The following is a 71,442-nucleotide window of genomic DNA, read 5'->3' as shown; positions in this document are numbered from 1 at the left end:
TGTCAGTTCGTTTATGGTCTTCTCTGCATTAATTATTCTAGTTATCAATTCTTCCACTCTTTTTTCAAGATTTTTAGTTTCTTTGCGCTGGGTATGTAATTCCTCCTTTAGCTCTAAGAAGTTTGATGGACTGAAGCCTTCTTCTCTCATCTCGTCAAAGTCATTCTCCGTCAAGCTTTGATCCATTGCTGGCAATGAGCTGCGCTCCTTTGCAGGGGGAGATGCGCTCTTATTTTTTGAATTTCCAGCTTTTCTGCCCTCCTTTTTCCCCATCTTTGTGGTTTTATCTGCCTCTGGTCTTTGATGATGGTGACGTACTGATGGGGTTTTGGTGTGGGTGTCCTTCCTGTTTGTTAGTTTTCCTTCTAAGAGTCAGGACCTCCAGTTGTAGGTCTGTTGGAGATTGCTTGAGGTCCGCTCCAGACTCTGTTTGCCTGGGTATCAGCAGCAGAGGCTGCAGAAGATAGAATATTGCTGAACAGCGAGTGTACCTGTCTGATTCTTGCTTTGGAAGCTTCCTCTCAGGGGTGTACTCCACCGTGTGAGGTGTGGGGTGTAGGTTTGCCCCTAGTGGGGAATGTCTCCCAGTTAGGCTACTCAGTGGTCAGAGGCCCACTTGAGCAGGCAGTCTGTCCATTCTCAGATCTCAACCTCCATGTTGGGAGATCCACTGCTCTCTTCAAAGCTGTCAGACAGAGTCGTTTGCATCTGCAGAGGTTTCAGCTGCTTTTCTTGTTATTGTTGTTGTTATTGTTGTTGTTGTTTAGCTGTGCCCTGTCCCCAGAGGTGGAGTCTACAGAGACAGGCAGGCTTCCTTGAGCTGCTGTGAACTCCACCAAGTTCGAGCTCCCCAGTGGCTTTGTTTACCTACTTAAACCTCAGCAATGGCGGGTGCCCCTCCCCCAGCCTCGCTGCTGCCTTGCCCTGATCACAGACTGCTGTGCTAGTAATGATGGAGGCTCCGTGGGGGTGGGACCTTCCCGACCAGGTGTGGGATAATCGTCTGGTGTGCCCGTTTGCTAAGACCCTTGGTAAAGCACAGTATTGGGGTGGAAGTTACCCAATTTTCCAGGTGTTGTGTGTCTCAGTTCCCCTGGCTAGGAAAAGGGATTCCCTTCCCCCTTGTGCTTCCCAGGTGAGGCGATGCCTCGCCCTGCTTCAACTCTTGCTGGTCGCTGGTCTGGCTGCAGCAGCTGACCAGCACTGATTGTCTGGCACTCCCTAGTGAGATAAACCCAGTACCTCAGTTGAAAATGCAGAAATCACCTGTCTTCTGTGTCACTGGCGCTGGGAGCTGGAGACTGGAGCTGTTCCTATTCGGCCATCTTGCTCCGCCCCTCCAGATTTTTTATTTTAAAACTTTATGCATGGAACCCATAAAACTCACTATTTAAAAAAAAAGTTGTATTTAAATTGTGCTTTTGTAAATAGAAAAAATCAACATTTTTCTGAGGAAACCCTTGTTGAGTTTTAGAGAAAGTAGATAGTAAATTTACATCTCAAAGCAGAGAGAGAGAGAGAGAGAAAGAAGGAATTTGGGTGTGTTCAAAGAAGATTAAAAATAGATGCCAAGGTAACACAAAAATGATAGAAATTTATAACAGGATTTTATAAGGAGACCAATTTTATTGACATAGCTTTTATTTTGGTCTGTGTTTTCCAACTGTACTCCAGGAGACACACTACACAGGCTCCCTTCTTAAGTGCTGATGGGCCACTGCACTTGCAGACAGCCCACTTTAAGGGAAAAATCAGGGAAGAAGAGATGCAGACTCCAGAATTATTCCATCATACAAAAGCCTAAGTCCAAGTTCAAACCACACAGGTGAAATCTCATTGCCTGTTTGGCCCTCTTTTAAGTATACTTTACTTTCTTTAATTTCTGCTCTAAAGCTTTTAAATAAACTTTCAGTCTTACTGTAAAACTTGCCTCGGTCTCTTCTTCTGCCTTATGACCCTTAGTTGAATCCTTTCTTCTGAAGAAACAAGAATTGAGGCTGCTGAAAACTTGTACAGATTTTCTAATATACTTTAGTGCCATTCTTCATGATAGAATATATATATATTCTTATATTTATTCATATAAAAATATATATAACATGTGTATAAATATAGATATATAACATATCGGTACTAATAGAGGCCTTGAATCTACATTCTTGCTGCACTTTATGTAAACAATCCAGGTATAAGACTAAAACTTATTTTGGAAATACATTGGTCCCATATGATTTCTGTTTCATAAAAATGGGAAACAGGAGGGGAAAATTATTTTTCAGAAGAAAACAACAGAACAACAATTATGGAATTTTAGACATGCTCATTTTTTTTTTTTTTGAATCTTGTTATTTACCTACAATTTGAACTGAATCCTAATTTTTTTCCTGGATACAATTTTCAAAACTAATGGTTTCAGAATTTTCTTCCATTTTTCTTCCATTTTGGTGTATTATAACTTAAAACTGTGATTTTAAAATTTGTATCATTTTTAAAAATTGCACTTTTAAGTTCTGGGATACATGTGCAGAACCTGCAGGTTTGTTATATAGGTATACACGTGCCATGGTGTTTTGCTGCACCCATTAGCCCATCATCTACATTAGGGATTTTTCGTAATGCTATCCTTCCCCTAGCCCCCCACCCGTCAACAGGCCCCAGTGTATGATGTTCCCCTCCCTGTGTCCACGTGTTCTCATTGTTCAACTACACTTATAAGTGAGAAAATGTGGTGTTTGGTTTTCTGTTCCTGTGTTAGTTTGCTGAGAATGATGGTTTCCAGCTTCATCCATGTCCCTGCAAAGGACAGGAACTCATCCTTTATTACGACTGCATCAAATTCCATGGTGTATATGTACCACATTTTCTTTATTCAGTCTCTCTTTTATAGGCCTTTGGGTTGGTTCCAAGTCTTGCTATTGTGAATAGTGCCACAATAAACATATGTGTGCATGCGTCTTTATAGTAGAATGATCTATAACCCTTTGGGTATATACCCAGTAATGGGATTACTGGGTCAAATGGTATTCCTTGTTCTAGATCCTTGAGGAATCGCCACACTGTCTTCTACAATGGTTGAACTAATTTACACTCCCACCCACAGTGTAAAAGCGTTCATATTTCTCCACAATTCTCTCCAGCATCTGTTGTTTCCTGACCTTTTAATGATCACCATTCTAACTGGCATGAGATGGTATCTCATTGTGATTTTGATTTGCATGTCTCTAATCACCAGTGATGATGAGTTTTTTATCATATATTTGTTGGTCACATAAATGTCTTATTTTGAAAAGTGTCTTTCAAAATAAGACACTGTTCATGTGCTTCGCCCACTTTTTGATGGGGTTGTTCTTTTTTTTTTCTTGTAAATTCTTTTAAGTTTCTTGTAGATTCTGGATATTATCCTTTTGTCAGATGGATAGATTAAACCTTGCAAGTTGAAACTGGATGACTTACATAAAATTCTGGAGAAATCATAGCAACTTATATATAAAAAACCGTTATGCCTGCTGATGTGTAGACTACACAAAAGGTACACATGAACACTGGGTTCAGACTGCAAATCAGAGAATTGTGTCAGATTGTAATTGCAATTGGAAGATGCTTCAGAAACTCTAGAAAATCTAGTCTATAGACTGCTCTAGACATTACAGGTGAGCCAACATACAACTGAAAGGGTTAGAGCCATGTGTGCCAAACAAATTGCTATCATTGAAGCAGCAGTTGTGTGACTTTAATGAGGTTCCAGGATTATACTGTCACCTTTTAGCTTCCCTTTGCCCTTTCTGATTTGACTTCATCCTCTTTACCATGGGACGTGACTTCTTAAGAATGAGCTTTCCTAGTCAGGTAGGATCAGATTTAACATACAGCCACAAAGGTCTTCTACGATGCTTTCTCTGAGAGCTTTTGAGGAATTGGGATGGCAGGTGTGCTGTCACAGACCTGTCATCTCAGCACTTTGAGAGTCCAAGGCAAGAGGATCACTTGAAACCAGGAGTTTAAGACCAGCCTAAGCAACAAAGAGAGACACATCTTTACTAAACAAAATAAATCAAGTTACCCAGGTTCAGTGGTGCATGCTTATAGTCTCAGATACTTGGGAGGCTAAGATGGGACGACCGTTTCAGCATAGGAGTTCAAGGCTGCAGTGAGTACACTCTAGTCTGGGTGACAGAGCAAGATTGTGTCTCTTGAAAAAAAAAGAAAAGAAAAGATAAAGAATGGAGTAAACAAGAAAGCCAAAGATCTGAGGCATCTCTGGATGATTGCCTGAACAAATTGTTTTTTCTTGACCTCAAAACCTTTCAAGATGTATATTTCTTTGTGAAAGAAAGACATGCTGATTATAACTTTATTATTTTCTGAGGCAGAGAAGGAAGAGAAGATTAGATCAATTGTTTCTTTGCCCACTCCATCTCTTCCTACCTGCCTTCTCTCTTTTAATCAAATGTATAAATACTAAACCTCCTGAAACCTCTTCAGAGAGAACAGAAGCCACTGAGGTTTTTTGAAACTTATGTTTTCCTAGGGTGCAGCATCAAGCTCTGGCTCAATAAACTCGATGGTTCAAGAACTTTACCTCAGTCAGTCATTCTGGATAAAAACCATGAGTCTGGAAAGCCCTTCAGTAATCTGTTGCCTGCCTAGTTGATGTGTACCTAGGTGAGCCAGGTCTACATGAGTCAAACTCTCTTCTTCCATTTCTGCCTTTCCCAACCCTAACAGTCAGTGCTGTGTGCTCTGATCTGACCCAGCTCCCAGGTTGTTTGTATTGGTCTAAGAAAGTAAGACCAGGAAGGGCAGGTTGAGAAGGAAGTAAGAGACCAACACCGTGGAACATGGCAGGTGAGGCTGTCATTGATCAAAGCCACACTCCCTGGGTGCATTTTATGAATTTTTCTGGATTTGGAATCTTTTCCCTTTGTGTCTATCTAGAAACTCACTCTCCTCCTACTTTCTTCTCATTACACTTTCTGTTTCTAGTGTACTTGTTTATGGCCAGAGAATTGCCATGCAAATAGTTGACAATAGAATAAAAAATGACTTTTTGTGAGACTTGGAACCTGGCCTTTCTTTTTTCCAAAAAAGATTGAGGTTTCTAAAAGCTAGCTTTTATGCAGGGCTGTGCAGTTGTGAGTGTAGTGTTAGGGAACAGGTGCATAAGTGAAGGATGAGACAGAAAACAAAATGCTGGCTGTCAAATCCTGAAAGCAAATGGGACAAAAATCATTTTTGAAAGTGGATGTCATTCAGGAGACCATGTTAATTTTAGAGTGTCCTCTTACCAGATGAAGTGGAGAATGAGGTTAAATTATAGAGTTAGGTGACAGTGGCCACACACTTCTCTGCCATGGTTTTTTCTTTTTTTTTTTTTTTTAATCTCTAAAAATGGGGTGGTGGCACTTAGGATATTTTTGTCAGGACTGTAGCTACATGAAAAGCTCTTAGGATAGTGCCTGGTGCATAGTGAGTGCTGTATCACTGTGTGAGCTATTATAATTATGGGAATAGGCAAAAGTGCCACCCTGGCCATCCAGAGTGGGGGGTACTTTCCAGTCAGGGTCCAAGCAGACCAGCTGGGGACGAAGATGATTAGTGGGGAAGTTTAACTTCCAGGAGTAGAAGAATTTGGGAGGAGTAACTCATGCACAACGTTCCCTAAACATTCATTTACCTAACAGTAGGAATGCTCAGAGTGAGTGTGGCTTCCGTGAGAATCATTATCTCCTGGGAATCTATGAATGTGTCCTAGAGTGGAATGGCTGTGATGTAAGCCAAGCCCAGAAATGGGCTTCAGGGCTGCCTTGCAGATAGCATTCATCTTCCTAAAGGAATACCCTCTTCCGGCCCAGACTATTATTTTTGTTTTTGTACTATCCTAATTTTTAGGGTGTAAGGAGAAAGACTGAAGAATAAAATAGTGAAGTGCATGTAGGAAATAACAGGGTAGAATTGAGACTGGTATGTGTAAGTTAAGAGAAATCGCATATAAATTTTGTGCGAACATAAAAAGGATTTCTTGTTGCAAACAGACCTCTCCATATACATAATACCATTGCGTTGAGTGGGTAGCAGACTGTGTCACAAGAGCACACCATCAGAGTCATGAGAGAATGGGTAGTGTGGCGTCTTTAATTCGCAGGATAGACTGAGAAAGTTATTGAAGAGAAAGGAGTTGAAGGAAAAGATGAGTGAAGGCAAGAAAAATGAGGTGGTGAAAGGAAAGAACTGAAAGGAATGTTCACCAAGGGCTCATCAGGTACCAGGCTCTGTGACTAATGTCTTACACATGTTAATTTACTGTTCCACTGTCATTTTCTGATGCAGCAAGAGTCAGCCTTACACTGCAGATGAGGAAAGAGACTGAGGGAGGTCAAATGAGGGACCTAGGGTCATCCAGCCACTTCATAGCAGAGCTAGTATGTTTCACTGTGGTTTGTGCAGACAGAAAAGTGAGACATGGAAGGAAGGCAAAATGTACTTTCGTTGTAGGTAATGTTTATGAAAGTGACTTGTATGAGACAGAATAATGGCCTCTTAAAAATGTCCACATCCGGGCTGGGTGCAGTGGCTCACGCCTGTAATCCCAGCACTTTGGGAGGCCGAGATTGGCAAATCACGAGGTCAGGAGTTCGAGACCAGCCTTGCCAACATGGTGAAACCTGTTTCCACTAAAAATGCAAAAATTAGCTGGGCATGGTGTCGGGCACTTGTAATCCCAGCTACTTGGGAGGCTGAGGCAGGAGAATCGTTTCAACCTGGGAGGTGTAGATTTCAGTGAGCTGAGATCACTCCACTGCATTCCAGCTGGGGCAACATGAGTGAAACTCTGTCTCAAAAAAAAAAAACAACAACAACAACAACAACAAACAATTCCCATCCTAAGCCTTGGAACACATGCATTTACTTTTCTTGGAAAAAGCACTGTTCAACGGTGATAAAGTTGAGTATGTTGAGATGGAAAGCTTATTCTGGGTTCTCTGGGTTTCTCCCAGTGTCATCATAAAGGTCCTTGTAAGTGAAAGAGAAAGACAGGAGAGACAGAGTGAGAAGGATGCAGGCTGAGAGACTCCACTGGCCATTGCCTTCAGTGAACATGTGTGACAAGACAAAATTTCAACAAATTTAGTTATACATGGAATTGGGTTTAATTTGTCATTATGATTTGGGGCAGCTCGCCCTCTACAGATACAGTGATAACTCCCCCTGGGCAATACAATAACAAAACAGTGGGTTTTGTCAAATGCGAATCAGTAAACAAAGCCATAGAAATAAATTGATTGGTTAACATCAGAGTACTTCAGGTCACTTATTTTGGTAAAAGTTAAAGCAGAGAGGACTTCCTTATTATGTTCACTCATGTAGACTGGAATCTTCTATTTACAGGAAAATATGATCTGTTTTGAGAGCTATCTGAATCCTTAAAATTTCAGTGGGAGTATATAACATCCAGCCTGTGTGGCTCTATTTTGAAGTGTCTGTACTCTCACTTAGGTGAAAATATGATCAAAACTTAAAGAATTAACATTAGTCTCAGTAACTGTAGTTTTGGGCTTCCATCATTTCTCTTCTTTTCTTTTTTAAATTTCCTTTGTCTGAAAAATATTTTTTTTATTCTTTATGTTCTAGGGTACACGTGCACAACATGCAGGTTTGTTACATATGTATATATGTGCCATGTTGGTGTGCTGCACCCCTTAATTCATCATTTACATTAGGTATATCTACTAGTGCTTTCTCTCCCCACTTCCCCCACCCCACAACAGACTCTGGTGCGCGATGTTCCCCGTGCTGTGTCCAAGTGTTCTCATTGTTCAATTCCCACCTATGAGTGAGAACATGCGGTGTTTGGTTTTCTGTCTTTCTGATAGTTTGTTCCGAATGATGGTTTGCAGCTTCATCCATGTCACTGGAAAGGACGTGAACTCATCCCTTTTTAAGGCTGCATAGTATTCCATGGTGTATATGTGCCACATTTTCTTAATCCAGTCTGTCGTTAATGGACATTTGGGTTGGTTCCAAGTCTTTACTATTGTGAATAGTGCCACCATAAACATATGTGTGCATGTGTCATTATAGTAGCATGACTTACAATCCTTTGGGTATATACCCAGTAATGAGATGGCTGGGTCAAATGATATTTCTAGTTCTAGATCCTTGAGGAATCGCCACACTGTCTTCCACAATGGTTGAACTAGTTTACAATCCCACCAACGTGTAAAAGTGTTCCTATTTCTCCACATCCTCTCCAGCACCTGTTGTTTCCTGACTTTTTCATGTTTGCCACTTTAACTGGTGTGAGTTGGTATATCACTGTGGTTTTGATTTGCATTTCTCTAATGGCCAGTGATGATGAGCATTTCTTCATGTGTCTGTTGGCTACATAAATGTCTTCTTTTGAGAAGTGTCTGTTCATATCCTTTGCCCACTTTTTGATGGGGTTGTTTGCTTTGTCCTGTAAATTTGTTTGAGTTCTTTGTAGGTTCTGGATATTAGCCCTTTGTCAGATGAGTAGATTACAAAAAATTTTTCCCATTCTGTAGGTTACCTGTTCACTCTGATGGTAGTTTCTTTTGCTATGCAGAAGCTCTTTAGTTTAATGAGATCCCATTTGTCAATTTTGGCTTTTGTTGTCATTGCTTTTGGTGTTTTAGACATGTAGTCCTTGCCCATGCCTATGTCCTGAATGGTATTGCCCAGGTTTTCTTCTAGGGTTTTTTGGTTTTTTAGGTCTAACATTTAAGTCATTAATCCATCTTCAATTAATTTTTGTATAAGTTGTAAGGAAGGGATCCAGTTTCAGCTTTCTACTTATGGCTAGCCAGTTTTCCCAGCACCATTTATTAAATAGGGAATTCTTTCCCCATGTCTTGTTTTTGTCAGGATTGTCAAAGGTCAGATGATTGTAGATGTGTGGTATTATTTCTGAGGGCTCTGTTCTGCTCCATTGGTCTATCTCTGGGTGTCAATTTTAGATCTTTCCTGCTTTCTCTTATGGGCCTTTAGTGCTAGAAATTTCCCTCTACACACTGCTTTAAATGTGTCAGAGATTCTGGAATGTTGTATCTTTCTTTTCATCGGTTTCAAACAATATCTTTATTTCTGTCTTCATTACGTTATGTATCCAGTAGCCATTCAGTAGCAGATTATTCAGTTTCCATGTAGTTTTGTAGTTTGGACTGAGTTTCTTAATCCGGAGATCTAGTTTGATTGCACTCTGGTCTGAGAGACAGTTTGTTATAATTTCTGTTCTTTTACATTTGCTGAGGAGTGCTTTACTTTCAACTATGTGGTCAATATTGGAATGAGTATGATGTGGTGCTGAGAAGAATGTATATTCTGTTGATTTGGGGTGGAGAGTTCTGTAGATGTCTATTAGGTCTGCTTGGTGCAGAGGTGAGTTCAATTCCTGGATATCCTTGTTAATTTTCTGTCTCATTGTTCTGTCTAATGTTGACGGTTAGGTTTTAAAATCTCCCATTATTATTGTGTGAGAGTCCAAGTCTCTTTGTAAGTCTCTAAGGGCTTGTTGTATGCATCTGGGTGCTCCTGTATTGGGTGCATATATATTTAGGATAGTTAGCTCTTGTTGTTGGATTGATCCCTTTACCATTATGTAATGGCCTTCTTTATCTCTTTTGATCTTTGTTGGTTTAAAGTTTGTTTTATCAGAGACTAGGATTGCAAATTCTGCCTTTTTTTGTTTTCCATTTGCTTGGTAGATCTTTCTCCATCCCTTTATTTTGAGCCTATGTGTGTCTCTGCACGTGAGATGGGTCTCCTGAATACAGCAGGCTGGTGGCTCTTGACTCTGTATCCAATTTGCCAGTCAGTGTCTTTTAATTGGACCATTTAGCCCATCTACATTTAAGGTTAATACTGTTATGTGTGAACTTGATCCTGTCATTATGATGCTGTATGGTTATTTTGCTCATTAGTTGATGCAGTGTCTTCCTAGCATCGATGGCCTTTGCATTTTGGCATGTTTTTGCAGTGATTGGTACTGGTTGTTCCTTTCCATGTTTAGTGCTTCCTTCAGGAGCTCTTGTAGGGCAGGCCTGGTGGTGAAAAAATCTCTCAGCATTTGCTCGTCTGTAAAGGATTTTATTTATCCTTCATTTATGAAGCAGAGTTTGGCTGAATATGAAATTCTGGGAAGAAAATTCTTTTCTTTAAGGATGTTGAATATTGACCCCCACTCTCTTCTGGCTTGTAGAGTTTCTGCTGAGAGATCAGCTCTTGGTCTGATGGCTTCCCTTTGTGGGTAACCCGACCTTTCTCTCTGGCTGCCCTTAACATTGTTTCCTTCATTTCAACTTTGGAGAATCTGACAATTATGTGTCTTGGAGTTGCTCTTCTCGAGGAGTATCTTTGTGGAATTCTCTGTATTTCCTGAATTTGAATGTTGGCCTGCCTTGCTAGGTTGAGGAAGTTCTCCTGGATAATATCCTGTAGAGTGTTTTCCAACTTGGTTCCATTCTCCCCATCACTTTCAGGTACACCAATCAGATATAGATTTGGGGGTTTCACATTGTCCCAAATTTCCCGGAGGCTTTGCTCATTTATTTATACTCCTTTTTCTCTGAACTTCTCTTCTCGCTTATTTTCATTCATTTGATCTTCAATCTCTGATACCGTTTCTACCAGTTGATCGAGTTGGTTACAGAAGCTTGTGCATTTGTCACGTAGTTCTTGTTTCATGGTTTTCTTTTCTATCGTTCGTTTAAGGACTTCTCTATATTGGTTATTCTAGTTAGCCATTTGTCAAATCTTTTTTCAAGGCTTTTAATTTCTTTGCACTGGGTTCGTACTTCCTCCTTTAGCTCGGAGAAGTTTGATTGAAGTCTTCTCTCAACTCATCAAAGTCATTCTCTGTGCAGCTTTGTTCCGTTGCTAGTGAGTAGCAGTGTTCCTTTGGAGGGGGAGAGGCACTCTGATTTTTAGAATTTTCAGCTTTTCTGCACTGCTTTTTCGCCATCTTTGCTGTTTTATCTACCTTTGGTCCTTGATGATGGTGACATACAGATGGAGTTTTGGTGTGGATGTCCTTTCTCTTTGTTAGTTTTCCTTCTAACAGTCAGGACCCTCAGCTGCAGGTCTGCTGGAATTTCCTTGAGGTCCACTCTAGACCCTTTTTGCCTGGGTATCAGCAGTGGAAGCTGTAGAAGAGTGAATATTGCTGAACAGCGAGTCTGATCATTCCTCTGGAAGCTTCCTCTGGAAGCTTCATCTCAGAGGTGTACCTGGCTGTGTGAGGTGTGGGGTGTCAGTCTGCCCCTAGTGGGGATGTCTCCCAGTTAGGTTACTCAGGAGTCAGGGACCCACTTGAGCAGGCAGTCTGTCCGTTCTTAGATCCCAAACTCCGTGCTGGGAGATCCACTACTCTCTTCAAAGCTGTCAGACAGGACATTTACATTGGCAGAGGTTTCTGCTGCCTTTTATTTGGCTATGCACTGTCCCCAGAGGTGGAGTCTACAGAGGGAGGCAGGCATCCTTGAGCTGCGGTGGGCTCCACCCAGTTTAAGCTTCCTGGCAACTTTGTTTACCTACTTAAACCTCAGCAATGACAGGTGCCCCTCCCCCAGCCTTGCTGCCGCCTTGCAGTTAGATCTCAGACTGCTGTACTAGCAATGAGGGAGCCTCCATGGGCATGGGACCCTCAGAGCCAGGTGCGGGATATGATCTCCTGACGTGCCGTCTACTAAGACCCTTGGTAAAGCACAGTACTAGGGTGGGAGTGACCTGATTTTCCAAGTGTTGTGTGTCACAGTTTCCCTTGGCTAGGAAAGGGAATTCCCTTCCCCTTTGTGATGGCTCACCCTGCTTCCGCTCTCATTCGTTGGGCTGTATCCACTGTCCTGCACCCAGTGTCCAAGATGCCCCAGTGAGATGAACCTCGTACCTCTGTTGGAAATGCAGAAATCACCTGACTTCTGTGTTGCTGGCGCTGGGTGCTGGAGGCTGGTGCTGTTCCAAGGCCATCTTGGCGCCACCCTCCCTTTTCTTTTTTTTAAATGGAGTCTCACTCTGTGGCCCAGGCTGGATTGCAGTGGCATGAACTTGGCTCACTACAGCCTCCATCTTCTGGATTCAAGTGATTCTCCCACCTCAGCATCCCAAGTTGCTGAGATTATATTGTGGGATCTGGCCAGCAGCCTACAGTGTAACAGGCCTCTTTCTTTGTTCCCAGGTGGATTGGCTGTTCAAGAAATAAAAGACACACCCACGATAGTGAAAGTGGTTCCGGGGGGGCATTGCCTTCTGGTCCTGCGATGCCACCAATGCACTGGATAAACCAGCATTTATTATTAAGTTTAGTGAGGGCGGGGGTAGGTTAGTGAGGGATTTAGGATAGTTTGATTATGAGGTGAGATGGTCACATAGGGTTGAAATAATTCTTTAACATAACATCGGTATGCAGAAGTACAGTATACAGGGATAAGAATTTACATTATAGTGTGTGCATCAGTAATTTCTAACAGAGCCTTAAAATAGAAACACAGTCTATCCGTTTCCTATAATTAACAAGATATTAATCAGCAGTAACAGTTGCAGGAAAAGCTGGTTCCAAACAATCAATAGAAACAGGACATGAAGCTAGACAACCAGTTAAACCAAAAAATTCTCAGAAGGGAGTATGCCTAAACCGTGAAGAGACCTAGAAGAGCTGTGGCCAGATAAGGGTATTTATAACCCTATCTTATCCATATGAACATATGCCCCTCATGTGTCAATTTATAGACTCTCCACAGGGTTGCATTCCATTTCCAGAGCTATGAACATCTACTTTTCTGAGATAGGAATCTTGGTTATGTAAAACTTCCCTGACTACACGTCCATTTATAAGCTCTCTGCAGGGGGATGTACATCACGCACTGTTGGCTCATTCTGGCAGCCAAACCTGGCATTGTCTTTACACAATCCTGCATGCAATTTTGAATTTACAACAATCAGGAGCATTTCATCTTTTGTTCCATAGCAATGGTTTCAAGGGGGTCTCCCTACAGGACTACAGGTGCGCACCACCATACACGGATAATTTTTGTATTTTTAGTAGAGACAGGGTTTTGCCATATTGATGAGGCGGGCCTCAAATTCTTGACCTTGTGATCCACCTGCCGTGGCCTCTGAAAGTACTGGGATTACAGACGTGAGCCACTGCACCCGACACATAAACCACACATTTCTTTGAGTTTTCGAATTCCAGCCCAAGAGAAACAATTTGCTATTTGAGGAATGGCTGCACACAAATATTTGCGCACAAATAAAAATGTTTGTAGATTGCACCACACGAGGGAGACTACCAGTATGACTATCAGGATGAAAATATCAAGAGTTTGGAATATGCGCCTTAGGCAAGATGCAAGCCAACTACAATAGAATAGATCAAAGAAGAAGCCAGAAGAGTCTAGTCATTTTAACCAGGCAGCACATTTGTTGATTTTTACAACTGAGTCTCTATAATACCCGATGTATTTATCCATGTGCAACGAGAAGTGTCAGAAACTGCACAGTCTCCCCCCTGCTTAGCTGGTAGAGAGCAATTCTATTTTCTAGCATTGCATGCCTATGTTAAATTAAAACAGGGAGTGAGAAAAATAGGCAAGTATAGAAGTAAAAGCCTAAAAAAAACTCCATATACTAAAGGATCTCCTGTTATGTAAAAATGTGTGGGCCAGGTGCAGTGGCTCATGCCTGTAATCCCAGCACTTTGGGAATCCAAGGCTTGCGGATCACCTGAGGTCGGGAGTTCAAGACCAGCCTGACCAATATGTAGAAACCCAGTCTCTACTAAAAATACAAAATTAGCCTGGTGTCGTGGTGCATGCCTATAATCCCAGCTACTAGGGAGGCTGGAGCAGGAGATTTACTTGAACCCAGGAGGCAGAGGTTGTGGTCAGCCAAGATTTTGCCATGGCACCCCAGCTTGGGCAACAGCAGAGAAACTCCATCTTAAAAAAAATAATAATGTGGTTGACATGATATATCTGACACTGTTAACTTACTCTCAGAAGTTACTTCTTGTGAAATCCTAAATACAGCATTATTCTGGGAAGCAAAGGAGTCAGGCATAAGCAAGGACAAATTAAGAGAGGTAAGAGTCTCATCATGATTGACAGTCTTGTTCTGACATCTTGAGAAAAGCTGTCCACAGTGTACAGTCATCAACTTGATGTCGTGCTTTGCAGTATAAGTGTCTAAGTGATGGTGTTGAACATTTGGTGAGCTCTGAGTGGCCCACACCTCAGACACGAGGGTTTTCCCATGAAATTTACGTTGAGTTGTCCACCTCTAGCTTATATGGCTTCAGGAACAGAGCTCTTCTTGTTCTTAGTGATTTCATTAGAGAAAATTTAATTGGAAGAACTAAAAGAATTCAGGGTCCAGTCCAGTCTACCAGTAGATTGTAAATGCTCAAAGATAATGAACAGTGGTTCAATCTGGTAACAGGTGTACTACAGTTTTTCTTTTCAACATAATTTTTCTCTAAATAGGAGTCTGTATTTTTACCAAAGATAATTCCAGTAGGATGAATTGTTTGCAAAATAGGTTGACTCTCACCAAACTTGCCTAGATCTTTTACCTAAGTTCAGCAAGAGTGGCAATGAACCATAGAAGATCTTTTTAAACTTTGCGTTCTTAGAAGTTTTATAAGACTCTCAGATTAAGTTTCCAAAAACCTCTTGAGACTCGGAAGCCAAATCAAGGCCAACTTCAGACTTTCCCTGCATTCCGTATGGGTTTATTCTATGTATATTCTCAAATAGAACATCCCAGTCAAAGCCTTAGTAATATAACCAATGTTTTCAAATGTGTCCTGTTATAAAGAGAGTAGATTCTTACTGAACTTGTGCAAATAACTTTATTACCATAAGCATATGAATACTCACAAATAGTTTCCCAATTCTGAGGTACTCAGATTCGGAACAAAAGCAAATGTTTTGACTTTTGTTTACAAAAGTATACTTTATTAAATTTCTGTAAAGTATAAGAGCTTAAAAGAGAAAGTCCATAAATCTGGAGAATAAAACATTCAACGAATCAGCACGTTTTCAAATAAAAAATTATGAGAATATTATCCTTTTGATTATTAAGTCCAATATAACTGAGTTTTTTTCCTCTTTGTCTTGAATTTCATGAAGGTATCAGCCTGTTCATTAACATTTTGAAAGTTCTCAGAGAGTCCAGTGGTATGATCCTGAAGTTATCAGAAACTTGTATTCAAGAGTCGTTGTCAGAGTCTTTTCCATATATCTCCTTGAAGAAAAAGCAATTTTGGACTGTAGCTGACTGTAAATACTTCGAGGAAGAATCAAAGCAACTGTCTGGGAATGACAAAGATTTAAAATGATCATGGTTAAAAATCTAATGAGATTTTTATTAGGTTTATTATGGTAAAGACACAACTCACATAGAAATCTAATTACTTCTGTGGCATACGACACTATGACTGATAACATATTCTATTTCTAGAAATTTCATACGGTTTTTAGAAATCTTTTTTTTTTTCAATTTTTTTTTTCCTTGAGATGGAATCTCACTCTGTCGCCCAGGCTGGAGTGCAGTGGCAGGATCTCCACCCACTGCAAACTCCACCTCTGGGTTCACGCCATTCTCCTGCCTCAGACTCCGGAGTAGTTGGGACTACAGGTGCCTGCCACCACACCCGGCGAATTTTGTTTTTGTGTTTTCAGTAGAGACGGGGTTTCACCGTGTTAGCCAGGATGGTCTCGATCTCCTGACCTCATGATCTGCCAGTCTTGCCTCCCAAACTGCTGGGATTACAGGCATAAGCCACTGCGCCCAGCCTAGAATACTCATATTATTAACATTCCCATAAACGTTATTTAGAGAAGGGTTAGCAACACTTATCACTTATTTGAAAATGCTTTATATATATTTTAACATATAAAATAAGGTGGCTTTTCCATTCAGCTTCTGTTTCCAAGCTGGATTCCTGAATTCCTGGTGTAGCCCATTAATAATTAGGGCCAAAAAGCATAGTCTTACATATGTTCAAAAACGTCCTTAGGTAATTCCAGTACTTATACTTCAAAATCATTGACTTAGTTGTAAGTTCTACCTGTTATAATTCGAGTTCTCCATCCTCATTACATGTTAGTGGTGTCAGGGAAGACTTAAAAATTATCAATGCCTGGGTCCCTCTCCAGACCTTTAAACTGGAACTCATGGGTGGGACTTGAGCGTCCACTTTTAAAAATGTTTTCCAGTGATTCCAACGTGTAGCTATATTTCCCATCAGATTTCTCTGATTTCTTGTGGCCTTCACTTTTTTTCTATTTCGGTATCATGATGAATTTCAGGTCTCATTTCCTGTCCTAGGCTTTACGTCCCCTGGGGTAGGGACCTTGCCTTCTTCGTTTCTGTATCTTTTTTGAACAAGTGAATTAGTCATCAGGAAAAGGTCTCCACCACACATACATTGTGTTGTGAGTCTCAGGTTCACAGGCTAATCCTAAAGTCTTTTCCTCCACGAGGTCAGAGGTTGCCTGTGATGAAGGGAGTGGTTAAGTCTGTAGTGCAGATGGTGGAGGGGAGTTCACGCTGTTTTTAGGCATAGCATTGGAACTAAAAATTTTATGTCTATATGGGTGAAGGGGCAGGGATATGTAGGAAGACAGTTCTAATTAGGATGGAGGAATTATACTAGGAAGTAGAGGTAAAGGAAGTGAGAAGGATTAGTAAATAGAAGAAATGTGAACTTACCAAATAGGCTAGTGTAGACCCCTGGAGATTCTTGATTAAGTGAATTAACTAGATTTTAGAAAGGTAATGAGGCAGTCATATGCAAGGAAGGTTTCAAAGTCTGGAGACAAGAAGTCAAGCAACACTTTGAGAAGTGGTTGGTCTTTATGGGAATGGAGAGAATTACACTATTGAGAGATGCGAAAAGTAATGAAGAGGGTTTCACAATGTGAAACTGTGTTTCTGATTTGAATCTGAGAAATAAACGAGACAATTATGGCTAAAAGACATTGGGGTAGAGGGAGCATAAAGGCCAGGGAGAAAGGGAACTGCAGGAATTAGTGCTGAGAAGCAGGAGTTTAGTGGAAGAAGGAGGAGATCCAGTCCCAGATACAGGCCAATAAGTCTTTTCCCTCTCCCAAGCATGGCAGTCAGCCCTGCAGGAAGCGGTACAAGAGAAAAGGCCATCATACCTGCCAGACTTCCTGAAATACAGAAATGACATCACGGCTGCTATGTCGGATTAATGCAAGGATAGATGTCCTCTTCCTGAAGAAGCTATCATGGAAAGAAAAGAAAAGAAGGAATGGAGATGATGTTACTTTACAGGGGGGAACCTCAGGAACCAGCATGTAACATGAGGTAGTCTATAATTGTTTCTTCAAGGAAAGCATTATTTCTGTTGGAAAGTTGATGGGAGGTGATTATATTCCTGCAGTTTTTTTTCCTCTCTTACCTTGTTTCTAGGTTTTTTATCAGTCCTCTGTCAATTCTCTACTGCACTCAGATATTTCAGAAAGCTTTCGGATGTGTGAAAGGCTGATCGCTATTTTCTATGTCAGTAGAACGATCCACCTTTACAACTTTTCATGGCTGCATCTTTGTCTCAGTGTCTCTGTGGTGGCAGCCATGAATCAGACCCTGCCAGGTCTCCATGGCAGGGACCTGATTGACAAAAGGCCCAGGTCAGTGCATTTCAAATTCACCACCTCCTTTGCACAGAAAGCTTCCTTCCCACAGGCTCGCAGCAAGGGCGTGTAAGCAAGCCAGGTTCTCTGAGGCTCTCTTTAACTTTAATGGGTGACTGGTTGGAGGACTCCCCATCAGCCTTGCAAAAACTCTCTTAGAACTGCATTGATACCTAAAATTTCTTTCCCTTTCTTTTTCACAGGAGTGAGCTTTGCATAGTGGTCTGTGTGTTCTCCCATACTACCTTCATGCCTGCCCCACATTCCCTCACAGGTGTCTTCCCTGATAATTTATCTTATTTGTCTAGTCCTATCCTGGATGCATTTCAGTTGGTTAAAAAAAAAAAAAAAAAAAGCATACCAGGATTGATTCTTTACACTTAGATTTTTTCCTTTCTCTCCCACAAGTAGTCAGTAACCATGTCCTAGTGTTTTATGTGTTACCTCTTTTTCTATATATATGGAAATAGGTACTGTTGAGGGGCACATCTTATGTGTCAGACCCTGTGCTAAATACTTTACCTGTACCTCATTTAATTCACACAATAACCCTGTCAGTTACATATTATTTTCTTTTCTTTTTTTTTTTTTTTTTTTTTTTTTTTTTTGAGATGGAGTCTTGCTCTGTCGCCCAGGCTGGGGTGCAGTGGCCGGATCTCAGCTCACTGCAAGCTCAGCCTCCTGGGTTTACGCCATTCTCCTGCCTCAGCCTCCCGACTAGCTGGGTCTACAGGCGCCCGCCACATCGCCCGGCTGGTTTTTTGTATTTTAGTAGAGAGGGGGTTTCACCATGTTAGCCAGGATGGTCTCGATCTCCTAACCTCGTGATCCACCCGTCTCAGCCTCCCAAAGTGCTGGGATTACAGGCTTGAGCCACCGCACCTGGACTACATATTATTTTCATATTACCGATGAAAGGACAGAAGCTTAGAGTAGTGTAAAAACTTTCCTGGTGTCATATGGCTACTAATAGGAGGATCTGAGATTTCATTCTGGGACTATTTGACCTCAAGGCTAAGGATGACAGTAGTAATATAGCAGCTGACGTTGGTTCGTCTGTGTGGCATCTTGTTTCATTACATTCTGGGACTATTTGACCTCAAGGCTAAGGATGATAGTAGTAATATAGCAGCTGACGTTGGTTCGTCTGTGTGGCATCTTGTTTCATTGACTGCAATAAACCTTTAAAAGAATCGTATGAAGCAAGCTCTCTCATGCTTCAGGATATGAAAGAAGAACAAACTAAACCCAAGCACAGTGAATGAAGTAAACAATATGGGTTAGAGTGGATAAAAATAAAATGGAGAATGGAAAAAGAATACAGTAAGTTAATGAAACTAAAGTTGATTCTTCAAAATAAATCAACAAAATTGACGACCATTAACTGGACTTAGAAAAAAAGAGAGAAGATTAAAAATAGTAAAATCAGAAATGGAAATGGAGTCTGAGCATGGTGGGTCATGTTTTAATCCTAGCACTTTGGAAGGTCACAATGGGAGGATTTCTTGAGACCAGGTGTTTGGATCAGCATAGGTAACCTCGGGAGACCCTGTCTCCACAAAAAAAATTTAAAACCAGTTAGCTGGGCATGGTGGCATGCATCTGTAGTCCTAGTATCTTGGGGGGCTGAAGAAGGAGAATTTCTTCAGCCCAGGAGGTTGAGGCTACAGTGAGGCACATTCACACTACTGCATTTCAGCCTGGGCTGGCCTACAGAGTGAGCGGCGCTCTCTCTTTCTCTAAAAAAAAAGAAAAGAAAAGAAAAGTAAAAAAGAAAAAACAGAAAATGAAATGGTTACTACCAATTCTAATAAAATAATGATTATGAAATTACTGTAAGTAATTGTATGCCAATAAATTGTATAAACTAGATGGAATAGACAAATTCCTAGAAAAACACAAAAATATGACTAGAACTATAACCAGTAATAATATTGAATCAATAAAAGCATTTGATGAAATTCAATATTTTTTCATAATAAAAGCATTCTAACTAAGAATATAAGGAAACCACCTCAACATAAAGGCAATATGTGAAAAACCCACTGCTAGCATCATACTCAGCGGAGAAAGAATGAAAGCTTTCCCTGTTTGAGCAGGAACAACACAAGGTTGCTGCTTTGGACACTTCTATTCAATGTAGTGTTGAAAGGTCTAGTCAGAAAAATTAGGCAAGTATTTTTAAAAAGACATTCAAATTGGAAGAAAGGAGTAAAATTATTTCTGTTCATAGATAACTTGAACTTATATCTAGAAAATCCTAAAGATGGACAAACCTGTTAGAATTGATAAATGAATTCAGTAATGTTCCACAATACAAAATCAACATTCAAACATCAGTCGTATTTCAATACACTAACCATGGACCATCTGAAGGGAAATTAAGAAAAAAATTTTAATTTGTATTAATATCAAAAAGAATAAAATACTTAGGAATAAGTTTAACCAAAGAGGTGAAATGATTATACCTGAAATCCATAAAATATTGTTTAATGATGACATCAATAAAATGAAAGACATTTTGTTTTCATGAATTAGAAGACTCACTATTGTCAGGAGGACAATGAAACCCAAAGTGAGCTGCAGATTCAATATAATTCCTCTCAGAATCTCAGTGACATTTTTGCAGTAAAAGAAAAATGCGTCCTAAAATTTATATTGAAACTCATGACCCTAAATAGACAAACAACTTTGAACAGGAAGAATGAAACTGAAGGACTCACACTTCCTGATTTCAGCATTTACTACAAAGCCCCAGTAACCAATACAGTGTGGTACTGGCATAAAAGAGGACATAGAAATTAATGAAATGGAACAGAGACTCCAGAAAGAAATACTTGCATATATGGCCAAATGATTTTCATCGAGTGTGCCAAGATCATTCAATGGGGAAAGGATAGTGTTCTCACCAAAAGATATTGGAAAAGCTGGATATCCAAGGGCAAGAATGAGTGGAACCTTTACCTAGCATCATATACAAAAATTAACCCACAATAGATCAGATATCTAAATGTAAGAGCAAAATCTATACAACTCTTAGAAGAAAACATAGGATTAAAAACTTCATGATATTGCATTTCACAATGATTTCTTGGTTGTAACAACAAAAGAATAGGCAACAAATAAAATGGATAAATTGGACTTCATAAAAATCAAAACGTTTTATATATCGAAGAACATTTTCAAGAGAGTAAGAAGGCAACCCATGAAATGAGAAAAATATTTGCAAATTATAAGTGTGATAAGAAATTAATTTCCAGAATACACAAAAAACTACAAGTTAACAACAGCAAACATCCAAAAACACAATTACAAAATGAACCAAGGATTAAAATAGAGTTTTCTCCAAGGAAGATATACAAATATCCAATAAGCCCAAGCAAAGCTCCTCAGCATCACGAATACTTAGAGACATGCAAATCAAAACCACAATGTGACACCACCGCACACACTTTAGGATGGCTTTGATAAACAACAACAATGACAGCAACACAAAACGACAAGTATTTTCAAATAGACGGAAAAGTTGGAGCTCTAGTGCACTGCTGATGGGAATGGGAAATGTTATAACCACTGTAAAAAGTGGTGTGGCTGTTTCTCAAAAATTTAAACAATAAATTACAATTCGATCCAGCAATTCCACTTCTGGACATACTCCCTATAGAATTGAAAGAAATGTGAACAAATATTTGCACATTGATGTTCAGAGAAGCATTACACACAATAGCCAAAAATGGAAACAATGGAAAAGTCCATTGAAAGATAAGTGGGTAGGGAAATGAGGTATATCTGTACATCGAAATGTTATTCAACCTTAACAAGGAATAAAATTCCTATACCCCGTGCAAAGTGGATGAACCTTGAAGACATCATGCTAACTGAAATAAGCCAGATACGAAACGATAATTATTCTATAATTCCATTTATAAAAGATAGAATAGCCAGTTACATAGAGACAGAAAGTAGAATGGTATGTGCTAAGGGATAGGGGGAGAAGAAGTGAGAGTTACTGTTTATAGGGTATAGAGGTTTAATATGGTAAAAGGAAAAAGTTCTGGAAATGGATAGTGTGACAGTTACACAACACTAAATTGCATACGTAGAAATAGTTAATGATAAGTCTTATATTAGATATATATAAAGTGTCCTGGTAGTCTTACACTCTATACATACACACTTTTTTCATTGCCCCTTTCCTGCTATGCAGAGTCCCAGAGGTGAATCTCCCTATTTATTCAAGTGTGCATCACTCACTGTCCTCTGTGCTGTGTCCCACGTGCTGTACCAACAGCCTCATACAGCCGGTGACTTCAGAGCCAGGACACAGCTCAAGAGTCTGCCCCGAGGCTTCCTCTCTTAATTTCCCTGCAGCCTAGCCTTCACACCAACTGGCAGCTCGATTTAGCCGAATTCAGGACAGGCCACCAGGGGTCTTTCTCCACACATGCTGGTCCCACACCAGGTGGAGTCAGGCAGGGCCAGTCACCGGAGAAGCCCGGAGCAGATTAGAGAGTGGTCTGAGCTGCCCCTTTCTCATCCAAGGGCTTTCCTACTCTCATTTGGGGGAAAAATGTGAGCTTGTTTCAAAGCCTCGGATGCTCCTTGTAGCTCATGCAGTAGGGGAAAAAAATAAAGATGTGGCAGAAAGGGATGTGTTGGTGACAGCGAGAAGCAACTTGACCTTGAGGACTCTCCTTCTTGTCCCTCTGTGAAGCCTCTTCCATCACATAGGGCTCAGGGATGACAAAGTCCCCTCCCTAGGCTTCTCAGACTGGACACAAGGTCAGCCATGAGAAAACAGAAAAACAAGGAGAAGAGAGTCCGTAGAGACAGATTGGGAGGGTTCAGAAGGAGAATTTAGGATTTGCTTCTGCCAATGGGACACAGGCTGGGAATTAAAATGTTTTCATGGGTCTTCTCTGAAAGCCAGATAGACTCCACCTAAAACCCTATTGCCAGTGATGCAGGGATCCACTTACCAGAGACTTGGATCGTCTTGAATGCGGAACTTTCGCTGCCAGTGGCTGGGTTACGAGCGGAGCAACCATAGATTCCGCTATGCTTTGTAGTAATTTCGCGGATAGAGAGCTCCTGTCCTGATTGCAGAAACTTCCCATTAATCGTCCAAGAATACTCTGCCGGTGGGTTAGAGTCCGTGAAGCAGTACAAGTAGAGTTTTTCTCCTGAACGGTAATAGGGGGATGAAGACAAAATGCTGGGGATGTGTGGACCATCTGGAGTAAAGAGAATAAAGTCACAGGTGATGTCATCTGAAGGAAGGGGATGTTCCTGGTCTCTTAAAGGGACATAGTGTCCCTCTGAGCCAAGACACACGCTCAAGGCCCAGCCAAACCGCTCCTGTGTTCACTGGGCCAAAGCTTGGGATATTCTCCTGTTTCTCCCATCACAGGCTGTAGACCCCAAGTCTCCCATGACAAGAGCATCTCCTCCCCTTATATTTTTGTTTAAGGCTGTGCATACCCAGAATTTCCCAGGGCAGGGAGCCATGGCCAACCCTGGTGTCCAGAAATAAAAGTGTCTGTACTTGGACCTGAGAGAGACTGAGATGCCTGGCCTGTGTTCCTTTGGATTTCAGCGGGTGGCCTGGTCCACACAGGAACCAAAGATACAAAGGACATCCAGCATGACTGGGTCACTGGGGGTGCTACCAACTTGGTCCCATATTTCACATTCATAGGGGCCTGTGTCATTTCTTGTGACATTGGCTAGAATGAGGATCCTGTTTTCACCGGGTTGCTTTAGCCTGGGACTGTGTGGATAACAGAGAGAAGATTGTCCTGTGGCACCTTTGATTCCTCCACAGGCATCCTTCAATCAGAGTTGGGATCTCCCTCCCCTCAGCCCACCCGAGTCCTTGAAAACCAATAACTGGTGTGTGTGTCACAAGACAGATGCATGATGATCTAAGGGCTCAAACACTGTGAGGCCACCTGCTCTGTCTTAGGGAAGCACAGACTTTCTCAAGTGTGAATTGAGCAGCAGTGTTGGGTCATGGACAGACACATAAGTGGGAGTCACAGTCCCTGATACACCTCCCAGTCCCTCTCTAATCAGCTGACTGGCTGGCTCACCTTGGGTTCCTTACCTGGAATGTGCAACTGCTGGGCTCCTTACAAATTCCATCCAACTTTGCCCCCCTAGATGTGATTTCTCTGCAGCTTCCATTTCCAAGGACATTCTAGAGATGAGTAATAATGGGACTTCCCATTGTCCTGAAACCCTGAAGATACTGAGCAGCCTGGCCTGGGACTGGATGTTTCAGCAGAAATAAGACAGGGGAGACCAGAGTCAAGTCTGGAAGTCAGTTCAGTCATCAGGCAGTGGAGGCACAAGGTGGGGTAGTTTTCTGCAGGTGTTTCATGATGACTTACTTGAGCCAGTGACCTCCAAAGATAGAGCAGAGTGCAAGGAATGATCTAGAAAGAGTGAAGGGGTTAGGCAAGAGCTGGTGGCTTTGGAGCAGAACCATGTTCCCTGTTCTGGGTTCTTTAAGTTTCCTCTCCTTCTGCAGAGGGCAGGTGAGGACTAAATGGATCTTTCCAGAAATACATGTGGACATTTGCAAATGCAGAACGGACTGGTGGAAAGGGTGGGAATGAACTGCTGGAAATATGGTCCTTGTGGACCATATGTGCTTGATGGATATGAGACAGTTGGGGAGAAATTTTGCAAATATTTTCTTTCACTGGACACTCTACTCTCCGATTCCATGGATTTGACTACTCTAGGGACCTCATGTTAGTGGATTCCAGAGTAAATCTGAGAAGAGACTGCTGGTTGCCAGGAGCTGGGAGTGGGGAGAATCAGAAGTTGTTCATGTGTGTGCAGTTTCAGTTATGCAAGACGGGGAGGTTCTAGAGATCTGCTGTACAGCTTGATGTCTACAGTTCACACAGATTGTTTCTTACGCATCAGACTTAGGACAGAGAGTGTTTTGGATTTCTGACATTTTTTGATTCGAAATCTTTGTCACATACTTACTGGTTTAGCATTCCAAATCTGAAAGATTCAAAATCTAAAATGCTCCAGTGAGCATTTCTTTTCAGCGTCAGATTAGTCAGCAAAAGTGTGTGGTGATAGGCTAAATACATTCTTGCCCTTTTTTTTCCTCACCACTTTTCTAGCTTGGTGATTAGTTTTTGGTCAATTCCATACTGGCCATGCTGCACTTGTATGTTTTTGAAGGCTTTGGGATGTGAGAAATAATGATTGCTGTTTTCTATGTCGTCAACACTTTCCACCTTTCCATGTTTGTATCTTTTTCTCAGTGTCTCTGTTGTGGCAGTCATCAATAAGAGCCTATCAGGTCAGATTTAGGACAGATTTTTGTAATTCTGCAAAAAAATGTTACTGGGATTTTGATAGGGGTTGCATTGAATCTGTAGCTCACTTTGGGTAGTATTGTCATCCTAACAACGTTGATTTTTCCAGTCCATGAAAATGAAATGTCTTCCCACATATTGATGTCGTCTTTAATTTCATTCAGTAACGTTTTGTAGTTTTCAGTGTATAACCCTTAAACCTTTTTGCTTAAACTTATTCCAAAATATTTTATTCCTTTTGATGTTAATGACAATGGAAATTCTTTTCTGAATTTCCTTTCACATTGTTCATTGTTACTGTATAGTCTAAAGAATGATCTAGAAAGAGTGAAGGGCACAGGCAAAAGTTGGTGGTTTTCGAGCAGAAACATATTCCCTGTCCTGGGTTTTTGATTTTCCCTCTCCCTTAGCAGAGTGCAGGTGGCTCTTCGCTGATAGCCAGATAGACTTCACTGGAAAACATATTGCCAGTGCTCCAGGGATCCACTTACTAGGGACTATGATCCTCTCGATTATGAGATTTGTTCAACCAGTGACTGCGTTATGGATGAAACAGATATAGACCCCTCTCTATGTTTTAGTGGTTTGGAGGATAAAGAACACTTGTGCTGATTGCTGGAACTTCCCATCAATCAGTCAAGAATGCTCTGCCAGTGGGTGAGAGTCTGTGAGGCAGGAGAGCTTGGGGAGTTCCCCTGGATGGTAATAGGTGTATGAAGAAGAAATGGTGGGGGCGTCCAGGCCATCTGGAGCAAAGAGAATAAAATCACAGCTGATGTTGTCAGAGGGAAGGGAAAATACTGGTCTGTGGAAGGGCCACAGTGACCCTGTGAGCTAAGTCACAACACTGAAGTCCCAGTCAAATCCCTGCTGTGTTCACTGATCAGGGGCCTGAGACATTCACCTACTTCTCCTATCATAAGCTTTGGTCCCTGAGTCTCCCATGACAGGAGCAGCCTCTTCTCTCCCATTGGTGATCAAGCCTAAGCCTACTCTTAGGACTCATGGACAGCTTTGATGTCCGGGGAGAAGGGTCTCTGTACTTGCACCTGAGAGGGACTGGGAGGCCTGGCCTCTGGCCATGTGTATTTGGGATGGCAGCCTGGCTCACAGAGGAACAGAAGATACTCACAGAGGAGATTCAAGGTGACTGGGTCACTGCGGCTGGAACTCCCTGGGTTCTTCATTTCACATTCATAGGGTCCTGCAGTATCCTTTGTGACATCAAATAGACTGAGGGTCCTGTTGTTTTCGGACAGCTGCAATTTGTGACTGATAGGGAGGCTCTGACCATTTATCCGCCACAGGTAGCTTACATCCTGAGTGTCAGGATCACAGGATAAGATCACAGTCTCCGCGCCCTCCTTGGGGTTTAAGTTGCTGCTGGAGATGTAGGGCTTGGAAGTGTCCACTGTGCAGATAACAGAGAGAAGATTGTCCTATGTGGCACCTTTGATTCCTCCAAAGACATTTTTCAATCAGAGATGGCATTTCCCACTTCAGCCCACCCAAGTCCTTAAAAATTCATGGCAGGAGTGTGTGTTACAAGACAGACGCATGGCAATCTGAGGCCTCAGAGATTGTGAGGCTGCCTTCTGTATGTGGGAGAAGCACAGACTTTCTCAAGTGTGAATTGAGCAGCAGCATTGCATCATGGAAAAACATGGGTTCAGCAGTCAGAGCCCCTGGTCCCTCTCTGAGTCCCTCCCTCTCCAACTGCCTGCCTGGCCCACCTTGTGATCCTCACCTGGAGCATGCAGTGCTAGAATCTTCTTAGTTTCAGTCTTACTTTGCTCCAAAGGTATGTTTTCTCTACAGCTTCCCTTTCCAAGGGCATCCTAGAGATGGATGATGGAACTTCCCATTGTTCTTAAACCCTTTGGGTAGTGGGAAAACTGGACTGGGATTGGGTACTTCAGCAGAAATAATACAGGGGAGACCAGAGTCAAGCCTGGAGGTCAATTCAGTCATCAGGGAGTGGAGCTACAAGTTGGGGCAGTTTTCCCAGCTGTCTCATAGTGACTGACTTGAGCCAGTGACCTCAAGGAATGACCTACAAAGAGTGAAGGGGACAGGCAAGAGCTGATAGCTTTGGACCAAGACCATATTCCCTGTCTTGTGTCCATGCCCTCACCTGCCCTTCCCCCTGTAAAGGGCAGGTGAGGACCGTGTGGATCTTTCTAGAAATACATGTGGATGTTTGCAAATGCAGAACTGACTAGTGGAAAGCGCGAGCATGAACTGATCATGGAGGTCTGGCCCTTATGGACCGTTTGCGTTTGGTGGCTATTAGACTAATATTTGGGAAGAAGTCTTGCAGATACTTTCTCTCAGTAGACATTCTTCTCTCTGATTCTGTGAGTTTGACTACTCTATGTACCTCATCTCAGTGGATTCCAGAGTAAATCAGAGAGTAGAATAGTAGTTTCCAGGAGCTGGGGTGAGGGGAATAGGACATTGTTCCGTGGGTGTGCGCTTTCAGTTATGCAGGATGAGGAGGTTCCAGAGATCTCCTATAGATCTTCATACCTATAGTTCATACAGATAAAGTGTTCCTTATGCAGAAAGCTTAAAACCAGGTGTTTTGGAGTTCTAACTTTTTTTATTTTGGAATATTTGCAGTAGATGTACTGGGTTAGCATCCCACATCTGAAAAATTTTAAATCCAAAATGCTCCTGTGAGCACTTCTTTTTAGCACCACATCAGTGGTCAGAAGTGTTGGATTTTGGAGCATTTCAGATTTTGGATTCCTGGATTTGGGATGCTCAATTTGTAATATTGTAATTTTTCCATAAAAAGTTGTCAGGAGTTTAGACCTCATGTTATGATGTGACTCTAGTAACAAAACAAAACAAAACAAAATTTGAAGGAACATTAAAATGTTGTCATCAGTGGAAATTTTTACTGATGGTCCAAGTATCTAAGATGAATTGCTGGTAGTAGTATTTCTCTTGATACCCAATTAAGGTTTAGGTGTGGGGTGAATTCAGCAGGATCACATTATGCTCAAAGAAAGATGCCAAAGGTGATTTGAAATTAGCAAGTCCTTGAGTAGAAAGAGTCCCGTTAAAGGGACAGAACTTTTCAGTGTGTCAATTACATAAAGGGAGGAATGATGCCGAATTAAAAGAAGTGATGTTTGTTTGTTATGTTAGTAAATATAGAAAGAACTCCCTCTTTCTAATTTCTGTGCAGAATTAGGAAAAATGGGGAGGAGCCCAAAACAGGTATGTGAAGTGCTTCTTCATTTTCTCTCAACCTAAGGAAATACAACTAGAGTTTAAGTTTGTGTGAATTAAGAAGAGTCAAAGTGAGATGCCATTGGGTCATGTGTCCCCCACAAGAAGAATCCCACCTTATGAAAATGGCATCATCATGAAGAAAAAATCGAATGTGGCCCAGGCAGGAAAACCATCAGGTAGCACCCCCTGGTCACCTCCAACAGGTCCCCGAACCAAGCAGTATTCCCATTCCATGAATGTTACAGCCTTGGTAGTTGTTCCATAACTACAAAATTTAAAAATTGCGATGGTCAATACAAAATGGTAAATATGAAGTTGAATATATTGCTCCACTTTTTTCCCGTACTCTTTTTGAAATTTCGTGTTTCATTTTTGGAAGTTTCTATTGACACATCCTCAAGCTAGGGATTCTTTCCTCAGCTGTGTGCATTCTACCAGTAAGCATCAAAAGCATTCTTCATTTCTCTAACAGCATTTATTTTTTTTTTTCTGAGACGGAGTCTTGCTCCATTGCCCAGGCTGGAGTGCAGTGGCATGATCTTGGCTCACGGCAAGCTCTGCCTCCCGGGTTCATGCCATTCTCCTGCCTCAGCCTCGCGTGTAGCTGGGACTACAGGCACCCGCCAGCACGCCCAGCTCATTTGTTTGTATTTTTAGTAGAGATGGGGTTTCACCGTGTTCGCCAGGATGGTCTCGATCTCCTGACCTCGTGATCCGCCCGCCTCAGCCTCCCAAAGTGTTGGGATTACAGACGGGAGCCACTGTGCCTGGCCATCTCTGAGGGATTTTAACGAGTTGTCGACTTTTGAGTTTGTTCAGCTGTTTACTTACTGTTAGAACCGAGTGACAAATTTCAAGACATTTGTCAAAAACAAGAAATGGGGAAAGGATTCCCTATTTAATAAATGGTGCTGGGAAAATTGGCTTGCCATAAGAAGAAAGCTGAAGCTGGATCCTTTCCTTACTCCTTATATGAAAATTAATTCAAGATGGATTAGAGACTTAAATGTTAGACCTAATACCATAAAAACCCTAGAAGAAAACCTAGGTAATACCATTCAGAACATAGGCATGGGCTAAGACTTCATGTCTAAAACACCAAAAGCAAAGGCAACAAAAGCCACAATTGACAAATGGGATCTAATTACACTAAAGAGCTTCTGCACAGCAAGAGAAACTATCATCAGAGTGAACAGGTAACTTACAGAATGGGAAAAAAATTTTGCAATCTACTCATCTGACAAAGAGCTAATATCCAGAACCTACAAAGAACTCAAACAAATTTACAAGAAAAAGACAAACAACCCCATGAAAAAGTGGGCAAAGGATATGAACAGACAGTTCGCAAAAGAAGACATTCATACAGCCAACAGACACATGAAAAAATGCTCGTCATCACTGGTCATCAGAGAAATGCAAATCAAAACCACAATGAGATACCATCTCACACCAGTTAGAATGGCAAACATTAAAAAGTCAGGAAACAGTGATGTCAACTTTGGCTTTTGTTGCCATGTCTTTTGGTGTTTTAGACATGAAGTCCTTGCCCATGCCTATGTCCTGAATGGTACTACCTAGGTTTTCCTCTAGGGTTTTTATGGTGTTAGGTCTAACATTTAAGTCTCTAGTCCATCTTGAATTAATTTTCGTATAAGGAGTAAGGAAAGGATCCAGTTTCAGCTTTCTGCTTATGGCTAGACAATTTTCCCAGCACCATTTATTGAATAGGGAATCCTTTCCCCATTTCTTGTTTCTCTCAGGTTTGTCAAAGATCAGATGGCTGTAGATGTGTGGTATGATGTGTGAGGACTCTGTTCTCTGTTCCATTGGTCTATATCTCTGTTTTGGTACCAGTACCATGCTGTTTTGGTTACTGTAGCCTTGTACTATAGTTTGAAGTCAGGTAGCGTGATGTCTCCAGCTTTGTCCTTTTGACTTAGGATTATCTTGGAGATGCAGGCTCTTTTTTGGTTCCATATGAACTTTAAAGCAGTTTTTTCCAGTTCTGTGAAGAAACTCGTTGGTAGCTTGATGGGGATGGCATTGAATCTATAAATAAGCTTGGGCAGTATGGCCATTTTCACGACGTTGATTCTTCCTATCCATTAGCATGGTATGTTCTTCCATTTGTTTGTGTCCTCTTTTATTGCACTGAGCAGTGGTTTGTAGTTCTCCTTGAAGAGATCCTTTACATCCCTTGTAAGTTGGATTCCTAGGTATTTTATTCTCTTTGAAGCAATTGTGAATGGAAGTTCATTCATGATTTGGCTCTCTGTTTGTCTGTTACTGGTGAATAAGAATGCTTGTGATTTTTGCATGTTAATTTTGTATCCTGAGACTTTGCTGAAGTTGCTTATCAGCTTAAGGAGATTTTGGGCTGAGACAATGGGATTTTCTAAATATACAATCATGTCATCTGCAAACAGGGACAATTTGACTTCTTCTTTTCCTAACTGAATACCCTGTATTTCTTTCTCTTGCCTGATTGCCCATTCAGTATGATATTGGCTGTGGGTTTGACATAAATAGCTCTTATTATTTTGAGGTACGTTCCATCAATACCGAATTTATTGAGCGTTTTTAGCATGAAGGGCTGTTGAATTTTGTCAAAAGCCTTTTCTGCATCTATTGAGATAATCATGTGGTTCTTGTCTTTGGTTCTGTTTATATGCTGCATTATGTTTATTGATTTGCGAATGTTGAACCAGCCTTGCATCCCAGGGATGAAGCCCAATTCATCATGGTGGATAAGCTTTTTGATGTGCTGGTGAACTGTCCATCAGAGAAATGCAAATCAAAGCCACAATGAGATACCATTTCACACCAGTTAGAATGGCGATCATTAAACAATCAGGAAACAACAGGTGCTGGAGAGGATGTGGAGAAATAGGAACACTTTTACACTGTTGGTGGGATTGTAAACTAGTTCAACCATTATGCATAACAGTATGGCGATTCCTCAAAGATCTAGAACTAGAAGTACCATATGACCCAGCCATCCCATTACTGGGTATATACTCAAAGGATTATAAATCATGCTGCTATAAAGACACATGCACACGTATGTTCATTGCGGCACTATTCACAATAGCAAAGACTTGGAATCAACCCAAATGTCCATCAGTGACAGATTGGATTAAGAAAATGCCGCACATATACACCATGGAATACTATGCAGCCATAAAAAAGGATGAGTTTGTGTCCTTTGTAGGGACATGGATGCAGCTGGAAACCATCATTCTTAGCAAACTATCACAAGAACAGAAAACCAAACACCACATGTTCTCACTCATAGGTGGGAACTGAACAATGAGATCACTTGGACTCGGGAAGGGGAACATCACACACCGGGGCCTATCATGAGGAGGGGGGAGGGGGGAGGAATTGCATTGGGAGTTATACCTGATGTAAATGACGAGTTGATGGGTGCTGACGAGTTGATGGGTGCAGCACAGCAACATGGCACAAGTATACATATGTAACAAACCTGCACGTTATGCACATGTACCCTAGAACTTAAAGTATAATTTAAAAAAATAAATAAATGAAAAAAAAAAGTCAGGAAACAACAGGTGCTGGAGAGGATGTGGAGAAATTGGAATATTTTTACACTGTTAGTGGGATTGTAAAGTAGTTCAAACATTGTGGAAAACAGTATGGCGATTCCTCAAGGATCTAGAAGTAGAAATACCATATGACTCAGCCATCCCATTACTGGGTATATACCCAAAGGATTATAAATCATGCTGCTATAAAGACACATGCACACGCATGCTTTTTTCGGCAGTATTCACAATAGCAAAGACTTGGAATCAACCCAAATGTCCATCAGTGACAGACCACATTAAGAAAATTTCGCATATATACATCATGGAATACTATGTAGCCATAAAAAAGGATGAGTTCGTGTCCTTTGTAGGGACATGGATGCAGCTGGAAACCATCATTCTCAGCAAACTATCGCAAGAACAGAAAACCAAACACCGTGTGTTCTCACTCATAGGTGGGAACTGAACAATAATATCACTGGGACACGGGAAGGGGAACATCACACACGGGGGCCTATTATGGGGAGGGGTTGGGGGTGGGGTTGCAATGAGAGTTATACCTGATGTAAATGATGAGTTGATGGGTGCTGACGAGTTGATGGGTGCAGCACACTAACATGGCAAATATATACATATGTAACAAACCTGCACGTTGTGCACATGTACCCTAGAACTTAAAGTATATTTTTTTAAAAAAAGATTTCAAAATTAAAAAAAGAAAAAGTCTCTAACCCCTGATCCACTAGGGAGGCTGATTTGAGTAATAATATACCTCCGTCCTCCTATTTGGCAGACTTGGAGTCATTAAAATCTTTCTTTACTGCAAAACACCATCTGGATAAATTGATTTTGTTTGTGCAGGAGGCCAGAAGAACATGTCTGGGAATTATAAGAATGGATGGAGGAGCTGCCTATCCCTGTCCCACGGTCTTGTGCACAGATCAGCCTCACAACAGGAAAGAGCCCTGGATGGGGATACAGTGGAAGATTATTCTCTTACTGACTTGGGGACATTGGCTCGAGATGAAGCCTGGTAGGAGTGGAAATTCCAGGTCATTTCTATGCCGTTCCTATTACCTGGGAGGTGGACCATTCCACAGTGTTAGCAGGAAGGGAACAGACCAGTCAGCCTAGTTAGAGCAAGTGTCTGGGGAAGGCCTAAGGGTGGAGGAAGAAGCTGTGCAGGACAGGGCTTGGCAGTTAGAATGAAGTGGGAGGAAGATGAGGGACACAGAGAAGCAGAGAGAGGCAGAGACAGCATGGCAGTGAACAGTGGGGGCTACAGTGACTTCAGAGACCCCAGGGACCAGGTGCCCCAGTTCAACAGTCCAGAACCAGGGAGCCCTGAAAACCCTCCAGTTGCCAAAGGATTTCAACTTACATGAGGTGGGGTGTCTTTAGGGGCAAGAGGTAGTGGGGGGATGAAAGATGGGTGTCAGCCTCTGAAGGACAAGGGAAAGGTGTGGCCTAGACCTCCTAGGATTCTGCATCTGAGATCCAGTCTCTAAAGAGGTTATGGGTCATTCATTTCTTCATTCAATTCCTTCATTTGTTATGTGAGAGCACCTGAGTGTGTGTCTCTCACTGGGCCTGTGCTGGTGCGGGGTGTGAGTGAGGACAGAAAACAAGGTCCTCTCCTTTATCCTGTCATGCCAGTGACATGGACACTTTGGGAAACAGGATTTCAGGTTCAGTGATAGGGGTTAAGATCTGAGGGGGACGCCTGGACATTTTTTGCACTGACTCTGACAGTTGAGGCAGGTGATTTAGTTCTGGAGTGCAGACTAATCAGCTGAGCTTTTGCTCTCGCTCCTCTGAGGTTTGGATGCCGAAGGTGAGAGGATTTTAGCCAATAAATGACTATGGGGCCCTTGGATCCCAGTAATTTCTCACTTCTGGTGGAGGAGAGGATGGGCCTGTGGCTGCAGACAGACCTCATGTGACCCTGATCTGCCTTTTGTGTTTGTGTGACTCTGGTTCAGTGACTGTGCCTTCCTGTGCCTCAGTTTTCTCTCAGTCAAATAAGCTAAATGGCGAATGGACTGTGGCTTTTCATGCTATCTGTGAATAAATTGTAAATTCTTCACAGTCACCTGACCTAATGCTTGGCACAGTGCAGGTGTTCACACAAACAGCATTTATTATCATTCACTCTCATGAGAGAGCACCTTTAGGTCAGATCCCTGTGGACAAGCTGCTGCCAGGTACATTTTCTCTCTTCTGTTTCTGCTTCTGGGGACATTAGACTTTCTATGGAGTGTCCTAAGCCACACAAGGCAGTTGGCTGATGGTCTACAAAGCTTGTCTTTCTGTCATCTCCACTCTGAGTCTCAGGTGAAGAAAGCTCTGTCCTTGCCCAGATGAGACTCTGAGGGCTGAGCTCTGGCAGTGAGCAGCTCCAGGAGACACAGTCCTCAGACAGCTGGTAAATCCTTGGTCCCAGTAAGCCCTGCCACAACCCAGCCCTGGCACAGGCTCCTCAGCTTTATCTGGAGTAAGGATTTAGGGACAGTGGACTGGGGTTGAGGTTTCTAGGGCTGAGCTTCTCTGAGAGTATCTCAAGGGGCCTCTTAGGCAAAGCCTGGCTCAGTTCTCCAGGGTCTTTCTCAGGGTCAAGTTTATGAAGAGGACATGAGGTGCGTGGCTGAGACTGGTCTCCTCCTGCTGAGCACCCCCCCCCCCATCAGACTGTCCTTCCTGTGCAGCAAGTGTCTGCAGGGTCTGGAGGCAGGAAAGGAATTCTGATCTGTTGAGGTTTGTCTCCTCTGTGTGTGTCCTGCACTAAATGCCGAAACCCCAACATGGGACATAATGCAGAGAGGGACGCAGGCACAGTCCAGGCCTGACCATCCTGTGTGTGCAAAGTAGAAGTGACCCCCACCCCCCAACACCCAGGGATGATGTGGAATCACTCACAGTATAAAGTGAAATGTCCAGTTACTTCTTTAGTCTCATCACATCGGTTTGTCATTTGAATGGTGTAGGATCCTGTGTCATTCTGGGTGACATTCTGGATCAGCAGGGATGCATTGGAATATACTGTTTCTCGTCCACTGTATGCAGGCCCAAATACAATCATTTCAGTGTCTATTGTATATGCTGTAATATAATGCTGGAGGTCCATTATTTGCCCTTTGTACCAGATGTAGCCATCAACATTCTGGGGCAAATTGTGGACAAGTAGAAGAACATCCTTCCCCTCAGAAACTTTGGTTGGCTGGGCTTCAATCGTGACTTGGGCAGTGGTGGGCGGGTTCCAGAAGATTAAAAGTGATGCTAGGAGGTGGAGAGAGCATCAGTCAATATTGAGACCTATGTATTGGGATGAAAAGATGAGGCCCTGGGTCCTGGGAAGATCTCTTCAATCATCAGCCTTGAAGACACACACACACAAACACACACACACCCCTATTTGTGTGTATGTGTGTCTGTGTGTTTTTGTCCTACCGTCCTACTGGGTCAAGGTCAGCAGCACGACCCCCATTCATTCAACACTTCTGACCTCGGCATTTTTCTCTTTGAAATCCTCTTCCCCAGGGGTCTGCACGGCTCCCTCCACACTGCCCTCAGGTCCTGCTCACATCAGGGCATCCTTAGACTTCTTTCCTGACACCCCCTTCAGAGACCCTGGATCTTCCCTTTCTGACCTTTCCCTGCTCTGCTCCCTCCGGAGCTCTTGTCAACACCTGACCTCACATTCCAGATCTCTTTGCATGTCTGTCTTCCTTCGCATGACAGCATGAGCTCCATGAGGACAGAGACTTTTGTGATCTTGGTTGCACCCCAGTGCCTGCGACAGGCTGCAGACTCCTGCAGATGTGAGGGTTCCCAGGGACCTCCAAGCCAGGGATATTTTTTTTTCTTTCCCCAATTGTTGAGGTTTTTTGCTGAGGACAGTGTTTCATGTCCTGCTTATATTTTCATCTGAAGTGTCATCTGATAATAGTTATTATTATCATTTTTCAAAATATGGTGGCCAGTGATGCTAAACCAGGAGAACAGAACACTTGAGATTTTCCTACCTATTAGCAATTCCAGTTCAATATCATTTTCCTGTTGTGACCCTGTCCCTCTCTGGTATATTTTCCCCAATGCAGGCTCCAACAGAGCCTTCTTTCCTTTATTTATTTGTTTTCTTTTCTTTCTGAGATGGAGTCTCATACTGTCTCCCAGGCTGGCATGCAGTGGTGCCATCTCGGCTCACTGCAACCTCTGCCTCCCAGATTCATGCAATTCTCCTGTGCCAGCTTCCTGAGTAGCTAGGATTACAAGAGGACACCACCACACCTGGTTGACTTTTTCTGTTTTTAGTAGAGACGGGGCTTCACTGTGTTGATCAGACTGGTCTTGAACTCTTGACCTCATGATCCATCCACCTCAGCCTCCCAAAGTGCTGGCTTATTTTATTTTTTAGAACCCCATCCCCTCCAGGAGACCCCATCCAATCATTCTGCTTCCTCCTCCTGTCCTCTCCCAGGAAGTTCTCTCCTCACCTGTGAGTAGAAGTTCCTTCCAGGTGATATGCAGTGTGTAGGGAGGCACTGAGAGGGGTCCCATGGCCTCTTCTGCCTGTGTGTTCTCCTCTGTGGAGATGAGCCTGGGATCCAAAATGTTTCCGAGCACAGCTGTCAGCTGTGCTGTCCTTCCTCCTTCTGTACTGAGCCTCTTCCCTGGGCAGGAGCATTTCTCAGGCTTATGGGCGGGGTCTGACCCCTGGACACCTCTCTATCCCCTCCCCTCTCAGTACTGCCTCTTTGTCCCTCCTTCTCTTTATCCTTTTGTCTGTGTGTCAAGTCCCTGGGAATTGTGGAGGCCTCTACCTTTTTCAGCAGTGATTTTGTCACCAAACCTCGGTACACACTATGTGCAAAACAACAAACATACACAAAAAAGAGACGGGCAGAGACACACATAGTTACACACATATCCTGTAGGTTGGGCAAGCACAGTTCTGGGCCTCAGCCTCCTGTTGACCCAGTGGCTCTGAGTCGGGGTGTACATTCACACCCCTTGCCCTCTTTCATCCCCATCTGGCTCTCCCCTTCAGTGCAGGAGGCTGGAGCTGCATCAGGTCCCTGTTATAGGGACACCGCATTGTGCTGTGGGTGAGCTATGTGTTGCCTGGTGACAGGGACCCTTCCTTTCTCTAATTGTGTCTAGCTTGGCTGCAACTTCCAAGGATGGGCATTCAGGACCTGGGTGTCCCAGAGGAAACTGTCCTTCCTGGAGGTGTGCAGGGTGAATCTCTCATGCCTCCTGGGAGGAGAGGCATGTGCTGGTTGCTCAGTGGGGACTGTGATTCCCATAGTCAAAGGGACAGTTCTCAGTCACTCTATTGCTCCCTTGGGACTGGTGGATGGGTTTCTCATCTCTTCCTGACCATCTTTGGTGTCCTCTCTTCCCTGGCCGTCTGATTGTCCTGTGGTCACCACACCTTCCCCGTGGTGGTGCAGGAGGAAGTGGGAAGTTACCCAGGAACCCCGTGGAACATGGCTCCCTGAGATACAGGAAGGGGAGCCTGGGACAGAGCAGGAGTTCAGAGCTGGAGAGATTCATCCCGACTTACGCCGTTGTCGTGATGGGTTCAGCCCTCCATGTGCTGACATACCCAGGGGTCTGTCCTGAGGATTTTCACCTGGCCAAGATGCTCTCTGTAGAGGAGGAACAGGCAGTCACCAGAGAGCCTCTCTGGAGGGACGTCGCTCACAGCTGAGAAGGCGGGTGGGGGTGAGTTGTGTTCTCGGAGCCAAGAGCAATAATACCCCCTTCTACCGGCAGGGACGCAGGAGAGGTCTGCTTCCCAAGGGACAGCCGGGGGTAGGTGGCCACATCCTATGTGGTGCCTGTGTGTGACCATCACATGCGCTCTGGGCCCCACGGGGTGCAGCGGGCAAGCAGGTCACAGGGTGCCTGACCGATTCCCGGGGAGGCTGTGGGCCCTCAGGCAGCCGCTGTTCTGTGTCAGCACTAGACTTGGCCTAGTATGCCCCACAGAACAGGACACATGGAGCAGAGGTGGGCATTTAGGGAGCAGTGACAGAAAGAGTTGATGAGGATGGAGGGAGGTCACGAGGGGAAGGCGCACAGTGTGGTGTCCCCTGCACCAGCGCTGCCCTGGGAGATGTCTTTTTAACTGAGCCCAGGGAAGGAGAAGGTGTGTGGGGCAGGAGCTGCCTGCAGAGGGAGTGGTGTTAGGTTGGCAGCCACCAGGTCAGGGAGGAGCTGACAGAGTCCGTGTGGGGAGCATGGAGGACGTTGAGGACTTGGGCCGAGGTGACCCTGGTGAGGGTGGACCCTGCTTGGCTACAGGTTCTGCTGAGGGAGGTCGGCATCCCCTGGGAAGGCTCCAGGCTGGAGGGACTCTGCCGCCCTCTGGTGGACTGGAAGGGAAGTGTTCGTGCCCGAAGTCCCAGGCCAGGCTACCTGTTTTATTCCGCAAGGATCTGCAAGTTTCAAAGGAGGTCACACATATGCTATGTTACAGCTCCATCACCTTCCAGCCCTGAGTCCCAGTCTCTGTGACTCTACGTTCACTGTTCTCCCTCTTTCACGATCGGATGTCCCGAACGCAGATTTTTGTCACCTTCGGTGAGTTTGTGTGTGTGTGCAGTAGGCGACACTGTGTATACCCTGGGGGCAGTGATGTCAGGGGCTGAGCACTGCACATGGGCTTGGGAACAGAAGACGGAGCAGCAGGGTGGGAGGATCAATGTCAGGGGAGTAGGGACAAGTCATTTTCATTTTCTCACTCCCAGGGACCAGAACCCAGGATTCTGACTCCAGGACACAGTACCACACCGGCTGGTGTCCCTGGATGTCATGAATGCTCATAGTGTCATGTTGCCTTGGCATTCCTTTTTTAAGGTGTAAATTTATTTGCCTCACATCAGAGGCAGGCCTTGCTCACCATGGCACTTTTCAATACTGTATCTGGTTCAAGTGGCTGCAGTTGGTGGCCAGCGATAAAATCTAGGAGGCATCTCTCCTGCATGGTGTGCTGGGCTCCTCTCTCTCCATCTACTTTCTTTAAACTGATATTCTGACATTTGCCCTTACATTTAAAGTGGCCACTTCTCAATCACAGCATGATCTCCTGGTCCCAGTGTTTGCTGCTTACCTTAAACACATCCATTAAAGCTCCCTGCTGGAAACCTGTCAGACAACACCTGGACTTACTAAAGACATTGGCTTACCGTTCTCTTCTCTCCTCCCTGCCTGGGCTCACTGACCTCTGTATCTGTGGTTTCCAGGTGTGCCGAGTGCTCCCCAGTGTCTGTAAGTAGTAAAAACACTTACACTTTCACATTGTGTTTCTATCATTATAGCCTCACATGCCATCCAGGGCCTGACATCGAGGCTGCCCTGTGGGAACTGTGCTGGTTGAACCCCTGCTGGACCTCTTGTTTTGGGACCTGCAGTTCTTCTGGGGACAGGAGCTTCCAGCTAACTTGACTGAAAAAGTCATATGTTTCATGGAAAACACTGGGTCAGATGATGTATTCATGGACTTCAGCTGCCATAACAAACACCTTAGCCTGGGTCAATTAAATAATAGAAATCGATTTTGCACAGTTCTGTGAATAATGTGCTTTCTTAACCACTTTAAAATGTGCAATCAAATGCAATTAACCACATACACAGTGTTAAGTTACCATCACCACTATTTTTCCTAGAAAATTTTTATCATTTTAAACTGAAATTTTGTATCTTTGAAACTATAATAACTCCCTGTATTTTCCACCCTAGACCTTGATCATCTCTACTCTGTCTCTGTGAATTTGCCTATTCTTGATGTTTCATATAAATGGAATTATATGTATATGTTATTTAGTTTCTGACATATTTCACTTAGCATAATGTTTCCAAAGTCCATGCATCTTCCAGCGGATGTCAGAGATTCATTCCTCTTCATGGCAGTTTAACATTCTGTTGTATGTGTGACCACATTTGTTTATTCATGTGCTGATGAACACTTGGATTGTTTTCATATTTTCTCTTTTGTGAGTAATGCTACAATCAACATTCCCATGCGAGTACCTGTTTCAGTCCTTGGATTCAATTCTTTGGGTATATACCTAGGAATGGATGCTGTTTCATATAAGAATTCTATGGTTAGCTTCTTGAGGAACAGCACAACTATTTCTCCTAGTGGCTGCACAGTTTTATAATCTCACCAGCAATGTATGAGGATTCCAAATTCTACATAAGGCTTTCACTTGTTATTTAACATTTTAAAAGATTGGTAGCCATATTTGTAGGTTTACTGCGGGATCCCATTGTGGCTTTAACTTTGTATTTTCCTAATGACTAACGATGTTGAGTTTCTTTTCATGTCCCTCTTGATGATTTGCATATCTTCTTTGAAGAAATGTCTATTTGCGTCCTTTGCCCATTTATATAAATTGGGTGGTTTGTCTCTTTGTTATTGAGTTGTAGCAGTTCTTTATATATTCTGGGCATGAAACCATTGTCTCTGTGATTTGCAACTGTTATGTCTCATTCTGTTTGGTCTTTTCATTTTCTTGATAATATCCTTTGATGCACAAAAGGCTTGCATCTTTAGCCCAATTTATCTATTTTTCCTTTTTCTTTCTCATGCATTTGGGTCATACATGAGAATCCATTGCATATTTGAGGTCATTAACTTTTACCCCCATGTCTTTTTCTAAGATGTTCTTGTAGTGATAGATCTTACAGTTAACTCACTTATCCATTTTTAGATAATTGTTTGATATGGTTGGAAGTATAGTTCTCTAAGTTTATTGTTTTGCATGTGGTTATCTAGTTGTTTCTGCACCATTATTTGACAGGATGATTGTTCCTCCATTAAATTATCTTGACACCCTTATTCAAGAGAAATGAACTATAAGGGTGAGGGTTTATTTCTGGACTCTCAATTCTATCCCTTTGGTCGCTAGTTGTATTCTTATGCCAGCAGTTTCTGTTTTTAGTACTTGTAACGTTTTGTGAGATTTCAAATAAGAAAGTTCAAGTTCTGCAATTTATTTTGGCAAAGTTGTTTTGGCTCTTTCAGGGGTACTTCTTTAACAGCAAGGAGGCCAATGTTTTGCAGTTGGAAAGCTTTTTCTGTCGTATTTTGGAGGGGAATTTTGTAGTCTAGGGATCTTTTCAGGAACTTTATCACAAGTAGGTAAATTATCACCACTTCCTTTGCGGAGGGTACTGGGTTAAAATGTGTGTTGCCTCCCATTGAGGAATTCAGAGGCCCTGGAGCCACTTGCCTCTGTGGTGAGAGACAGTGAGCTCCTTAATGAGGGGCACAGAAGACATTGCTTTGGGACACAATGTTGTCAGGGGAGCTGTGTGCCTCTCTACTTCCTTATGTTTTTGTGCAGTTTAGATCTCTGCTGGACACACTAGATATTGAAATCTTTGTTGATTCTCTTGGTTCTGGGTTAGCTGACCTGTCAGCTGGAGCTGGAGGACATGCCTGGAAGGGGAGTGAACCCCATTGGAAAGAGTAGGGCTCAGCAGAGTGAAAGCAGCTGAGACTCAGAGAAGCCAGGGAGGTCTGACTCTTAAAAGCCAAAGACCAGCAGGTGGGTGTCCTCAGGGGCAAATGGACTGCATTGGTACGCATTCAAGTGGACTGGAAAAAGGTAAGAGGCTTTGGATATTCCATTTTCTCTCTCAGCTCTTCAGCAGGAGAATTAGGCCCTGGGCTGGTACTGTCCTGCAGCAGGGGCAGGGTGGACAGAAATGGCTGCATATCAGGCCTAAGTCCATGTCATCCTCTCAGGCATTGCCCCTGAAGATGGAGGATTTTGTTCAGAGTCCCAGCCTGGGCACATGGGAGGAACCACCTTATTAAAATTAATTTAAGAAAACAGTATTTACGCTTTATTCTTTTGAGTAATTATTAATGTCGTGTTTTACAAAGTATATCTTAAAGGAAAGGTGAGAATCAACTACATAATGTATGTTTTACATTGTCTTTTCTATAATTGCAGCTTTCACATGTTCTTATAGAATCCATTTCCTTTGGGAACACACAGGCAGTATCTCTGTGTTGATTTCTACTGGGAAATCTTTATGCAGGGTATAGAGAGTCACATTTCCTAATGAGAGATGGAAAGCATCTGATTACCAGAAAAAGTGTCCAAATTCTGCTGGTATGATCATGGTGCTTCAGGTGGAGGTCAGTCTAAGGAGGATTCAGGCAAAGCAATTTTGAAAGTCTTTTTCATTGTTTTTGTTTGTTTGTTTTCTGTTTTTTTTTTTTTGTTTTTGCAAAACCATGGGCAGAAGCCGCCACCTGGACCCACCACATGTTGGAATGGATGAGGGACAGAAATGGAGCTCAGTAAATTGAGAATGAAATCCAGGAGTGGAGAAGAGGTTTGAGAGGTCAACGGGTGTGAGAGTTGAATGGGTGAATGATGAGAATGTTCAAAACATCTTCTTTCTCCATAATAGAAGAGCATTTAGGCCCCTGAGTCAGAGAGTGTCCAGGCCAGGGGGAGCAGGATGTTGTCAGCTCTCTGTGCAAAAGTGAGACTCCAGTAGTGTCCAGATACCTCATCCAGTTTGGGATTTATTCCTATTTTTAAAATGATCCAACAGTATACCATTTTGAAAATATACAAAAATCTCTGTGCTACCATTCATACATAGAAAAGATGGCCCTAAGATGGTGAGAGAATCAGCATGGTGTTTGGGTTTACATTATGTATTTTTTTCTCCCAATATCTACAGAATTCCCTACATCAATTTTTTAATGTAACCCAGTGGGTGTCATTTCCTTTGACAATTACAGACATTTCCAGTTCACGGTTAAAACCCTCGGAAAACCCACACCATTTCTGCTGTGAGGTACAGGCAGCCATGTGGCATCACCGCTAAACATGCCTTCTGGGACATCAAATTGCTGAATAAGTAAAAGTCATTTCAGTAGATATTGAAGACCTCCATTTTACCCCTCTCACACTTGTAATTCTTCTACCAAGAGGTGATGGATTTTAGTGGTGATTTGCTTTTATAGATTAGTGTAGATTAATGCTTCGGCCAGGGTAAAATTTTTCATTGGGAAAATCATTCCACAAAGTCTGTAGACATTGCTGGTTGTTAGAGCTGGGGGAGGGAGTCCTGCTGGCCTTGAGTGGGTAGAGTCCCCAGATAGTGTTGAACATTCTAGACCTCACAGAGCCCAACCAGCATGACCACTACAAAGTTCAATGCTGAGGAGGAGTGGAGAACCCTGATATGACTTCCTTAGCTTCCCTAGAGTTTTTACCTTCTCCTTCCATCAGTCTCTACCACTTTCTCACCTCAGCTTGCTCCTTGAACCTTAGTGCCCTCCACTGGAGCTTTCCCATAGTTTAAGACCTGTTGTAATCTCTTGACTTCCTTGGCCCCTTTCTGATCCTTAGTAGGGTGTCCTCTAGAGGGGATCCCCACCTTTCCTGGAGCTTCCCAGGATCCAGATGCCCCTGCCCTGTGTGGGCACCAGGGATATGGCCATGTGCCTGTGTCCCTAAACGTCCTGTCACTCAGGACTTTTGTGTGAGAGCAGCTGAGGTGATATTACCCTCCCCTACTTTTCTTGGAACATAAAAATATGTACAAACCTTGGAGAGTAAAATTTCTTAATGCATGTCAAAATTTTAAAAGTACATATTTTTGCCTCCCAAACTTTACTGGGAAAAATTTATCACACTACCAGTCATGAAAAATGACACCTAATCAGGGTTATTCACTGTATTGTTTGTTTAACAGCAAAATGTTGGGAACAACCTAGACTTTCACCAGCACGATGCTAATTCAACAGATTACCTTATATCTACACAATAGAATATGATTCAGCTGCATAAAAAGTGTAGCATCTGTCAGCTATTCATATGGAAACACCTCCATGTTCTATTTTAATTATAGCATCTAAACATCACAGAATAAGATGCAGTTTTTGTACTAGATCTCACCTTAGAACATTGTTTTTACTTGTTTTTTTTGTTTGTTTTGTTTTTAATTTAAAGAGCGGTTGTCTCACTCTAATACTCAGGCTGAAGTGCAGTGACGAGATGATAATTGACTGCAATCTCAACCTTGTGAGCTCAAGCAATCCTACTGCCTCAGCCTCCTGAGTAGCTGGAATCACAGGCACGTGACCCCATGTCTAGCTAATTTTTTGTGTTAGTTTCTGTAGAGATGGTGTTTCACCCAGGCTGGTGAAATCCCAGGCTTTTCTCAAACTTGTGGGCCCAAGTCATCTATCTGCCCACTTTCACTCCCAAATTGCTAGAATTACAAGCCAGTGTCACCACACCTGATTCTGCCTTTTCTTTATTTAATTGGACTGCAGTCGACTCACACATCGCTTTCCCCATCAGGTGATTTCTATTTTTCCTCAATGTCTCAACCATATGTCCATGCCAAAATCCACATGTATTTGCTTTTGTTTAGAATTAGATTTTTTTTTTTAAAAGAGAAATCTTAGGAATGGTCTCCTAGCTGATTTTCAGGATTCTAATCTTCACTGTCTAAGCCATATGTTTGCATTTCCAGATATTGATTACAGTCACTTGTAGAGCATTTAAAGCCTACCAATGCCTATACCATCTCTCAAGCCTATCTGATATGGCTGATGTGTGGTGTATCCCAGAGATTGGTTGTTTAAAACTGCTTTGAAGGAAAAGAGTCATTTTGCAGTGGAGGAACTTTAACCCAGTGATCAAAGTTAACATCTCCAGTAGTCAGAGATAGCGACATCTTAGGGCATTCTAATATAATGGATGGAGAAGGTGCAGCATCATCCCTGTGGTATTCTTCTACAAACTGTATAACCTGAGTTTAATCTTGAGAAAATATTAGAAAAGTCCAAACTGAGGGTCATGTTACAAAATAAATAATCAATACTCTTCAAAATTGTGAAGCTCTTAAAGGTAAATCCTAACTTTCCCAGATTAAAGGAGACTGACAGAACAGTACAATGAAGAGCAATATGTGATACAGGATTGGCTCCTGGTCCAGAAAAAGGACGTTAGTCAGAAGATAGAGGGGATCTGAATATGGTCTGTACAGGCATTCATTTTACAGTGTTAATAATCATTTATTGATTTTGATTATTGGGTGCATATCTATAATGTTAATATTTGGGGAAGTTGAATGAAAAGCATAGAAGGACTTTGCCTATTTTTGGAACACTTTAGAAAGTCTGAAATTATTTCAAAATTAAATGTGAAAAGAAAAGGAATATAGATCTTTTAGATATTTCTATTAAGTGTCCAAAGTTAAAGATCATTTCCCAACTTCTCACACCTAATGCTGGTCAGAGTAATCTTCCTGGAAATGCTGTTTGTCATGTTTGCGACCTTCTCAAAACTTTCCAGTGACTTCTCTTATCTGTAGGATGAAGTTCCCATTACGAAGGCTACCATTCAGTGTCCTCATAGCATGGCCCTAATCTCCCTTTTTTTTTTTTTTTTTTTTTTTGATCTGTGTTGAAAGACCTGACCAACATTTTACTTCTTATGGCCAAACTTGTTCTAATTTTTTATTGCTTGTCTGATGCCCTTCCCTGTCTTCTCAACTTTGGGACTTCAGTCAAGGTCTTGGAAAATATTTTAGAAGAAAAATTATAAAGGTAGTTATAGGAAATAGTCACAAACCTTCTTGGAACCTGGAGGCTTGCATAGCTTCAGTAAAAGGTTTGGCTGAAGGCAGCTGAATTATCTTAAAAACTTAGGGCATAGATACACAGGAATGTAGAGGAGTTTATCTAAATAGCTTGTTTACTCAGGCGGTTCTAAAGCCAACATTTAATCTTATGCTGGGGGAACTACTCTTGGGGAGGTCGGCAATGTCAGTTACCTTCTGGTGGTGTTTACTGAAGACCTTTGTCATTTAATCCGTACTAAAAAAATGCGAACTTCACTGAGATCAGGGCTGCTGCTGTTCACACTTTACTGGACCCTTCTAGGTATCCGTGAGTGACTCACCCACCTAGCCTGCTCCTTCACTGTATATTAGTGTCTGAGTGTATTTGTTCATCCATTGCTGGGTCAGGGTCTGTTGGTTGGACCCAGACAGTTGGTGCCCCATGTGAGGACCTGGCATGTTGGTGCCCAGGTCTGAGGTATACCTGCAAATAATTGTGACAGAACCTATGGAAACTAAGGAGAAGACTGTGCGGTCGATAAGCCAGTAAGTCGATAAGTCACTAAGTCAGTAGTAGGTCATTGATGCCCGCTTGTGATCTCCAATTTTGAGGGAATTGTTCAGGGTAGGCTTTTATCACGGGACAACAGTTATCAGCACAACAGGAGCAGTATATAAAAGTATTCAAACAGCTGCTTAAAGCCACTGGAGCCTCGGTTTTGCAGGCTCAATTAAGGGACCTAATGCAAATTGTATCACTTAACCCATGGTTCCTGAAAGAAGGTAAGCTAGACGTAGAGCTTTGGGAACAAGTGGGGAGAAATCTTTTTTTTTTTTTTTTTTTTTTTGAGAGAGAGAGATACAAGAAACAGAAAAGGGGGAGATGTGGCAGTTCAGTCAGGGTGGTGGAAACGATTTTAGAGGAAAAATTATAAAGATAGTTATAGGAAATAGTCACAAACCTTCTTGGAAGGCCGGGGAGGTTGCATAGCTTCAGTAAAACATGTGGCTGAAGGCAGCTGAATTCTCTTAAAAGGTATAGATACAAAGGATTGTAGAGGAGTTTACTCAGATGGTCTTAAGAACAACCTTTGATTATCTGCAGGTGTATGATTGTTCTCTACTCAGGAGGTCGGTAATGTCAATTACGCCCTAGTGGTTTTATGTCCTTGAGGACTTGATTTGTGACCAAGTCGGATCACTCACTCTTGGTCTCCACCATCAGGGGGAGGAATCATTTTTGAGTCACATTAGGTGACCAGCCTTAACATGGCTGAGAACCTGAGGTTTTTTATTTTTTCTTTTGTTTTCCAAATGTGTTAAGCTCCCAGGAGGGCTTGTCATAAGATATCCCATCCATCTTGGACTTTGGTCATCCCAAGTCTTTTTGCTTGGATAGGGCTGTGGCAACACGAGTCTTTTGCTTTCCTAAGCCTGTTCCTGAGAGTACATATTTTATTTTGTTGGAGTAGGGGAAAAGATCACTGGGGTTGATTTTTCACCAAAGAGGCTGTTGGATTGAGTCACTTAGAATCAGTACATCACTGGAAATTCTAATTGCCCATGGCCAGAAGACGGATTCTTTACATTGGGACTTCTAAGTTAAAAAATATTTTAGAAGGCCGGGCGCGGTGGCTCAAGCCTGTAATCCCAGCACTTTGGGAGGCCGAGACGGGCGGATCACGAGGTCAGGAGATCGAGACCATCCTGGCTAACAAGGTGAAACCCCGTCTCTACTAAAAAATACAAAAAACTAGCCAGGCGTGGTGGCGGGCGCCTGTAGTCCCAGCTACTCGGGAGGCTGAGGCAGGAGAATGGCATGAACCCGGGAGGCAGAGCTTGCAGTGAGCTGAGATCGGGCCACTGCACTCCAGCCTGGGCGAAAAAGTGAGACTCCGTCTCAAAAAAAAACAAACAAACAAAAAAAAAAATTTTAGAGCTCTCTTATTCCAAATGGTTGATCAGAGGATTTAATTTCAAAGAAAGATACCTACCTAATAGTGTTATGGCTAGCCTTAAAATTTCTTTTAACTAAATTACAGAGCAAAAATCTGACCTAAACAAAGTAATTTTTTTTGTAAACTCAAACTGCTTGCCTTAGAACCTATGAGAAAATAAGAATAAAATCCACTTTACCTTGTGATTGAATAGTTAAAAATTTTATGCTTTTACTGCTGCATCCTGGATTTAATTTCAGATGAAGGAACAAGCCTTATTTGTTTTGATATTTGTGTGAATTTTGAGTTTTTGAGGTGCTCCTTCACCTCTTTGGAGATGCCTCATAAATGCTTGGCTAAGCCGTAATCTTGGTTGAGGCTTATTAGTTTCATTTGGTATCTAATATTTTTGGTTAAAAAAAAAAAATCAAAAGCCAGAAATGTCAGCTGTTTGTCCTACCTAAAATCTGATAATAAGAAATCTGAGGCCAGGGGCAGTGGCTCATGCCTGTAATCCCAGCACTTTGGGAGGCTGAGGTGGGCATATCACTAGGTCTGGAGATTGAGACCTTCCTGGTTAACACAGTGAAACCCCGTCTCTGTTAAAAATACAAAAAATTAGCCGGACATGGTGGTGTGCACCTGTAGTCCCAGCTACACGGGAGGCTGAGGCAGGAGAATGGTGTGAATCCGGGAGGAAGAGATTGCGGTGAGTTGAGATTGCGCCACTACATTCCAGCCTGGGTGAGAGAGCGAGACTCCATCTTCCAAAAAAAAAAAAAAAAAAAAAAAATCTAAAAGTGTTGCAGTAGGTAGCTGATCAGACATGAGCAAGGCAGGAGAGATCCTTCCACCTCCACACATTAGAAATGTCAAGTGTTCATCACCAGGTGATGGTCAAGTCAAGTGACTGTTAATTCTAAAGTAATATTGGTTGCAGTTAGGTACAGGGAGATACAGGCTCACAACAGATAGAAAACACCTGAAACAGGTGATCAGCCGCTTCCTGATAAGTTCTCAAAAGTCAAGGAAGTGGGCTCAAATACACACATTAAGAGGCAACACAATGGAGTTTCTGGTATATGACCTTCAGGAACCTTTTTTATTTTTTTTTTACTTTTTTTACATTTTAGAAGAATTTTTTAGTAACTATGTTTTTAATTTTTTATTATTTTATTTTATTTTTAATTATTTTATTTCCATAGTTATTTGGGGATTTGGTATTTCATTACATAAATTCTCTAGCGGTGATTTGTGAGATTTTGGTGACCCATCACCACAGCAGTATACACTGACTCAATTTGTACTCTTTTATCCCTCACCCTCTTTCCACCCTTTTCCCCAAGGCTATTTTATCCTTCTTATGCCTTTGCATCCTCGTAGCTTAGCTGCCACTTATGAGTGAGAACATACAGTGTTTGGTTTGCCATTCCTGAGTTACTTCACTTAGAATAATAGTCTCCAGCTTCTTCCAGATTGCAGCGAATGCCATTAATTCATTCCTTTTATGGCTGAGTAGTATTCAATCATATATATACCACAATTTCTTTATCTACTCATTTATAGTTTACATTCCCAGCAGCGGTGTACATGTGTTCCCTTTTCACCACTTCCACATCAACATCTATTATTTTTATTTATTTATTTTTGAGATGGATGGAGTCTTGCTCTTTCACCCAGGTTGGAGTGCAGTGGCATGAACTTGGCTCACTGTAACTTCTGCCTCCCAGGTTCAAGCCATTCTTCTGCCTCAGCCTCTGGAGTAGCTGGGATTACAGGCATGTGCCACCTCACCCAGGTAATTTTTTTGTATTTTTAGTAGAGACAGGGTTTCGCCATGTTGTACACGCTGGTGTCAAATCCCTGAACTTAAGTGATTCACCCATCTTGGCCACCTTGGATTATAGGTGTAAGCCACCGTGCCTGTCCAACAACTATTATTTTTTCATTTTTTGATTATGGACATTCTTGCAGGAGTAAGGTGGTATCACATTGTGGTTTTCATTTGCATTCGCCTCATCATTAGTGATATTGAGCATTTTTTCATATGTTTGTTAGCCATTTGTATATCTTCTTTTGAGAATTTTTTATTCACGTACTTAGCCCACTTTTTCATGGGATTGTTTGTTTGTTAATTTGTTTGAGTTTCTTGTAGATTCTGGATATTGGTTATCTTTCAGATGTATAGATTGTGAAGATTTTCTTTCACTCTGTGGGTTATATGCTTAGTCTGCTGACTGTTGCTTTGCTGTGCAGAAGCTCTTTAGTTTAACGAAGTCTCAACTACTTATTTTTGCTTCTGTTGCATTTGCTTTTGGGTTCTTGGTCGTGAAGTTTTCGCCTAAGCCAATGTCTACAAGGGATTTTCCAATGTCATCCTCTAGAATTTTTATAGTTTCAGGTCTTAGATTTAAGTCCTTGATTCATGAGTTGATTTTTGTATAAGGTGAGAGATGGGGATCTAGTTTTATTCACCTACATTCAGTTTGCCAATTATTTCAGCACCATGTGTTGAATAAGGTGTCCTTTACCCATTTTATGTTTTGGTTTGCTTTGTCAAAGATAAGTTGGCTGTAAGTATTTAGGTTTATTTCTGGGATCTGTATTGTGTTCCATTGGTCTATGTGCCTATTTTTATACCAGTACCACGCTATTTGGTGACTATGGACTTAGAGTATTGTTTGAAGTCAGGTGATGTGACACTACCAGATTTGTTCTTTCTGCTTAGTCTGGCTTTGGGTATGTTGGCTCTTGTTTGGTTCCGTACGAATTTTAGAATTGTTTTTTCTAGTGTGTGAAGAATGATGGTGGCATTTTAATGGGAATTGCATTGAATTTGTAGATTGCTTTTGTCAGTGTGGTCATTTTCACAATAATGTTTCTATTCATGAATGAGCATGGGGTACATTTTCATTTTTTATGTCATCTGTGATTTTTTTCAGCAATGTTTTCTAGTTTTTCTTGATGTCTTTCACCTCCTTGTTTAGATATATTCCAAGTTATTTTTTCTTTATAACTGCTGTCGTAAAAGGGGTTCAGTTCTTGATTTGATTCTCTGCTTGGTCACTGTTGGTGTGTAGCAGAGCTACTGATTTGTGCACATTAATTTTGTATACTGAAACGTTGCTGAATTCATTTGTCTGTTCTAGCAGCTTTCTGGAGGAGTCTTTAGGGTCTTCTAGGTATATGATTATATCATTAGCAGACAGCGACAGCTTTACTTCCTCTTTATCAATTTAGATGCCCTTTATTTATTTCTCTTGTTTGATTGATTTGGCTAGGACTTTCAGTACTCTGTTGAATAAAAGTGGTGAGAGCAAGCGGCCATCCTTGTTTTGTTCCCTTGCTGAGAGTGAATGCTTTCAACTTTTTCTCATTCAATATTATGTTTGCTGTGGGTTTGTGTGCCAATTTTGCTGAGCGTTGTAATCATAAAATGATGCTGGATGTTGTCAAGTACCTTTTCAGTGTCTACTGAGAGGATCATGTGATTTTTAAATTCTATGTATGTGGTGTACCACATTTATTGACTTGTGTATGTGGAACCATTCCTGCATCCCTAAGGTGAAATCTACTTGATCATGTGGGTTATGTTTTTGATTCAGTTAGCTAGTCTTTTGTTAAGAATTTCTGCATCTGTGTGCATCAGGGATTTTGGTCTGTAGTTTTCTTTGTTACATCCTTTTCTGGGTTTGGTATTAGGGTGATACTGGCTTCATAGAATGATTTAGGGAGAATTCCATCTTTTTCTAGCATGTGGAATACTGTCAAATGAATTGCTACCAACCCTTCCTTGAATGTCTGGTAGAATTCAGCTGTGAATCTGTCTGCTCCTGGAATTTCCTTTGTTGTTAATTTTTAAATTATCTTTTCCATCTTGCTGCTTTTTGTCGGTCTGTTCAGGGTTTTGAATTCTTTCTGATTTAATTTAGGAGGGTTTTATATTTCCAGGAATTTATTCATTCCCTCTAGGTTTTCTAATTTATGCACATACATGTGTTCATAGTACCTTTGAGGATCTTTTGTGTGGTAATAGCTCCCATTTCATTTCTAAGTGAGCTTATTTGGCTCTTCTCTCTTCTTTTCTTGGTTAATCTTGCCAATAGTCTCTCAATTTTATTTATTTTTCCAGAAAGCCAGCTTTATATTTTATTTATAGTTTGTATTATTTTGTTTCAACTTCGTTTAGTTCTGCTCTGATCTTGGTTATTTTCTTTCTTCTGCTAGGTTTGGCTTTGGTGTGTTCTTGTTTCTTGAATTTCTAGAAATGTAACCTTAGACTGTCTATTTGTGCTGTTTCAGTCATTTTGATGTAGGCATTTAAAGCTATGAACTTTTAGCACACTCTTGGCAGAATTCCAGAGGTTTTGATAGGATGTGTCACTATTGTTCAGTTCAAAGAGTTTTTAAATTTCCGTCTTGATTTCACATTTGACCCAGTGATCATTCAGGAGCAAGTTATTTAATTTCCATGTGTTTGCATGGTTTTGAAGGTTCCTTTTGGAGTTGATTTCCAGTTTAATTCTACTGTTGTCTGAGAGATTACTTCATATAATTTCAATTTTCTTAAATTTTTTGAGACTTGTTTTGTGGCCTATTCTATGGCCTATCTTGAAGAAAGTTTCATGTGCTGATGAATAGAATGTACATTCTTTCTGAAGTTCCATTCATATTTTTCATTGTTAGTGCATACTCTAAAGAATGATCTAGAATGAGTGAAAGTTACAGGCAAAAGCTGGTGGTTTTGAAGCAGAAACATATTCCCTGTACTGGGATTTTGATTTTCCCTCTCCCTTTGCAGAGGACACACGGCTCTTCCCTGATAGCCAGATAGGCTTCACTGGAAAACATATTGCCAATGCTCCAGGGATCCACTTACCAGGGACTATGATCCTCTTGATTATGAGATTTGTTCCACCAGTGGCTGAGTTATGGATGAACCAGATATAGCACCCTCTATATGTTTTAGTGATTTGGGGCATAAAGAATACTTGTGCTGATTGCTGGAACTTCCCATCAATCAGCCAAGAATGCTCTGCCAGTGGGTGAGAGTCTGTGAGACAAGAGAGCTTGGGGACTTCCCCTGGATGGTAATAGGTGTATGCAGAAGAAATGGTGGGGGCATGCAGGCCATCTGGAGCAAAGAGGAAGGGCCACAGTGACCCTGTGAGCTAAGTCACAACATTAAAGTCCCAGCCAAATCCCTGCTGTGTTCACTGATCTGGACCCTGAGACGGTCACCTGTTTTTCCCATCATAAGCTGTGGAACCTGATTCTCCCATGACAGGAGCAGCCTCTTCTCTCCCACTGTTGATCAAGTATAAGCCTACTCTTCGTCATCATGGCCAGCTTTGATGTCCAGGGGTAAAAGTCTCTGTACTTGCACCTGAGAGGGACTGAGAGGCTTGGCCTCAGGCCACGTGTATTTGGGATGGCAGCCTGGCTCACAGAGGAACAGAATATACTCACAGAGGAGATTCAGGGTGACTGGGTCACTGCGGCTGGAACTCACTGGGTTCTTCGTTTCACATTCATAGGGTCCTGTAGTATCCTTTGTGACAACAAATAGAATGAGGATCCTGTTGTTCTTGGACAGCTGCAACGTGCGACTGTTACGGAGGCTCTGTCCATTTATCCACCACCAGTATCTTGCGTCCTGAGTGTCAGGATCACAGGATAAGATCACAGTCTCCGCGGCCTCCCTGGGGTTTAAGTTGCTGCTGGAGATGTAGGGCTTGGGAGTCTCCACTGTGCAGATAACAGAGAGAAGATTGTCCTGTGTCCTCTCATGCCATTCTCCTGCCTCAGCCTCCAGAGGAGCTGGAACTACAGGTGCCCGGAAACACCAGGCTAATTTTTTTGTATTTTTAATACACACGGGGTTTCACCATGTTAGCCAGGATGGTCGTGATCTCCGGACATCGTGATCCACCCACCTCGGTCCCCCAAAGTGCTGGGATTACAGGCGTGACCCACTGTGACTGGCCATCTCTGAGGGATTTTAACGAGTTGTTGACTTTTGAGTTTGTTCAGCTTTTTACTTACTCTTAGAAGCGAGTGACAAATTTGAAACTTGTTATATGCCTGACAAGAAACCAGAAGTCTCTAGGAAGTGACTGGAAAATGTGAGCTCCATAGAAGGTTGAGGATGGAGTCACGAACGAAATGGGTGAAATCAGCCCATGGGTTTGGGAAACAGCAGGCCTGTCCAGCCTCTGACACCCTGGTGAGTCAGTGCAAAGATTACAACAGTGACAGCAAACAGGTATGGCTGACTCCATCTGGCATCTAGTCTCAGGCTGGCTGTCCTCACTCATTCCTGGCCATAGGCCAGGCTAACCATGGGAGGAATTTAGTTTGTGGTTTAATTTTGAAGGAAGAATAATATTTCCTCCATAAAACTAATACCCTTACTTTGCCCAGGGATTGCCTTTGTAAAACTGGTGAAAGACCATGAGAGTAAGATTATAGGAGGGAACTGAATTCTGCTAAAATGTAGGCACAATTTCTATAATCTCTTACTGCTTAAATGTCATTTGGCTAGAGTTTACAAAATTTGTAACTAATTGCTGCTCGAGATAACATCACTATTGTAGAACCTGAGATTGGTCTTTTGAGATGTTTCTCACTCTTTGCATTCTGGCAACCCACTGACCTCATCCATACCCATGACTAATGACTCAGCCAGGTACGTGGTCCCCACCTAGAGTCAGATTCAAGCACAAACAGATCATTTCCCTCCGCCCGCATGATTCCACCCTCAAACAATCCGCAGTACCCATTTTTTACTCCTGTGCCCCCGAAACTATCCTTGAAAATCTCTAACCCCTGATCCACTAGGGAGGCTGATTTGAGTAATAATAAACCTCTGTCCTCCTGTTTGGCAGACTTGGAGTCATTAAAATCTTCATTTGCTGCAAATCACCATCTGGATAAATTGGTTTTGTTTGTGCAGGAGGCCAGAAAAACTTGTCTGGGAATTATAAGAGTGGATGGAGGAGTTGTCTATCCATGTTCCATGGTCTTGTCCACAGAACAGCCTCACAAAGGGAAAGAGCTCTGGATGGGGATACAGTGGAAGCTTATTCTCTTAGTGACCTGGGGACACTGGCTCAAGATGAAGCCTGGCAGTAGTGGCAACTCCGGGTGATTTCTGTGCCTTTCCCATTTCCTGGGATGTGGGCCATTTCACAGTGTTAGCAGGAAGGGAATAGAACAGTCAGCCTAATTAGAGGGAGTGTCTGGGGAAGGCCTAGGGGTGGAGGAAGAAGCTGTGCAGGACAGGGCTTGCCAGTTAGAATGAAGTGGGAGGAAGATGAGGGACACAGAGAAGCAGAGAGAGGCAGAGACAGCATGGCAGTGAACAGTGGGGGCTACAGTGACTTCAGAGACCCCCAGGACTAGGTGTCCCCATTTCCATAGTCCAGGACCAGGGAGCCCTGAAAACCCTCCAGTGCCCAAGGAGCTTCAGAGTTACATGAGGTGGGGTGTCTTCAACGGCAAGAGGTTGTCGGGGGATGAAACATGGGCATCAGCCTCTGAAGGAGAAGGGACAGGTGTGGCTAGAACCTCCTAGGATTCTATATCTGAGATCCAGTGTCTAAAGAGGTTATGGATCATTCATTTCTTCATTCAATTCCTTCATTTGTTATGTGAGAGCACCTGAGTGTGTGTCTCTCACTGGACTTGAGCTGGTGCAGGGCGTGAGTGGGGAAAGAACACAAGCTCCTCTCCTTTATCTTGTCATGCCAGTGACATGAACCCTTTGGGAAACAATTTCAGGTTCAGTGATAGGGCTGAAGATCTGAGGGGGAGGCCTGGACATTTTTTGCACTGACTCTGACAGTTGAGGCAGGTGATTTAGTTTTGGGGAACAGACTGATCAGCTGACCGTTTGCTCTTCCTCCTCTGAGGTTTGGATACCTAAGAAGAGAGGATTTGAGCCAATAAATGACTATGGGGTCCTTGGAACCCAATGATTCCTCACTTCTGGTGGAGGAGAGGATGGGCCTGTGGCTGCAGACAGACCTCATGTGACCCTGATCTGCCTTTTGTGTTTGTGTGACTCTGGTTCAGTGACTGTGCCTTCCTGTGCCTCACTTTTCTCTCAGTCATAAAAGCGAAATGGCAAATGGACTGTGGCTTTTCAGCTATCTGTGAATACATTGTAAATTCTTCACAGTCACCTGACCTAATGCTTGGCACAGTGGAGGTGTTCACACAAACAGCATTTATTATTATTCACTTCCATGAAAGAGCACCTTTAGGTCAGATCCCTGTGGACAAGCTGCTGCCAGGTACATTTTCTCTCTTCTGTTTCTGCTTTTGGGGACATGAGACTTTCTATGGAGTGTCCTAAGACTCACAAGGCAGTTGGTTGATGGCCTACAAAGCTCGTCTTTCTCTCCTCTCCACTCTGAGTCTCAGGTGAAGAAAGCTCTGTCCTTGCCCAGATGAGGCTCTGAGGGCTGAGCCCTGGCTGGTGAGCAGCTCCAGGAGACACAGTTCTCAGATCGCTGGTGAATCCCCAGTCCCAGTAAGCCCTGCCACAACCCAGCCCTGGCACAGGCTCCTCAGCTTTATCTGGAGTAAGGATTTAGGGACAGGATCTGGGCTTGAGGCTTCTTGGGCTGAGCTTCTCTGAGAGTATCTCTGGGGGCCTCTTAGGCAAAGCCCTACTCAGTTCTCCAGGATCTTTCTCAGGGTCAAGTTTATGAAGAGGACATGAAGTGCTTGGCTGAGACTGATCTCCTCCTGCTGAGCACCTCCCCCATCAGACTGTCCTTCCTGTGCAGCAAGTGTCTGCAGGGTCTGGAGGCAGAAAAGGAATTCTGATCTGTTGAAGTTTGTCTCCTCTGTGTGTGTCCTGCACTAAATGCTGAAACCCCAACATAGGACATAATGCAGAGAGGGACGCAGGCCCAGTCTAGGCCTGACCATCCTGTGTGTGCAAAGTAGAAGTGACCCTCGCCCTCCAACACCCAGGGATCATGTGGAATCACTCACGGTATAAGGTGAAATGTCCAGTTACTCCTTCAGTCCCATCACCTCGCTTTATGATGATTTCTACAGTGTAGGATCCTGCATCCTTCTGGTTGACACTCTGGATCAGCAGGGATGCATTGGAATATACTGTTTCTCATCCACTGTATGCAGGCCCAAATATAATTGTTTCAGTGTCTATTGTATATGCTGTAATGTAATGCTGGAGGTCCATTATTTGCCCTTTGTACCAGATGTAGCCAGCAACATTCTGGGGCAAATTGTGGACAAGTAGAAGAATATCCTTCCCCTCAGAAACTTTGGTTGGCTGAGCTTCAATCCTGACTTGGGCAGTGGTTGGCGAGTTCCAGAAGATTAAAAGTGATGCTAGGAGGTGGAGAGAGCAACAGTCAATATTGAGATCTATGTATTGGGGTGAAAAGATGGGGCCCTGTGTCCTGAGATGATCTCTTCAATCATCAGCCTTGAAGACACACACAGACACAAACACACACACACACACACACACACCCCTTTTTTGTGTGTGTGTGATTGTGTGTTTGTGTCCTACTGTCCTACTGGCTCAAGGTCTGCGGCACGACCCCCATTCCTTCAACCCTTCTGACTTTGGCATTTTTGTCTGGAATCCTCTTCCCCAGGGATCTTCATGGCTCCCTCCACAACACCCTCAGGTCCTGCTCACATCAGGACATCCTTAGACTTCTTTCCTGATACCTCCATCAGAGACTCTGGGCCTTCCCTTTCTGACCTTTCCCTGCTCTGCTTCCTCCGGAGCTCTTGTCAACACCTGACCTCACATTCTAGATCTCTTTGCTTGTCTGTCTTCCTGCCAATGACAGCGTGAGCTGCATGAGGACAGTGACTTTTGTGATCTTGGTTGCACCCCAGTGCCTGGGACAGGCTGCAGACTTCTGTAGATTTGAGAGTTCCCAGGGCCCTCCATGCCTGGGTTGTTTCATTTTGCTAAGGACAGTGTTTCATGCCCTGCTTATATTTTCATTTGAAGTGTCATCTCATAATAGTTATTATTATCATTTTACAAAATGTGGTGTCCAGTGCTGATTAACCAGGAAAACAGAACACTTGAGATTTTCCTACCTCTTACCAATTCCAGTTCAATGTGATTTTCCTGTTTTAACCCCTGTCCCTCTCTGGTGTATTTTCCCCTATCCAGGCTACAACAGAGCCTTCTTTCCTGTTTTTTGTTTCTTCTTTCTTTTTTTCTTTCTTTTTTTTTTTTTTTTTTTTTTTTTTTTTTTTTTTTTTGAGACAGAATCTTGTACTGCCACCCAGGCTGGCGTGCAGTGGCGCGATCTCGGCTCACTACAACCTCTGCCTCCCAGGTTCATGCAAATTTCCTGCCTCAGCCTCCCAAGTAGCTAGGATTACAGGAGCACACCACCACACCTGGCTAATTTTTTGTATTTTTAGTAGAGACTGGGCTTCACTGTGTTGACCAGACTGGTCTTCAACTCCTGAACTCACGATCCACCCACCTCAGCCTCCCAAAGTGCTGGCTTCTTTTATTTCTTAGAACCCCATCCTCTCCAGGAAACCTCATCCAATCATTCTGCTTCCTCCTCCTGTCCTCTCCCAGGAAGTTCTCTCCTCACCTGTGAGCAGGAGCTCCTTCCAGGTGATGTGCAGTGTGCAGGGAGGGGCTGAGAGGGGCCCCATGGCCTGTGCTGCCTGCGTGTTCTCCTCTGTGGAGATGAGCCTGGGATCCAGAAACTTTCTGAGCACGGCTGTCAGCTGTGCTGTCCTTCCTCCTTCTGTGCTGAGCCTCTTCCCAAGGCAGGAGCACTTCTCAGGCTCATGGGCAGGCTCTGTGCCCAGGACACCTCTCTGTCCCTTCCCCTCTCAGTCCTGCCTCCTTGTCCCTCCTTCTCTTTTTCCTTTTGTCTGTGTGTCAGGTCCCTGGGAATTGTGGAGGCCTCTGTCTTTTTCAGCAGTGCTTCTCAGGACCTGGGTGTCCCAGAGGAAACTATGCTTCCTGGAGCTGCGCAGCGTGAATCACTCATGCCTCTTGGGAGGAGAGGCCTGTGCTGGTTGCTTAGTGGGGGCTGTGAGTCCCATGGTCAAAGGGACAGTTCTCAGTCACTTTATTGCTCCCTGGGGTCTGGTGGCTGAGCAGGGGCTCAGGGTTTCTCATTTCTTCCTGACCATCTTTGGTGTCCTCTGTTTCTGTCCAGCTGATTGTCCTATGATTACCACACCTTCCCCATGGTGGTGCAGGAGGAAGTGGGGAGTTACCCAGGAACCCCGTGGAACATGGCTCGTTGAGATGCAGGAAGGGGAGCCTGGGACAGAGCAGGGGTTCAGAGCTGGAAAGATTCATCCTGACTTAATCCGTGGTCATGATGGGCTCAGCCCTCCATGTGGTGACATACCCAGGGGTCTGTCCTGAGGGTTTTGACCGGGCCAAGTTGCTCTCTGTACAAGAGGAACAGACAGTCACCAGAGAGCCTGGACATTTCTCACCCCTGAGAGAGCGGGTGGGGGTGAGTTGTGTTCTGGGAGCAAAGAGCAATTATACCCGTTTCTCCCGACAGGGACACAGGAGAGGTCTGTCTTCCCAAGGGATAGCTGGGGGTAGGTGACCACATCCTGGATGGTGCCTGTGTGTGTGACGATCACACGCGCTCTTCGCCCCCCGGGGTGAAGCGGACAGACAGGTCACAGGGTGCCGGACTGATTCCCAGGGAGTCTGTGGGCCCTTAGGCAACTGCTGTTCTGTGTCAGCGCTAGGCTTGGCCTGGGATGCCCCAGAGAACAGGACACATGGAGCAGGGGCGAGCATTTAGGGAGCAGTGACAGAAAGAGTTGATGAGGATGGAGAGAGTTCATGAGGGGAAAGCGCCCAGTGTGGTGTCACCTGCACCAGCGCTGCCCTGGGAGAAGTGTTTCTAGCTGATCCCAGGGAAGGAGCAGGTGTGTGGTGCAGGAGCTGCCTGCAGAGGGAGTGGTGTTAGGTTGACGGCCGCCAGGTCAGGGAGGAGCTGACAGAGTCCCTGTGGGGAGCATGGAGGGCACTGAGGACTTGGGCCCAGGTGATCCTGGTGAGGGTGGACCCTGCTCCTCTTTGGGTTCTGCTGAGGGAGGTCGGCATCCCCTGGGAAGGCTCCAGGCTGGAGGGACTCTGCCGCCCTCTGGTGGACTGGAAGGGAAGTGTGGGTGGCCGAAGTCCCAGGCCAGGCTGCGTGTTTTATTCCACAAAGATCTGCACGTTTCACACAAGGTCACACGTATGTTATGTTACAGCTCCATCACCTTACAGCCCCGTGAGTCCCAGTCTCTGTGGCTCTATGTTCACTGTTCTCCCTCTTTCACAATCGCAGATTGTCCCAAATGCAGATGTTTGTCACCTGTGAGTTTGTGTGTGTGTGCAGTAGGCGGCACTGTGTATGCCCTGGGGGCAGTGATGTCTGGGACTGAGCACTGCACATGGGCTTGGGAACAGAAGACGGAGCAGCAGGTCGGGAGGATCAATGCCAGGGGAGCAGGGACAAGTCATTTTCATTTTCTCAAGCCAAGGGACCACAACCCAGGATTCTGACTCCAGGGTTCAGTACCACACCCTGCTGGTGTCCCAGGATGTCAGGAGTGTTCATAGTGTCATGCTGCCTTGGCATTCATTTTCTAAAGTGTAAATTTATTTGCCTCACATCAGAGGCAGGCCTTGCTCACCATGGCACTTTTCAATACTGTATCTGGTTCAAGTTTCTCCAGTTGGTGGCCAGATATAAAATCTAAGAGGCATCTCTCCTGCTTGGTGTGCTGGGCTCCCCTCTCTCCAGCTGCTTTCTTTAAACGGATAATTCTGACATTTGCCCTCACATTTAAAGTGACCACTTGTCAGTCACAGCACTATCTCCTGGTCCCAGTGTTTGCTGCTTGCTTTAAACACATCCATTAAAGCTCCCTGCTGGAAACCTGTCAGATAACACCTGGACTTACGAAAGCCACTGGCTTACCAGTCTCTTCTCTCCTCCCTGCCTGGACTCACTGACCTCTGTATCTGTGGTCTCCAGGTGTGCTGAGTGCTCCCCAGTGTCTGTAAGTAGTAAAAAACACTTACACTTTCACCTTGTGGTTGTATCACTATAGCCTCACATGCCATCCAGGGCCTGACATCGAGGCTGCCCTATGGGACCTGTGCTGATTGAACTCCTGCTTTAGCTCTTCTTTTGGGATCTCTGGTTCTTCTGGGGACAGGAGCTTCCAGCTAGCTTGATTGAAAAACTGATACATTTCTTTGAAAACACTGGGTCAGATGATGTATTCATGGGCTTGAGCTGCCATAACTGTTATATTAGCCTGGGTGAAGTAAATAATAGAAATCGATTTTTCACAGTTCTGTGAATAATGTGCTATTTTAATCACTTTAAAATGTGCAATCAAGTGGAATTAACCACATACACAGTGTTTAGTTGCCATCACCACTATTTTTCCTAGAAAATTTTTTTCATTTTAAACTGAAACTTTGTATCTTTGAAACAATAATAACTCCCTGTGTTTTCCAACCTAGACTTTGATCATCTCTACTCTGTCTCTATGAATTTGCCTATTCTTCATGTTTCATATAAATTATTATACATGTATGTTATTTTGAATTATACATATATGAATTATACAAATATGTTACTTTGTTTCTGACATATTTCACTTAGCATAATGTTTCCAAAGTCCTTGAATGTAACAGCGGATGTCAGAGCTTCATTTCTCTTTATGGCAGATTGACATTCTGTTGTATGTGTGACCACATTTGTTTGTTCATGTGTTGATGAACATTTGGATTGTTTTCATATTTTATCTTTTGTGAGTAATGCTGCAATCAACATTACCATGAAAGTACCTGTTTGAGTCCCTGGATTCAATTCTTTGGGTACATACCTAAGAATGGATGCTGTTTCATATGAGAATTCTATGATTAGCTTCTTGAGGAAAAGCACAACTGTTACTCCTAGTGGTTGCACCTTTTTATAATCTCACCAGCAATGTGTGAGGATTCCAAAGTCTACATAAGGCTTTCACTTGTTATTTAACATTTTAAAAGAATGGTAGACATATTTGTAGGTGTAGTGTGGGATCTCATTGTGGCTTTGACTTTGTATTTTCCTAATGACTAATGATGTTGAGTTTCTTTTCAGGAGCCTCTTGATGATTTGCATATCTTCTTTGAAGAAATGTCTATTTGAGTCCTTTGCCCATTTATATAAATTGGGTGGTTTATCTTTCTGTTATTGAGTTGTACCCGTTCTTTATATATTCTGGGCATGAAACCATTGTCTATGTGATTTGCAACATTTTTTTTTTTTGCCTTTTTTTTTTAAATTTTATTTTTTTTTATTATTATTATACTTTAAGTTCTAGGGTACATGTGCATAACGTACAGGTTTGTTACATATGTATACTTGTGCCATCTTGCTGTGCTGCACCCATCAACTCGTCAGCACCCATCAACTTGTCATTTACATCAGGTATAACTCCCAATGCAATCCCTTCCCCCTCCCCCCTCCCCATGATAGGCCCCAGTGTGTGATGTTCCCCTTCCGGAGTCCAAGTGATCTCATTGTTCAGTTCCCACCTATGAGTCAGAACATACGGTGTTTGTTTTTCTGTTCTTGTGATAGTTTGCTAAGAATGATGGTTTCCAGCCTCATCCATGTCCCTACAAAGGACACGAACTCATCCTTTTTTATGGCTGCATAGTATTCCATGGTGTATATGTGCCACATTTTCTTAATCCAATCTGTCACTGATGGACATTTGCGTTGATTCCAAGTCTTTGCTATTGTGAATAGTGCCGCACTAAACATACGTGTGCATGTGTCTTTATAGCAACATGATTTATAATCCTTTGGGTATATACCCAATAATGGGATGGCTGGGTCATATGGTACGTCTAGTTCTAGATCCTTGAGGAATCGCCATACTGTTTTCCACAATGATTGAACTAGTTTACAATCCCACCAACAGTGTAAAAGTGTTCCTATTTCTCCACATCCTCTCCAGCACCTGTTGTTTCCTGACTTTTTAATGATTGCCATTCTAACTGGTGTGAGATGGTATCTCATTGTGGTTTTGATTTGCATTTCTCTGATGGCCAGTGATGACGAGCATTTTTTCATGTGTCTGTTGGCTGTATGAATGTCTTCTTTTGAGAAATGTCTGTTCATATCCTTTGCCCACTTTTTGATAGGGTTGTTTGTTTTTTTCTTGTAAATTTGTTTGAGTTCTTTGTAGGTTCTTGATATTAGCCCTTTGTCAGATGAGTAGATTGCAAAAATTGTTTCCCATTCTGTAGGTTGCCTGTTGAATCTGATGGTAGTTTCTTTTGCTGTGCACAAGCTCTTTAGTTTCATTAGATCCCATTTGTCAATTTTGGCTTTTGCTGCCATTGCTTTTGGTGTTTTAGACATGAAGTCCTTGACCCTGCCTATGTCCTGAATGGTATTACCTAGGTTTTCTTCTAGGGTTTTTATGGTATTAGGTCTAACATTTAAGTCTCTAATCCATCTTGAATTAATTTTCGTATAAGGAGTAAGGAAAGGATCCAATTTCAGCTTTCTACTTATGACTAGCCAATTTTCCCAGCACCATTTATTGAATAGGGAATCCTTTCCCCATTTCTTGTTTCTCTCAGGTTTGTCGAAGATCAGATGTCTGTAGATGTGTGGTATTATTTCTGAGGACTCTGTTCCGTTCCATTGGTCTATATCTCTGTTTTGGTACCAGTACCATGCTGTTTTGGTTACTGTAGCCTTGTAGTATAGTTTGAAGTCAGGTAGCGTGATGCCTCCAGCTTTGTTCTTTTGACTTAGGATTGTCTTGGAGATGTAGCCTCTTTTTTGGTTCCATATGAACTTTAAAGCAGTTTTTTCGAATTCTGTGAAGAAAGTCATTGGTAGTTTAATGGGGATGGCATTGAATCTATAAATAAGCTTGGGCAGTATGGCCATTTTCACGATATTGATTCTTCCTATCCATGAGCATGGTATGTTCTTCCAGTTGTTTGTGTCCTCTTTTATTTCACTGAGCAGTGGTTTGTAGTTCTCCTTGAAGAGGTCCTTCACATCCCTTGTAAGTTGGATTCCTAGGTATTTATTCTCTTTGAAGCAATTGTGAATGGAAGTTCATTCATGATTTGGCTCTCTGTTTGTCTGTTACTGGTTTATAAGAATGCTAGTGATTTTTGCACATTAATTTTGTATCCTGAGACTTTGCTGAAGTTGCTTATCAGCTTAAGGAGACTTTGGGCTGAGACAATGGGGTTTTCTAAATACACAATCATGTCATCTGCAAAGAGGGACAATTTGAATTCTTCTTTTCCTAACTGAATACACTTTATTTCTTTCTCTTGCCTGATTGCCCTAGCCAGAACTTCCAACACTATGTTGAATAGGAGTGGTGAGAGAGGGCATCCCTGTCTTGTGCCAGTTTTCAAAGGGAATTTTTCCAGTTTTTGCCCATTCAGTATGATATTGGCTGTGGGTTTGTCATAAATAGCTCTTATTATTTTGAGGTACGTTACATCAATACCGAATTTATTGAGCGTTTTTAGCATGAAGGGCTGTTGAATTTTGTCAAAAGCCTTTTCTGCATCTATTGAGATAATCATGTGGTTCTTGTCTTTGGTTCTGTTTATATGCTGGATTATGTTTATTGATTTGTGAATGTTGAACCAGCCTTGCATCCCAGGGACGAAGCCCACTTGATCATGGTGGATAAGCTTTTTGATGTGTTGCTGAATCCGGTTTGCCAGTATTTTATTGAGGATTTCTGCATCGAAGTTCATCAGGGATATTGGTCTAAAATTCTCTTTTTTTGTTGTGTCTCTGCCAGGCTTTGGTATCAGGATGATGGTGGCCTCATAAAATGAGTTAGGGAGGGTTCCCTCTTTTTCTATTGATTGGAATAGTTTCAGAAGGAATGGTACCAGCTCCTCCTTGTACCTCTGGTAGAATTCAGCTGTGAATCCATCTGGTCCTGGACTTTTTTTGGTTGGTAGGCTATTAATTATTCCCTCAATTTCAGAGCCTGCTATTGGTCTATTCAGGGATTCAACTTCTTCCTGGTTTAGTCTTGGAAGAGTGTAAGTGTCCAGGAAATTATCCATTTCTTCTAGATTTTCCAGTTTATTTGCATAGAGGTGTTTATAGTATTCTCTGATGGTAGTTTGTATTTCTGTGGGGTCAGTGGTGATATCCCCTTTATCATTTTTTATTGCGTCTCTTTGATTCTTCTCTCTCTTCTTTATTAGTCTTGCTAGCAGTCTGTCAATTTTGTTGATCTTTTCAAAAAACCAACTCCTGGATTCATTGATTTTTTTGGAGGGTTTTTTGTGTCTCTATCTCCTTCAGTTCTGCTCTGATCTTAGTTAATTCTTGCCTTCTGCTAGCTTTTGAATGTGTTTGCTCTTGCTTCTCTAGTTCTTTTAATTGTGATGTTAGAGTGTCAATTTTAGATCTTTTCTGCTTTCTCTTGTGGGCATTTAGTGCTCTAAATTTCCCTCTACACACTGCTTTAAATGTGTCCAAGAGATTTTGGTATGTTGTATCTTTGTTCTCGTTGGTTTCAAAGAACATCTTTATTTCTGCCTTCATTTCGTTATGTACCCAGTAGTCATTCAGGAGCAGGTTGTTCAGTTTCCATGTAGTTGAGTGGTTTTGATTGAGTCCTGAGTTCTAGTTTGATTGCACTGTGGTCTGAGAGACAGTTTGTTATAATTTCTGTTCTTGTACATTTGCTGAGGAGTGCTTTACTTCCAATTATGTGGTCAATTTTGGAATAAGTGCGATGTGGTGCTGAGAAGAATGTATATTCTGTTGATTTCGGGTGGAGAGTTCTGTAGATGTCTATTAGGTCTGCTTGCTGCAGAGATGAGTTCAATTCCTGGATATCCTTGTTAACTTTCTGTCTTGTTCATCTGTCTAATGTTGACAGTGGAGTGTTGAAGTCTCCCATTATTATTGTATGGGTGTCTAAGTCTCTTTGTAAGTCTCTAAGGACTTGCTTTATGTATCTGGGTGCTCCCGTATTGGGTGCATATATATTTAGGATAGTTAGCTCTTCCTGTTGAATTGATCCCTTTACCATTATGTAATGGCCTTCTTTGTCTCTTTTGATCTTTGATGGTTTAAACTCTGTTTTATCAGAGACTAGTATTGCAACCCCTGCTTTTTTTTTGCTCTCCATTTGCTTTATTTCTCCATTTGCTTCCTCCATCCCTTTATTTTGAGCCTATGAATGTCTCTGCGTGTGAGATGGGTCTCCTGAATACAGCAGACTGATGGGTCTTGACCCTTTATCCAGTTTGCTAGTCTGTGTCTTTTAATTGGAGCATTTGGTCCATTTACATTTTAGGTTAATATTGTTCTGTGTGAACTTGATCCTGCCATTATGATATTAACTGGTTATTTTGCTCGTTAGTTGATGCAGTTTCTTCCTAGCGTCGATGGTCTTTACATTTTGGCATGTTTTTGCAATGGCTGGTACCGGTTGTTCCTTTCCATGTTTAGTGCTTCCTTCAGGGTCTCTTGTAAGGCAGGCCTGGTGGTGACAAAATCTCTAAGCATTTGCTTATCTGTAAAGGATTTTATTTCTCCTTCACTTATGAAACTTAGTTTGGCTGGATATGAAATTCTGGGTTTAAAATTCTTTTCTTTAAGAATGTTGAATATTGGCCCCCACTCTCTTCTGGCTTGTAGAGTTTCTGCCGAGAGGTCTGCTGTTAGTCTGATGGGCTTCCCTTTGTGGGTAACCTGACCTTTCTCTCTGGCTGCCCTTAAGATTTTTTCCTTCATTTCAACTTTGGTGAATCTGCAATTATGTGTCTTGGAGTTGCTCTTCTCGAGGAGTATCATTGTGGTGTTCTCTGTATTTCCTGGATTTGAATGTTGGCCTGCCCTACTAGGTTGGGGAAGTTCTCCTGGATGGTATCCTGAAGAGTGTTTTCCAACTTGGTTCCATTTTCCCCCTCACTTTCAGGCACCCCAATCAGACGTAGATTTGGTCTTTTTACATAATCCCATACTTCTTGCAGGCTTTGTTCATTTCTTTTTCTTCTTTTTTCTTTTGGTTTCTCTTCTCGCTTCATTTCGTTCATTTGATCCTCAATCGCTGATACTCTTTCTTCCAGTTGATCGAGTTGGTTACTGAAGCTTGTGCATTTGTCACGTATTTCTCATGTCATGGTTTTCGTCTCTTTCATTTCGTTTATGACCTTCTCTGCATTAATTACTCTAGCCATCAATTCTTCCACTTTTTTCCAAGATTTTTAGTATCTTTGCGCTGGGTACATAATTCCTCCTTTAGCTCTGAGAAGTTTGATGGACTGAAGCCTTCTTCTCTCATCTCGTCAAAGTCATTCTCCGTCCAGCTTTGATCCATTGCTGGCGATGAGCTGCGCTCCTTTGCCAGGGGAGATGCACTCTTATTTTTAGAATTTCCAGCTTTTCTGCCCTGCTTTTTCCCCATCTTTGTGGTTTTATCTGCCTCTGGTCTTTGATGATTATAGTGACGTACTGATGGGGTTTTGGTGTAGGCATCCTTCCTGTTTGATAGTTTTCCTTCTAATAGTCAGGACCCTCAGCTGTAGGTCTGTTGGAAATTGCTTGAGGTCCACTCCAGACCCTGTTTGCCTGGGTGTCAGCAGCAGAGGCTGCAGAAGATAGAATATTGCTGAACAGCCAGTGTACCTGTCTGATTCCTGCTTTGGAGGCTTCCTCTCAGGGATGTACTCCACCCTGTGAGTTGTGGGGTGTCAGACTGCCCCTAGTGGGGGATGTCTCCCAGTTAGGCTACTCAGGGGTCAGGGACCCACTTGAGCAGGCAGTCTGTCCCTTCTCAGATCTCAACCTCCGTGTTTGGAGATCCACTGCTCTCTTCAAAGCTGTCAGACAGAGCCATTTGCATCTGCAGAGGTTTCTGCTGCTTTAGTTGTTGTTTAGTTGTGCCCTGCCCCCGGAGGTGGAGTCTACAGAGACAGGCAGGTTTCCTTGAGCTGCTGTGAGCTCCACCCAGTTCGAGCTTCCCAGTGGCTTTGTTTACCTACTTAAGCCTCAGCATTGGTGAGCGCCCCTCCCCCAGGCTCGCTGCTGCCTTGCCCTTAGATTGCAGACTGCTGTGCTAGCAATGAGGGAGGCTCCGTGGGCATGGGACCCTCCCGGCCAGGTGTGGGATATGATCTCCTGGTGTGCCTGTTTGCTTAAAGTGCAGTATTGGGGTGGGAGTTACCCGATTTTCCAGGTGTTGTGTGTCTCAGTTTCCCTGGCTAGGAAAAGGGATTCCCTTTCCCCTTGCACTTCCCAGGTGAGGCAATGCCTCGCCCTGCTTCAGCTCTCGCTGGTCGGGCTGCAGCAGCTGACCAGCACCGATTGTCTGGCACTCCCTAGTGAGATGAACCCAGTACCTCAGTTGAAAATGCAGAAATCATCGGTCTTCTGTGTCGCTCACGCTGTGTCACTCACGCTGTGTCGCTAGCTGTTCCTATTCGGCCATCTTGCTCCGCCCCTCCCGATTTACAACTTTTATGTCTCATTCTGTGTTTGTTCTTTTCATTTTCTTGATAATATCCTTTGATGCACAAAAGGCTTGCATCTTTAGCTGAATTTATCTATTTTTCCTTTCTGTTTCTCATGCATTTGGGTCTTACCAGAGAATCCGTGGCACATTTGAGGTCATTAAGTTTTACCCCTATGTCTTTTTCTAAGATGTTTTTATGGTTATGGATCTTATAATTAGCTCAAAGATCCATTTTTAGTTAATTGTTTGATACGATTGGAAGTTTAGTTGTCTAAGTTTATTGTTTTGCATGTGGTTATCTAGTTGTTTCTGCACCATTATTTGACAGGATGATTGTTCCTCCATTAAATTATCTTGACACCCTTATGCAAGAGCAATGAACTATAATGGTGAGGATTTATTTCTAGACTCTCAATTCTATGCCTTTGGTTCCTAGTTGTATTCTTATTCCAGAAGCTTCTGTTTTTAATAGTTGTAATGTCTTGTGAGTTTTCAAATAAGAAAGTTCAAGTTCTGCAATTTTTTTGGCAAAATTGTTTTGGCTCTTTCAAGGGTACTTTTTTGAAAGCAAGGAGGCCAATGTTTTGCCATTGGAAAGCTTTTTCTGTCATATTTTGGAGGGGAATTTTGCAGTCTAGGGATCTTTTCAGGAACTTTATCACAAGTAGGTAAATTTTCACCACTTCCTTTGCTGAGGTACTCTGTTCAAATGTGTGTTGCCTCTCGCTGAAGAATTGAGAGAGCCTGGAAGCATTTGTCCATGTGGTGAGGGACAGTGAGCTCCTTAATGAGGGCCACAGAAGACATTGCTTTGGGACACAATGTTGTCAGGGCAGCTGTGTGCATCTCTGCTTCTTTATTTTTTGTACAGGTTGCATCTCAGCTGGACACACTAGATATTGAAATCTTTGCTCATTCTCTTGGTTCTGGGTTGGCTGACATGTCAGCTGGAGCTGGAGAACATGCCTGGCAGGGGTGTGACCCCCATGGGAAACAGCAGGACTCAGCAGAGTGAAAGCAGCTGGGACCCAGAGAAGCCAAGGAGGTCTCACTCTTAGAAGCCAAAGACCAACAGGTGGGTGTCCTCAGGGGCAAATGGACTACACTGGTACCCATTACAGTGGACTGGAAAAAGGTAAAAGGCTTTGGATATTCCATTTTCTCTCTCAGCTCTTCAGCAGGAGATTTGGGCCCTGGGCTGGTACTGTCCTGCATCACGGTCAGGGTAGACAGGAATGGCTGCATATCAGGCCTAAGTCCATGTCATCCTCTCAGGCATTGCCACTGAAGATGGAGAATTTTGTTGAGAGGTCCAGCCTTGGCCCATGGGAGGAACCACCTTATTAAAATTAATTTAAGAAAACAGTATGCATGCTTTATTCTTCTAGAATAATTATTATTGTCACGTTTTACAATGTATCTCTTAAAGGAATGGTGAGAATCATCTACATAATGTATGTTTTAGGTTGTCCTTTCTATAATTGCAGCTTTCACATGTTCTGATAGAATCCATTTCCTTTGGGAACACACAGGCAGTATCTCTGTGTTGATTTCTACTGGGAAATCTTTATGCAGGGTGGAGAGAGTCACATTTCCTAATGAGAGATGGAAAGCATCTGACTACCGGATAAAGTGTCCAAATGCTGCTAGTAATGATCATGGTGTTGCAGGTAGAGGTCAGTTTAAGGAGGTGTCAAGGAAAAAGTAATTTCAAAAGTCTTTTTTTTCTTCTTCTTTTTTTTTAACAAAATCAATGGAAGAAGCCACCAGCTGGACCCACTACCTGTTGGAAAGGATGAGGGACAGAAATGGAGCTCAGTAAATTGAGAATGAAATTCAGGAGTGGGGAAGAGGTTTGAGAGGTCGCCGGGTGTGAGAGGTGAATGGGTGAATGGTGAGAATGTTCAAAACACCTCCTTTCTCCATAAAAAGGAGGATTTAAGTCCCTAAGCCAGACAGTGTCCAGGCCAGGGAGAACAGGATGTTATCAGCTTTCCTGGCCAAAAGTGAGACTCCAGAGTGTCTAATTACTTGGTCCAGTTTGGGATTGATTCCTATTTTAAAAATGATCCAACAGTATACAATTTGGAAAATTTACGGAAATCCCTATGCTACCATTCTTAGATAGCCAAGATGGCCCTAAGATGGTGAGAGAATCAGAATGGGGTTTGGGTTTATGTTGTGTATTTTTTTCTCCCAATATCTACAGAAATCCCTACATCCCAGTTTTTAATGTAACCCAGTGGGTGTCATTCCCTTTCGTAGTTCCAGACCTTTCTGATTCACGGTTACAGACCCTTGGAAAACCCATACCCTTTCTGCTGTGAGGTACAGGCAGCCATGTGGCATCACCTCTAAACATGCCTTCTGGGACATCAAATTGCTGAATAAGTAAAAGTCATTTCAGTAGATATTGAAGACCTCCATTTTACCCCTCTCACACTTGTAATTCTTCTACCAAGAGGTGATGGATTTTAGTGGTGATTTGCTTTTATAGATTAGTGTAGATTAACGCTTCTGCCAGGGGCAATTTTTTCATTGGGAAAAGCATTTGGCAAAGTCTGGAGACATTGCTGGTTGACAGAGCTGGGGGGTAAAGTCCTGCTGGCCTTGAATGGGTAGAGTCCCCAGAGAGTGCTGAACATTCTAGAGCTCACAGAGCCCCACCAGCATGACCACTACAGAGTTCAATGCTGAGGAGGAGTGGAGAGCCCTGATGTGCCTCCCCTAGCTTCCCTGGAGCTTTTTTACCTTCTCCTTCCATCAGTCTCTACCACTTTCTCACCTCAGTTTGCTGTTTGAACTTTAATGCCCTCCACTTGAACTTGCCCTTAGTTTAAGACCTGCTGTAATCTCTGGACTTCCTTGGCCCCTTTCTGATCCTTAGCAGGGTGTCCTCTAGAGGACCCCCTCACCTTTCCTGGAGTTTCCCAGGATTCAGATGCCCCTGCTCTGTGTGGGCACCAAGGGTATGGCGGTGTACTTGTGTCCCTAAAGGTGCTGTCGTTCAGGACCTTTGTGTGAGAGCAACTGTGGTGATACTACCCTCCCCTACTTTTCTTGGAACATAAAAATTTGTGGAAACCTTGTAGAGTAAAATTTCTTAACGCTTGTCAAAATTTTAAAAATATATATTTTTGCCTCTCAAACTATACTGGGAAAAATTTATCACAGTCCCAGTCATAAAAAATGACACCTAATCTGGGTTATTCACTGTATTATTTGTTTAACAGCAAAATATTGGGAACAACCTAGACTTTCACCAGCACAATGCTAATTCAACAGATTGCCTTATATCTACACAATAGAATATGATGCAGCTGCATAAAAAGTAAAGACTCTTTCAGCTATTCCAATGGAAACAGCTCCATGTTCTGTTTTAATTATAGCATGTAAACATCACAGAATAAGATGCAGTTTTTGTACTAGGTCTGACCTTACAACACTATTTTTAATGTGTGTGTGTGAGTTTGTTTTTTTTAATTTAAAGAGAGAGGGTCTCACTCTCATAGGCAGACTGAAGTGCAGTGGCAAGATCATAATTGACTGCAGC

The 71,442-nt window shown here is 42.8% G+C and overlaps 2 protein-coding genes across 2 annotated transcripts; both read right to left on the bottom strand.

The window, feature by feature from the left end:
• Positions 1-14,849: 14,849 nt before the first annotated feature.
• Positions 14,850-36,462, bottom strand: LOC140711834 (pregnancy-specific beta-1-glycoprotein 2-like). The gene is made up of 6 exons (XM_073016356.1): positions 36,303-36,462; positions 34,726-35,085; positions 26,151-26,429; positions 22,655-22,909; positions 17,181-17,265; positions 14,850-15,326 (listed from the first exon to the last, which is right to left on the bottom strand). Exons 1-5 carry the CDS (start codon positions 36,364-36,366, stop codon positions 17,231-17,233), a joined length of 993 nt encoding a protein of 330 aa, XP_072872457.1. The 5' UTR covers positions 36,367-36,462; the 3' UTR covers positions 14,850-15,326; positions 17,181-17,230.
• A 13,177-nt stretch (positions 36,463-49,639) lies between these two features.
• Positions 49,640-59,163, bottom strand: LOC140711766 (pregnancy-specific beta-1-glycoprotein 2-like). Its single transcript, XM_073015732.1, has 6 exons — positions 59,003-59,163; positions 57,977-58,080; positions 56,367-56,492; positions 52,830-53,108; positions 52,240-52,494; positions 49,640-49,740 (listed from the first exon to the last, which is right to left on the bottom strand). Exons 1-6 carry the CDS (start codon positions 59,161-59,163, stop codon positions 49,640-49,642), a joined length of 1,026 nt encoding a protein of 341 aa, XP_072871833.1.
• Between the last annotated feature and the right edge of the window lie 12,279 nt (positions 59,164-71,442).

This window comes from Chlorocebus sabaeus, chromosome 6 (assembly GCF_047675955.1).
Source record: "Chlorocebus sabaeus isolate Y175 chromosome 6, mChlSab1.0.hap1, whole genome shotgun sequence".
NCBI classification, from domain to species: domain Eukaryota; kingdom Metazoa; phylum Chordata; class Mammalia; order Primates; family Cercopithecidae; genus Chlorocebus; species Chlorocebus sabaeus.
This window is presented reverse-complemented; position numbering and strand designations above follow the sequence as displayed.

Coding starts and splice junctions, on each gene's coding strand:
- LOC140711766 (XM_073015732.1), bottom strand. CDS start 59,163: ATGCTCGCCCCTGCTCCATGTGTCCTGTTCTCTGGGGCATCCCAGGCC. Junction 56,493..57,976: donor GAAGGAGCTCCTGCTCACAG/GTGAGGAGAGAA, acceptor GATGAGAAACAG/TATATTCCAATGCATCCCTG. Junction 52,495..52,829: donor AGTCACCCTGAATCTCCTCT/GTGAGTATATTC, acceptor TCTTTGCTCCAG/ATGGCCTGCATGCCCCCACC.
- LOC140711834 (XM_073016356.1), bottom strand. CDS start 36,366: ATGGGACCCCTCTCAGTGCCTCCCTACACACTGCATATCACCTGGAAG. Junction 26,430..34,725: donor TGGACATTTCACTTTATACT/GTGAGTGATTCC, acceptor TTATCTGCACAG/TGGACACTTCCAAGCCCTAC. Junction 17,266..22,654: donor CAAGACGATCCAAGTCTCTG/GTAAGTGGATCC, acceptor TTTCCATGATAG/CTTCTTCAGGAAGAGGACAT.